The 72,089-nt window shown below is 33.4% G+C and overlaps 3 protein-coding genes across 18 annotated transcripts in view; all 3 read right to left on the reverse strand.

Annotated features, from left to right (window-relative positions):
* Positions 1-34,828: 34,828 nt before the first annotated feature.
* LOC125420693 (uncharacterized) lies at positions 34,829-35,396 on the reverse strand. Its single transcript, XM_060811696.1, has one exon. It carries the CDS (start codon positions 35,387-35,389, stop codon positions 34,934-34,936), a length of 456 nt encoding a protein of 151 aa, XP_060667679.1. The 5' UTR covers positions 35,390-35,396; the 3' UTR covers positions 34,829-34,933.
* An 85-nt stretch (positions 35,397-35,481) lies between these two features.
* LOC107425100 (uncharacterized) lies at positions 35,482-40,764 on the reverse strand. 12 transcript variants are annotated; one of them, XM_060811685.1, is made up of 10 exons: positions 40,378-40,764; positions 40,017-40,144; positions 39,504-39,551; positions 39,267-39,380; positions 38,105-38,173; positions 37,929-37,985; positions 37,652-37,807; positions 36,767-36,827; positions 36,552-36,678; positions 35,482-35,839 (listed from the first exon to the last, which is right to left on the reverse strand). In XM_060811685.1, exons 1-9 carry the CDS (start codon positions 40,538-40,540, stop codon positions 36,569-36,571), a joined length of 906 nt encoding a protein of 301 aa, XP_060667668.1. In that variant the 5' UTR covers positions 40,541-40,764; the 3' UTR covers positions 35,482-35,839; positions 36,552-36,568. The 12 variants fall into 12 exon arrangements, 11 of the variants coding, with proteins under 11 accessions (XP_060667668.1, XP_060667675.1, XP_048321623.2 ...); XM_060811692.1 differs by having other exon boundaries at positions 36,552-36,660; positions 36,747-36,827; positions 40,378-40,760; XR_003053304.3 differs by lacking the exon at positions 35,482-35,839 and adding an exon at positions 36,035-36,445 and having other exon boundaries at positions 36,543-36,660; positions 36,747-36,827; positions 40,378-40,759.
* Positions 40,765-63,524: 22,760 nt separating this feature from the next.
* LOC107425056 (uncharacterized) overlaps positions 63,525-72,089 on the reverse strand; it is a 13,397-nt gene continuing 4,832 nt past the window's right edge. The window contains exons 9-22 of one of the 5 annotated variants that reach the window (XM_016034992.4): positions 71,292-71,402; positions 70,719-70,925; positions 69,613-69,720; positions 69,406-69,501; positions 69,264-69,320; positions 68,868-69,014; positions 68,720-68,779; positions 68,404-68,508; positions 67,826-67,987; positions 67,401-67,474; positions 66,603-66,726; positions 65,220-65,311; positions 64,165-64,285; positions 63,525-64,083 (exon numbers count right to left, since the gene is read on the reverse strand). In XM_016034992.4, the coding sequence (XP_015890478.3) occupies positions 63,934-64,083; positions 64,165-64,285; positions 65,220-65,311; positions 66,603-66,726; positions 67,401-67,474; positions 67,826-67,987; positions 68,404-68,508; positions 68,720-68,779; positions 68,868-69,014; positions 69,264-69,320; positions 69,406-69,501; positions 69,613-69,720; positions 70,719-70,925; positions 71,292-71,402 (1,614 nt within the window). In that variant the 3' untranslated portion in view covers positions 63,525-63,933. Of the gene's footprint in view, positions 64,084-64,164; positions 64,286-65,219; positions 65,312-66,602; positions 66,727-67,400; positions 67,475-67,638; positions 67,728-67,825; positions 67,988-68,403; positions 68,509-68,719; positions 68,780-68,867; positions 69,015-69,263; positions 69,321-69,405; positions 69,502-69,612; positions 69,721-70,718; positions 70,926-71,291; positions 71,403-72,089 lie in introns of those variants that run through there. The other 4 variants (XM_025079655.3, XR_003058063.3, XM_025079661.3 and 1 more) reach the window with 4 other exon arrangements.

Consider the following 72,089-nt stretch of genomic DNA (forward strand, 5'->3'; position numbering starts at 1 on the left):
CTAGCGGATTGTCAGGTGTGCGGGTACAGGAGGATTCTCATCATTCCCCTCCTCTTGAAAATGATTTGCCCTCAAATCAAAATCATCACCTGAAGCAAAAGGAGATAAATTAGCAACATTGAATGTACCACTAACATTATACTCACCTGGTAATTCAAGCTTGTAGCCATTTTCATCGACCCATTCTGTCAGGACCCGTCCAGAATTCCTTCCCGGAACCCTAGACAAGCCCTGATCCCAGGGAAATACCACCGAACCTTCCAACGGAAAATCCAGCAGCACCTCCCCTAAGGGTAGGACTAACCAAAAATTACCTGCATTGAAAACACACTTCTAAAAACATCCCCTTATTCCTCCCACGTTACTATAAATTGGTTCCACAAATTTCAGCACTTCAAAAGAAACAACAGCAGCAACCCAGTGCATAAATAAAAACTACACGTCCAATACAGTATACAGAGCATTATACAGATAAATGTGGAATTTATACAATGACAGATAAGAAGTAATACAGGATAGAGAGGAAAAAGGGAAAAAAATACTTCTTGAACCTTCGGCAACGAACTGAGACGTTGGGCTTGCTCCGGACAATCAACGTCTCCAACCTGAACCTAGGGGAATGGAATTTAAGAGTGTGAGATGCTAATCATCTCAGTGAGTGACCCTATCTACTGTATACCTTTAATATTAATAGTATACCAAATAAGGGATTTAATTAATACCAACAAATAAATAAATAAATAAATAAACATTGAAGTAATACTTTCTCTCAAAACCCTCACTATTCGCTCCGTTGGAAATGTTCCCCTTTTAAAACATTTTCACAAAACCCGATGTACGTACTCCCCGAAAACCAAGGGATTAAACCATTGATAAGCAATAAATAAATAAATACATACCCCAATATATATAATTAAAATGTAATAAATTATAATAAATAATTTTGTACTCTTTGGGGTTTGAAATTTCTATCCGAAAAAAATTACACTTGACGCACCACACCATATACCAGTGATGCCCTCCGATATCCAGCGTCCCGAGCACCGACTGGCGGGGAGATTAAAGAGAGAAACTTGCAAACGGCACTTCGGCGTCCCGACAGTACCGCTGCTGAAACCATCATCCCGGCCAAGGGAGGGGCGGCTGTGGCCAATATCAAACTTGCCTGCCCAGTCCAATGGCAACCACGAGAGAAATAATACCTGCGCGCTAAACCACATAATACTTGCGCGCTACCACGTGTCCATACACCAGAACACCGATACTGTATGAGTGCGTCTAAAAATAAACATTATTAACCAACCGTACCGTTTTCCAAAATTACCGTGGGAAATATACCAAAATTTCACACTTACCATCCCACATATTTTTATTTAACAAATCGGTATGAAACATCGATAACAATAAACCACAATTTTCTCGAAGTACGAGGTTCAACAATAAAAATACCGCGGGCATAATTTATAAAATTAAACCACCAACTTAAACAAATATTTTCATAAAATACTTAACCCAATTATGCCCGAAAATAATACTTAAAACCACGTACGATTATTACCAAAATATACTTTGCTCATGCATAATAAATAAATTAAACCACAATAAAACCATAACCAAATTGTACCATATGAGCATAATTTAAATACCAATTAAACACACTTAATTGCCCAAAAATGATATAAAATCCAGACACAATCAATTACTGAAAATACTTGCTCATGTGTAATAAATACCATTTAATCACAATAAAATAATAATCGGGAATTTCTTAATGACCCCAAAATTTCATTTAGCACCAATGGATAAATATATATATAAAATAATATTTTTCCCGATTATATTTAAAATACGCCACATGAGCACAAATTACAGATATCAAATAAACACCAAATAAATATAATAAATTGTCCAAATATTTTTAAAGGTGGGTCACTCACCTGGAGCACGCAATTAAACCATGATCCACCATGGGATCAATTCCACGACTCACCTGTGCTCCTAGAACAAAATTCACACACAGTCAAATAAATTAATATTTTAATCGGGTAAATAATACCAGGTACCCGGGGGGTCAAACACAAACGTTATCCAAAATTCACAAATTATATACCGAATCGAAGCTTGAGCGACGAGGATTACCAATCCGGTCTCCATCGATCCCAATTCCGCCAGAGGTGGCCGGAATTTGGCCAGAAAGCTTCGGCCGGTTTTCAATTCCTCGTATCTTGCAAATCGACGGGAGTTGAGTTAATTGGAGCTCAGAATCGGACTCAGAGGGTCCAAATTAGTGGGAAAGGACCGGTTGCACGACCGGTGGCTGCCGGAAAATGGCCAAACCAGCGACACACCGGCCGCCAGCGTTGGAGGCCGATCCAGGCGCGTCCGCTGGCCATTCGGCCGGAAATTTGGCTGCCGGTGTCGCCCAGCTGCGGGCTTTCACGTCGGCCGGCGCGTGAGCGGTTTCAGTGGTCGAAAAAAGTGCAGCAAGGAGAGAGAGAGACGGTCGGTGGGAGGGACGAAAGAAAGAAAGAAAGAAAAAAAAGAAAGAAGAAGAAGAAGAAGAAGGAGAGGATCGGGCCCCCCTGGCCCTTTTTTCCCACGTGGAGAAAGAAAAAAAAAAGAAAAAAAGAAAAGAAAAAGAAAAAGAAAATAAAATAAATAAAATAAAAATAATTAAATAATTAAATAATGATATTATTATTTAAAATAATAATAAAAAAATGATTTTACACATGGTTGACATGTGGCTTCTCAACATGGTGACACATGGTCACCTTCATTAAGTCACACATGGCCACCGATACTGTATGAGTGCGTCTAAAAATAAACATTATTAACCAACCGTACCGTTTTCCAAAATTACCGTGGGAAATATACCAAAATTTCACACTTACCATCCCACATATTTTTATTTAACAAATCGGTACGAACCATCGATAACAATAAACCACAATTTTCTCGAAGTACGAGGTTCAACAATAAAAATACCGCGGACATAATTTATAAAATTAAACCACCAACCTAAACAAATATTTTCATAAAATACTTAACCCAATTATGCCCGAAAATAATACTTAAAACCACGTACGATTATTACCGAAATATACTTTGCTCATGCATAATAAATAAATTAAACCACAATAAAACCATAACCAAATTGTACCACATGAGCATAATTTAAATACCAATTAAAAATAATTAATTGCCCAAAAATGATATAAAATCCAGACACAATCAATTACTGAAAATACTTGCTCATGTGTAATAAATACCATTTAATCACAATAAAATAATAATCGGGAATTTCTTAATGATCCCAAAATTTCATTTAGCACCAATGGATAAATATATATATAAAATAATATTTTTCCTGATTATATTTAAAATACGCCACATGAGCACAAATTACAGATATCAAATAAACACCAAATAAATATAATAAATTGTTCAAAATATTTTTAAAGGTGGGTCACTCACCTGGAGTACGCAATTAAACCATGATCCACCATGGGATCAATTCCACGACTCACCGGTGCTCCTCGAACAAAATTCACACACAGTAATTAATATTTTAATTGGGTAAATAATACCCGGTACCCGGGGGGTCAAACACAAACGTTATCCAAAATTCACAAATTATATACCGAATCGAAGCTTGAGCGACGAGGATTACCAATCCGGTCTCCATCGACCCCAATTCCGCCGGAGGTGGTCGGAATTTGGCCGGAAAGCTTCGGCCGGTTTTCAATTCCTCGTATCTTGCAAATCGACGGGAGTTGAGTTAATTGGAGCTCAGAATCGGACTCAGAGGGTCCAAATTAGTGGGAAAGGACCGGTTGCACGACCAGTGGCTGCCGAAAAATGGCCAAACCAGCGACACACCGGCCGCCGGCGTTGGAGGCCGATCCAGGCGCGTCTGTTGGCCATTTGGCCGGAAATTTGGCTGCCGGTGTCACCCAGCTGCGGTCTTTCACGTCGGCCGGCGCGTGAGTGGTTCCGGTGGCCAGAAAAAGTGCAGCAGGGAGAGAGAGAGACGGTCGGTGGGAGGGAAGAAAGAAAGAAAGAAAGAAAAAAAAGAAAGAAGAAGAAGAAGAAGGAGAGGATCGGGCCCCCCTGGCCCTTTTTTCCCACGTGGGGAAAGAAAAAAAAAGAAAAAAAGAAAAGAAAAAGAAAAAGAAAAAGGAAAGAAAATAAAATAAATAAAATAAAAATAATTAAATAATTAAATAATGATATTATTATTTAAAATAATAATAAAAAAAAATAATTTTACACATGGTTGACATGTGGCTTCTCAACATGGTGACACATGGTCACTTTCATTAAGTCACACGTGGCACATCGTTACGCGTTCAAAAATAATATTAAAATAATACGGTGTTTGAAAAACTCTACAGGTCCATAACTTCCAAACCACATGTCCAAATCGGACGTGCCGCTAGTTTACGGACTCGTATCGACGAACACTTTACAACCATACATGAGTCAAAGCTCAACCTTACATGAATAAAAAGTCAACTCCGGCACCCCTTGGACAGTTTGGACCTCAACTTGTTTTGCTCATAACTTTCAAACCGTAGCTCCGTTTTCAACGTGCTACTAGTCTACGAACTCGTACCAACGTGTATTTCGTAACGGCACCTCAGTCAACCTAGAATTTCAACCGGATCAAAAAGTCAACTTTTGACCCCTTCGGTCAACGGCCAACAGCCATCCTCGGTTAACGTGCAAAAATTTCCGACATGGTTCGGGACGGGGTGTTACACATTCCAAGACTTGAAAAGATCCATCCCCACGTGGCATAAGCTTCGACTTTCTTTGTTTGGGAAACCTCTCCTTTAAATGTAACCAAACGCAATCTCCTGCGTCAAACACTATCATAAAAAATCCTAAAAATACCAATTTATCTTTATAGAAATCACGCCTTTTAAAGTTAGCAAAAAATCTCTCCCAAATTTTCTAATTTCCACTAAGTAAAGTTCTCAACAATGCAGATAGAGTTCTATACAACAAAAGCATCTTTAAATAAGCATCTTTATAAACCATGACCAGCAATGATTTCTTACTCAAAATGGCTTTATTAACATACCCAAAACTAAGATATAAATTTTTATTTTTCCTTTCTTTTCTTTCTTTTTCTTTCTCACTCACGGATTCCATTACTTTCACCTCACTCTTGGCTTTTCCTCCCCTTTTCTCACTCTTGACTTTAGCTTTGTTTTTCTACTCAATTTGGGTTTTAGAATACTTACCTGGTTAGTCTCGTTTGGCCTTGCCCCCTTGGATTGGAGTTGAAGCCTTGGGTGCCACACTAATCCATTCTTTGAGCTTTTCAACCTCCCTCCTTTATTGTATTTAAAGTTGGTTTCTAAATACCTCCTTGGAAGTTAATGGTTCTAGCTTAACCTTTTTACTTATAAATCTAAAAACAATAGCATTCTCTCGACCATAATGTATAGTATCAAATTGCCATGGTCTACCTAATAGAATATGTCCGGCATACATTGGCACAACATCACACGAAATAACATCCACATATTTATCAATGCTGAATTTTAATTTCGCTTGTTGTTTACTTTCATTTCACCACTATCATTAAGCCATTGTAATCTATATGGTTCGGGATGTTTAATTGTTGCTAATCCTAATTTTTCAACCACGACATTACTAATTATATTTGCACAACTTCTACTATTAATTATCGTACTAAAAATCTTACCTTAGATTTCACAACAAGTGTGGAAGATGTTCTCTCTTTGAATTTGATCCTCATCTTTGTACACGGTCAACACTCTCCTACTCACCAAACTCGATTTGGCATGTGAAGCATTTAAAGTCTCGACTTCATCTTCAAGTTCTTCCTCTTCTTGCTCAGTTTCACCTCCATTTGTTTTACTTTCAGATTCTAACTCACCATTACCTTCAACACCATTGGTTTGGGCATTGATCAGCAATATGTCCTCGACCCTGGTACTTAAACCAAACAATATCTCTAGTTCTTGAAGGTTTAAGATTAAATTTACCTTCAAATTTGTGTGCTTGAGTTGGTTCGGCCCTATCATCTCTCTCTTGGCTCATTGGTGCTCTCCTCACCTTGCTTCGGTATTGGCTTTGAATCATTGATGGGATTGCTTCTCCAAGCACTTGGATTTGACCTCCCACTATTTGATACTCCCCTAAACCATGAGCTTGTACCCCTCCTATTGATTTGATTTTCAATCTTGATGGCCACATGAAGCATCTCCTCCAATTCTGCATATTGTTGTAGCTCCACTTGGTTGGCTATCTCGCAATTCAAACTACCCAAAAACCTAGCTATGGTTGCCTCATGATCCTCATTCATACTCAATCTCATCATGAGTATCTCCATCTCCTTGTAATAATCTTCCATGGTCCTATTTCCTTGCAATAAAGATTGTAACCTTTGATGTAGTAACCTATGGTAATGAGTCGGTACAAATTGTTTCCTCATGGCTCCCTTCATTTGTTGCCATTGGAGTCAATAATGTCCAAATTCCAAAGCTGCCAATTTAGCTTTCTAAGCCTCCAAATAGTTGTGACAATCGAAGATCATCTCCATACACTCCTCCCATTCTAAGTAGGCTTCCGAATCACTTTTTCCCATGAAAGGTGGTAGGTTGACCTTAATATTTCCAAGATCATCATCCTCTTCCCTTGCTGGTCTCCCATGGATTGGTCTTCCTTGGATTGCAAAAATATCATCAATTTCTTCTTCAAGGTTATCTCCAAAATTACCTTTCTCGAATTCCTCTCTAGGTCGCCCTCGGCCTCCTTGACCTTGATCTCGACCTCCATGTACATCAAACCTTGTATCCAATCCACCTTGTGAATTCTCAACTCTGTCCCATTTTTGATATAGGTGATCAAAGTGAGCATTTATCCCTTGGAGTTGTTCTATGATTGCCATCATGTCGGTATGTTCCCTTCCACTTCCCGTTGCTCTTGAATCGCCCTTGAATGCCATAGATTCCTTTTCATTAATTCTTAAAGATCCATCTCCTCTCCTTATCCCTGAATCTACCATATTAGTAATAATAATACAAAAATCCTCACCAAATTCACTCTCTCACGTGTTTCACTAAAACAAGATCTTATCACTGGCATTTGCACACTAGTTTTGGCTCACACTCTCTTGCATTTTTCCACTCAAAGAATTAACTCAAAATTCTAATTAAAACACACTTAACAGCTACTAGATCACAAGTATACCTTAATTTAAACTTATATAAAAAAAAAAAAACAGCAAGCAAAAATAATCAATTACCAAGTGAATTGATAAAACCCAGTCTTGGCCTTTCTAAGCAAAAACAAGGTAAATGAATAAACAAATTTTTGGAATGAATAAAGAACTGAACAGAATATGAATAAACTAACAATTCAAGGATAAAATTTAGAAAAGAGATTCAAACAATGAACAAGAATCAAATCGAACAAAAATATAGAATAGTTGTTGTTGTTGTTCTTGTAATTTAAGTTTTTGTGTCAAATCCTTTATCAATTTTAATCCAAATAATTTTAGCTCTCAAAATTCAAATATCCATCAGCAAAATTGAATTTCAATTAACTCCAAATTTCACAGTTCAAAATTTCTAGCTCAAACAAATTCAAACTCCAAATTTTAATAAACTGGCCTTTTTTTTTATTCACTCAGAGAACTCAAACACAACTCCAGTAGCAAGAATAAACAACAAAAATTACAATACCAACACCAAAATTCCACCAAACCAGAGATCTCACTCTAGTATTAACAAATTGCACAATTTTTTTAGGTTTTAATGCAACATGCTTTCAAATCTCTCTACTTTTTTTTTTTGAATATATGAATCAAACTAACTAAGATTAAAACAGCAAAGAAAAATCAATAATAAACCAAATTAACAAGAATAATGATGAAAAACAACCAACAAACTAGAAAGCAAAAATAAGGTAAAGCATGGAAAATCTAATTTGACTAGGAATGAGATTTTTTTTTTTTTTAATGCAGAATGTGTATGAGATGGATGTAACCTTAACCTAATGCTAAAATTGTAGAATAACACAAAAATAAAGAAAACAAATAAAATAGATCAAACCTGAACGCAATTTGGCTCTGATACCAAATTATACGAACCTAGGTCAACTCACGCCTAAACCCGTATTATATTAGTCCGAATCAAAAAATTAAGTTCAAGTTCTCATGATCACCTCAACCCCTAATCAACCTGTGACTATAAACCTTGGTATATGATGAAGATGCCACAACAGGTGATGGATGTCCTATTGATAAGTCAAAACTAAAACATTTACTCTCGAATGGTGTTTTAGGTGTTCAATGAGAACAAAGAGAATTCTTTCCCACAATTAATTTTCAGAATAATATTGTAGGTACATTCTCATTGAAAAAATAATCCTTAAATAGGTTAAAGTGATAAAACAACAAACCTTAAAGTCCTAGGACAAAACCAACCAAGCATTGTTATTTTCCTAATGTGGTCGAATTTTTTATTCCTTTCCGAATCTAATTTTGATTAATTAATTCCTTTATTTTGAATGAGGAATTAATTAATTTACAACTGAAATAATAAAATAGTAACTTTCCTAAGTTGATTTGTCCAGCAAATAAATAAATAGAAGCCAAATAAAAAACTAATTTCCTAAAATAAAAAATCAAAATCAAATTAGAAAACTAGTTGACTAACTTGACCACTAAGCTATCTTTGACCAAATTCTAGCTTGCAAAGGCTCTAAATAAGCTCTCATATGCCATGTAGGATACCAAATAGGATTAATATTGATTCCCATATATTTCCCCTTGATTGGAATAAATCAAACTTGCTTAATCAACAAAATAAGTCAAAATCAGCACCTAAAGTGAGCATTTTCGGCCAAATTGAAGACTTATATGCATAAGAAGCTTTTGATCAGCTTTAGTTCAGCCTTGAAATGATTCCATGGTCTCTTGATGATATCAATTAAGCTCATAAAGTGTTGAATCCATTCGTTGCTACCCGGAGTCCATAGATGCACCAAAACAGCTATTTAAGCCGTACAGGCCTCCACCATTTGGATGCTTAAAACAGGCTTCGAATATTCGGGTATGGACAAGTCTTTTTGAGAATTGATAACTCCTTGTATGAAGACAGCTAGGTTTTCCTTAAATCTCTTGGCTTGAGCCTTAGTGATTGGTCCGGTCTTCAACTGTATCGGATCAACAGCCCAGCGGGTTGTCCGGTGTGCGTGTATGGGTGGATTCTAATCACAAAATGTATAACAAGTTTAAGCATAAATTTCAAAGAAAGCTAAAGAGAATTTGTTAAAAAATTCTAGAAAAGCTCTCAGTTGGAAGAGAACAAAAGCTTACATTGGTTTACGATGGAAATATACCTAGATGATACAGATTCAACAAGAGATTCCAACTCAAACAACAACCAAAGGAAAAACTTTAAATCCAAGCAAAAATCCAAAAGAAAAGCAAAAGAAAACATATTTACACGCCCTATCTCTTTCGATTTGTATGAAGAGAAAAAGAAGACAAATGTTCAAGTAAAGAAAAAACAAGAAGAAATGATGCTTACTAGAGGTAGGCACGGTTTAAGCAAGTAGAGGAAGAAGAAAATGAAATGGAAATTTAAAAGGGTAGTGTTTTGGTTGAAGAAGAAGAAGCAGGAGAGTGTTTGGGGAGGATTTTGATGATGATGGAAGAATGAAGAGAAAATGCAAAAAAAGAAAAAAAGAAGGAAATTGTGCTGGTGTCTTATATGGGCAAGACTAAGAAGGGTAAGTAGGTAATTTTGCTTGCAAACAAATATGCTCGGCTAGACTCTTTTCTCGTATGCCTAGAAAATTCTATTTTGGTACAACTGAACTTGGTTCATAGCCTTTCTTTCTCAGCCAAACACTCCACATCTGCACTTTTGTTTACTTCACAAGGCCACAGTAAGGTTGGGCATGGATGAACTAATTTGTGCTGTTCTATTAGATCGAGTGTTGGATGGTTAGACTTCTTATTTTTTAAAGGCACGTGTAGCATCTTTTACGAGCAAAGGTGTACTGTTAGGACTCAGCTAGGATCCTTTTTCAGAACCCCAAATAAGCCCTGATCCCAAAGGAAACTCCACTGGACTATCCTACGGAAAATCCGACAGCATCTCCCCTAAAGGTTGAGCATGCTCCGAAAATTTTTTGCACGAAAATATACTTGTATATAGTACTACCTTATCCCTCTCACCTTACTCTAATCGATTCCACAAGTTCTTAGGACTTTCAAAAGAAAGGTATAGATATTTAGATAGGAGGAATAACTTAATAATAACACAAATACCTTTTGTGTCCACCCACACCACCCACTTAGTACCATGCATTTCATATTGTTTTACAAACATACCAATGCATAATGTAGATAAAAGGATAATAAAACAATAATGACAATAGTAATATTAATAACAATAATAGTACAACTTGCTCGAATGCTATAACTCTTGCCCTAAGGTTTTCATACTTGCCCAAAGGCTAACATACTTGTCTGAGGGCTATCGTATAATAATAATAATAACATAATAATAATTGATAATAATAATAAATAATAAATAATAACAATATTAATAACAACAATAATATAAATAGTAATTATAATAAAGGAAAATAGAGGTAATATTAGAAAATCAAGTCCTAAATAGATAAGGTAATATAAAATAAAAAAAATTTAAAATTTATAAATATACTACGAAATATGCACACTTGAATCGGCGGTGTATGATATCATATAACATGCTATGTGATCCATAATACCAACTGTCGTTGATACCCAGCTACCAATACAGTCCCGAGTGGTTGCCTATAATTACCGTCCAACCCTCAGACTCGTACGCAATATAGTTACGAGGCTAGGCTTTTCATGAACCGAATATAACTATTGCCCCCATACAATGTGGTACATACAAACATAACATAGTATATCTATATATATGTATACTTGTATATATATGAAAAGGATACTTTATATACCATACTATATAATAGTGGTGTCAGACAGTTTCCGACATCCCAGGTACTATCTGACGAGGAGGTTAAATAGAGAACACTATATAACAACCATCCTAGCCATGGCGCGGGGGTGGGGTGTTTGGTTGATGCTCACTATATAATATTTGCCAACCCTCAGGTCCATAGCATCTCATAGGACGATCATACAAACTTACACGCTAATAACGAATACATTACAGAACACCAATATTGTGTGGTACATCTAAAACCATAACAACTTGATGCATCGTACTATATACCAGTGGTACCAAGTGGTAACCAGTGTCCTAAGTATCACTCTAACAGAGAGGTTAAAGAGAGAAACTTACAAGTGGTCGCTTTGGCGTCCTAACGACGCCGATGCTTATAACAATCATTCTGGCCATGGAGGGGGTGGCTTATGCTCACTGTATAATACTTGTTAACCCTCAGGTTATGGCATCCCACAGGATGACCATACAAACTTGCATGCTAACAGCATATAATAAATACAGTGCAGAATACTAGTATTGTATTGTGAACCTAAACACTATAATTTATTTTATAATATTATAAATACCGAAATCTGATAAAATATAACCGGATTTCATAAAATTAATTCCTCCCACAATAATTCAATTTCACAATTATCCAAATACACAGTATATTTTATACACTAAAAAATTATTCTTCTTCTTAAATCATTAAAATTAATTTATAAAATATCATATTAAATCACATGAAATTCCACATAAAATAAATGCACATAAACATACTTTATTTGTATAATAAATTTCATAATAGGATATAACAACAAATCTCATCATAATTTAGTATAAAAATTTAACACAATAATTTCTTTAAAACCATATATATAATTTTCAAGCATCAAATATATTTAAAGCACATAAAATTTACACAGTAGAATTAAATTATTATTGTCTTAAAATTTTAAAGCATACATAATATTTTTTAGAATTTTAAATAACACAATTTTTATATATACACAACATCTATATGTACACAAGTGTGTATATATATATATACTCATCTATATGCATTCATATATATGGTCACATATGCATATATGTATTCACGTACATGTACAGTCATATACATATAAAATCAATCTTGTTAACAAGTATATGCATGCTCATATACATATTTATACAAATATATATATATATATATAATAAATATATATATTCATATACTCACACACACACACATATATATACGATCACATACGTGTATATGCTCACATATGTGCACACATATGCATATTCATATATATATATATATATATATATTTATATATATTTTCACATATATTCACACACATTTATACATATATATAACCTCTTAACAAATATATATATATATATTCATATGTTTACAATATATCTATATATATATATATCAATCTACACACATGCCAGCTCAAGTTTTCATACAATAAATTCAATCAACACAATAAATAATCTTACATAATAAATAAATGCAACACACACATATATATATATATATATATATATATATTCACGCACATACATAGGTACTCACGTGTGTATATACATATATAAATACAATTCTTTGATATACATGTATATATATACATTCATATACTTAGTATATATATATAGGTTAATATAAACATCTACACACATACCAAGGGAGTACCCACACATACTTATACATATATATATATATATATATACAGGAATATGCATTGCAAATATACATGTGTATTTTTGTACAAAATTTTGTACATAGATATACAATTTAACACAATTACCACATTAAATACCACAAAAACTTAAAAATGACAACTTTTCATATACAAAACCATAATTCACAAACAAAATATCGATGGAAAGCTAAAGTGATGAGGAACACGTTACCAACCTCCATTAGCTCAATTCGATCGGCGGTGGTCAGAAAATGGCCGCAAAGTTTTGGCCAAATTTTCCCTCCATGTATCTCACAAAAGGCTTAGAATTTGGACAAATGAGGGTCATTTTTTAGATCAAGAGGTCAAAAACTAGGGGGAATGACTGATTTCACGGCTGAGAACTTCCAGAAAATTGGCCAACCAAAGAAACACAGACCACCAGCTTTGGGCTACTGATCCTGGCCCGTATATTGGCCAAACTGTTGAAAATTGGATGGCCGGGGTCACCCGACCATGGGTCACCATGCAAGCCGGTGCGTGTGGCTGTCTAGTGCTCGGAGAAGGTGGCTTTGATAGGGACCCTAGAGAAAGAGAGACAGAAAGAGAGAGAGAGACAGAGACAGAGACAGAGAGAGAGAGAAAGAGAGAGGGAAGAGAGAGAAGTAATTTTTTTTCCTTTCAAAACATGTGAGACCTAGAGAGAGGGGGAGATGGAGAAAAAGAAAAGGAAAAAGAAAAAAGAAAAGGAGAAAGAAAAAGGAAAAGAAATATAGAAATATAAAAAAAATAATATTTTATTAAGAATGACACATGGCACTCTCTCATTGTGACACATGGCATCTTCATAAACGTGACATGTGGTACTTCCCAACTGGTGAGTTGAATCCGGCCTTATATCCCTCCTTGGCCGATTGGAGCTCTCTTCTCCTTGCTTTGGTTTTGGCCGTGTGTCATATGTGGGATTGCTTCTCCAAACACTTGAATTAGGCCTCCCACTGTTAGAAACTCCTCCAAACTATGAGCTAGTATCCCTCTTCTTAAATTGGTTTTCAATTTTAATAGCTACATGAAGCATCTCTTCCAATTCCACATATTGTTGTAACTCCACTTGGTTGGATATTTCTAGATTCAAACCTCCCAAAAACCGTGCCATGGTTGCCTTATAATCCTCATTCATGCTCAATCTTATTATAAGCATCTCCATCTCTTTGTAGTAGTCCTCCATGGTCCTACTTTCTTGTGATAATGATTGAAGCTTTTGATGCAGCAATCCATAGTAGTGAGTTGGCATAAACCTCTTTCTCATGGCACCTTTCATTTGTCGCCAAGTGGTTATTAATTCAACAACAACTCTCCTTCGGATACCTTGCTTATTATTCCACCATTGGAGTGCATAATGACCAAATTCCAAAGCAGCCAATTTATCCTTCTTTGCCTCAGAGTAGTTATGGCAGTCGAATATCATCTCCATACACTCCTCCCACTCTAGGTAAGCCTCCGGACCACTTTTCCCAAAAAATGGTGGGATATTGACCTTAATATTTCCAAGGTTATCATTTTGTTTTGGGATTGCCTCCCATGGGTTATCTTCAAAATTATTTCCTTTGAATTCCTCCCTAAAACATGCATGGCCTTCTCGACCTCTACCTTGACCTCCTTGGCATTCATGTCTTGGATTCGGTCCAACTTGGAAATTCTCAATTCTATCCGTTCTTCGATCTAGGTGATTAAAGTGAGCATTCATCCTTTGAAGTTGTTCAAAAACTGCCATCATGTTGGTAGGTTTACCTCCACTTCCTGTAGCTCTAGAATCCCCTTTGAATCCCACGGATTTCTTTTCAATATTTCTTAATGAATCAATTCTCTTCTTAATCTTAAATCTGTCATGTTAGAGAACATGTGTTTCACTTAAAAAAGTCTCTACGCTCATGTTTGCACACTAGTTTCGGCTTTAACCCTCTTTTAAGCTCACAGTCTTTGATATTTTTCCATTCAAAGAATTATCTCGAAGTTCTAATTAAAACACATTTAAACAAAAACTAGATCACAAGTATTCCTTAATTTAAACTTATCCACAAAACTGCAGCAAAAACAAGTTATTACTGAATGAATTGTTAATGCTTATTTATCGGCTTTCTAACCAAAAACAAGGAAAAATTAACTAGGAAAATTTCAAAATCAACAAGAATTGGGTCAGAATGTTAAGAGAACAAGAATTCAAGAATAAAATTTAGGAAAAAGATTCAAACAAAGAACAAGAAACAATTTGAACAAATATGAAATAGTTGTTGGTTGTAGTTCTTGTAATTTAAGTCTTTGTATCAAATCCTTTAACCAATTTTAATGTTAACAATTTTAGCACTTAAAATTTGAATCTCCAGCAGCAATATAGAATGAATAACAGCAACTCCAAATAATCATAATTGAAATTCCACACCAAACAATCTTAATTTCTTCAATCCTTCAAAAATCGGTCCTTTTTACTTTTTTTTTTTAATTAGTCTTTTGTTCTTTTTTTTTTTTATCTTTAATATTATCCACACAATCTCCAGTAGCAAGAATCAACATCAAAAATTTCAATTTCAATGTCAAAATTTCACCAAACCGATCCACACTTCAAACAAAAATAAACTGCAAAAATTTGTAGGTTTTATGCAATATGTTATCAAATCTTCTTCTTTTTTTAAATATATGAATGCAACTACTTAAGATTAAAAATAAAAAATCAAAATCAAAAATAAATCAAATTATAAGAATAATTATGCAAAATAACTAGCAAGCTAGAAAGCAAAAATTTGGTTAAAACAAGGAAAAAATTCATATATGAAGAAAAATATGGTTTTATTTTTTTATTTTTTTTATTTTTGATAAATATGCAAAACGTAAATAGTTAGGAAATAACCTTAACCTACTGTGAAAATTACAAAATAACTCAAAAAAAAAAAAAAAGAAAATAAGATAGATCAAGCCTAAACAAAATTCGGTTCTGATACCAAATGATACGAACCTAGGTCGACTATCTCCTAAACCCATATTATATTAGTCCGGATCACAATTAAGTTCAGGTTCTATTAGCCACCTTAACCCGTAATCAACTTGTGATTAGAAACCTTGATATATGATGAAGATGCTACAATAGATGATGGATGCACTATTGATAAGTAAAACTAAAACACTTGATTTCTATTAAGTGTTTTAGGTGTTCAAAGAGATCAAAGAGAATTCTTTCTCACAAATAAATTTCTGAATAATATCTAAGCTGCCATTCCATTGAAAAATAAGCTCTTAAATAAGCTAAAGTCATAAAACAAAAACCCTAATTTAGCTCGGTAAAATTTGGCCAACATTGGTGAACAAAAAGGAAATTGCCAAATTGAACGCCCTTTCCTAATCTAATTTGTATAAATTAATTCCCTAATTTTGAAATAGGAATTAACTAATTTACAATCAAAATAATAAAATTATAACTTTCCTAAAGTAATTTTTCTAGCAAATAAATAAATAAAACCAAAATAAAGACTATTTCCTAAAACAAAAGTCAAATGTTCAATTAGGAAAACTAGTTGACTAGTTTGCCAACTAACCTGCCTTTATCCAATCACCAGCTAGTTTAGACTTCAAATAAACTCCAATATGATGTGTAGGAGGTCAAATAGGATTAATATCGATTCCCATATGTTTCCCTTGATTGGAATAAGTAAAGCTTGCTTGATCAATAAAATAAGTCAAAGTCAGCGCCACAATGATGATTTTCAGCCAACATGAAGATTCATGCACAAATTTTGAATGTAAATGCTTTTCTTCTGTCTTGGCATGATTTTATGGTCCTTTGGAGTGCTAAATCACATTCATAAACCAACAAATTCACTCCTTGCTGTTTAGAGTCCATAGAAGCACTAAAACAGCTTATCGGATCCATTTCATCCTTCGTAACTTGGAGGCGTAAGATGGGCTTTGGATTTTTGGGTATTGTCATGCCCTCTTGAGATTTAATCATATCTTGTATGAAGCTAATCTGGTTGTTCTTAAATTTCTTGGCTTGTGCCTTTATGATTGGCCCTGCCTTCATTTGTATAGGATCAGCACCCCAGTGGGTAGTCAGTTGTACGGATACGGGCGGAACAAAAGTCAAATTTCAGATTAGGAAACTAGTTGACTAGTTTTACAACTAAGTTATCTTTGTCCAATCACAGTTAGTTTAGGCTCCAAATCAGCTCCAATATGCTATCCAATATGCTATGTAGGATTCTAAATAGGATTAATATTGATGCCCATATGTTGCCCTTGATCGGAATAAGGAAAACTTGTTTGATTCACAAGAAAGGTCAAAGCTAGTGTCGAAACATGCATTTTCAGCCAACATGAAGTCTTGTGCACCAACATGGTTAATGAAAAGCTTTGCTTCTGCCTTCACATGATTTCATGGTTCCTTGGAGTGATCAATCACATTCATAAGTCAACAAATTCATTCCTTGCTGCTTGGGGTCCAAAAATGTACCAAAACAGCTTTCCGGGTCTATTTCGACCTTCATAACTTGGATGCATAGAACGGGCTTTGGATCTTCGGATATTGTCATGCCCTCTTGAGAATTAATAACACCTTGGATGAAACTAACTAGGTTTTCCTTCAGTCTCTTAGCTTGTACCTTTGTGATTAGCCCTTTCTTCAATTGTACAGGATCAGCATCCCAGCGGGTAGTCGGTTGATGAGAATCCGTCTATGCTCGCACAACCGACTACTCGCGGGGGTGTTGATCCGATACAGAAGAAGACCAAGCTAATCACTGGGGCTCAAGCTAAGAGATTTAAGGACAACATGGCTGCCTTTATACAGGGAGTAATTAATTCTCAAAAGGGCTTGTTCATATCCGAAGATATAAGATCCATTTTAAACATCCAAGTGGTGGAGGCCGATACAAACCCGAGTAGTTGTTTTCGTGCAAATATCGACTCCGGATAGCAAAAAATGGTTCCAACACTTCATGGATTCAATACATATCTTTAATAGGTCATGGAATCAAGTTAAGGCAGCTTTAAAGGCAAACAAAAAGGGGCTATGTGCACAAGGGAGAAAGATGGTCGGTTTTGTTGTATTGCTTGCTGGCTTTACTATATTTTGCTGAGTTGACATTTTCTCTTTGTTCCAATCAAGGGTAACATGTGGGACTCCATAATAATCATATTTGGCATTTTAAAAGGCATATGGAAGCTGATTTGGAGCTCAAATTGGTCAAAGATTTTTCAAAGATAGCTTAGTAAAAAAGATAGTTATTTAGCTTCCTAATTTGATTTTGACTTTTTGTTTTAGAAAATTAGTCTTTTAGTTGCTTTTTATTTATTTATTTATTGGACAATTAACTTAGGAAAGTTATTATTTTATTATTTTTGTTGTAAATTAATTAATTCCTAATTCAAAATAAAGGAATTCATTAGTCAAAATTAGATTAGGAAAGGAGAGAGAAAATTTGGCCACCTTTAGGAAACAACATTCTTGGCCGATTTTTGTCTTAGTTTTTAGGGTTTATTGTTTTGTGACTCTAGTCTATTTAAAGGCTTATTTTTTTGGACGAACACACCTTTAATAATATATAGAAAATTATTTGTGAGATTGAATTTCTCTTTATTCTCTTTGAATACCTAAAACACCATTGAGAGTGAGTGTTTTAATTTTGACTTATCAATAGGATATAATCACCTATTGTGGCGTCTTCATTATACCAGGGTTTCTAATCACAGGTTGATTAGGGGTTGAGGTTATTCCATTAAAATCTAAACTTAATTGAGATCCGGACTAATATAATACAGGTTTAGACATGTGTCGACGTAGGTTTGTATCATCGGTTGTACAGGTACAAGCAAATTCTCATCATTCCCCTCCTCTTGAAAAGAATTTGTCCTAAAATCAAAATCATCACCTGTAGCAAATGGAGATAAATTAGCAACATTAAATGTAGCACTCACATTATACTCACCTGGTAAGTCAAGTTTGTAAGCATTTTCATTGATCCGCTCCAAGACTTGAAAAGGTCCATTTCCTCGAGGTATAAGTTTTGACTTTCATTGTTCCAAAAACCTCTCCTTTCTTAAGTTCAACCAAACCTAATCTCTTGGGTCAAACACTATCAGAACAAATCCTAGAAGTACAGGCTCATTTTGGCAAAAATCACACTTTTTAATACTAGCAAATAATCTTTCCTTCCTAAGTAGTTCTAAAACTAACCGAAGATGTGCTACATGATCATCTAAATTTTTACTATATACAGAATACTGTCAAAATAAACAACCACAAATTATCCAACGAATGGACGCATGACATGATTCATTAGTCTTATAAACGTGCTAGGTGCATTAGTTAAACCCAAAGGCATTACTAACCACTCATATAATCTATATTTAGTTTTAAATGCAGTTTTCCATTCATCCCCCTCTTTCATCCTAATTTGATGATACCCACTCGTAAGATCAATCTTTGAAAACATACATGCACCATATAATTCATCTAGCATATCATCTATTCTAGGAACTGGATGCCTATATTTAATGGTTATATTATTTATGGCTCTATAATCTTCACATATATGCCATGAACTATCTTTCTTAAGTACTAACAAAATAGGAACAGCACACGGACTCATGCTTTCACGAATATAACTCTTTTCAAGCAATTCACTTACCTGGATTTGTAGCTCTTTTATCTCCTCAGGATTGCTTTTTATATGCAGGTCTATTAGGAATTGCAGTTCTCGGAACAAAATCAATTTGATGTTCAATTCGCCGGATAGGTGGTAAACCATTAGGAATTTCCTCTGGAAAGACATCTTCAAAATCCTATAAAATAGAAGAAATAGAACTTGGCAATACAAGCTCTTCAAGGTTAGCTTGATGATTTGAATAAGCATCTTTATAAATCATAACCAGCAATGGTTTATTACTCAAAATTTCCTTTTAACCTCACCTAGGCTAAGATAAAAAAATTTCTTTTTCTTTTCTTTCCTCTCTTTTTCTTTCCCACTCTCGTCCACCTCACATTCTCGGCCTTTTCACTTTGTTTCGCCCTCTCGTCTTTGTCTCTTTTTCTCCCATCAATTTTGGATTTAGAACACTTACTTTGGATGGATGAGTCATCCTTACCTTCCTTCACATATGGTGAAGCCTTGGGTGTCATGCTTGCTTTGTCCTTGAGCCATTCGGCCTCCCTCCTTTGTTGCATTTGTAGTTGGTCTCTAAATACCTCTTTTGGAGTTAATGGTTCAAGCTTAATTTTCTTACCTTTAAATCGGAAAACAATGGCATTCTCTCTTCCAGAGTGTATGGTGTCTTTATTAAATTACCATGGCCTACCCAATAAAATATGGCCAGCATATATGGGAACAACATGATATAAAACAACATCCACATATTTATCAATGCTAAATTTTATCTTGGCTTGTTTGTTTACTTCTATCTCACCACTATCGTTAAGTCATTGTGATCTATAAGGTTCGAGATGTTTAATGGTCGTTAATCCTAATTTCTCAACCACCACATTACTAATTACATTAGCATAACTTCCACTATCAATTATCATGCTACAAATATTACCTTGAATTTCACATCGGGTATGGAAGATATTTTCTCTTTGGACTTGATCCTCGTCTTTATACATGGTTAGAACCCTCCTTTCTGCCAAGCTTAGTTTGGCTTGTGAGGCTTTAAGAGTCTTAGCTTTTTTTTGTTCTTCATCTCAAATTTCTTCATTAACAAATTTGTCCATTTCCTTGGATTCATTACTTTTGGACTCTAACCCTCTATTACATTTCAACACCATTATTCCTTGATTTAGATTTAGCACCATTATTCTTTGATTTAGATATTGATTGGCAATATGTTCTCAACCCTGGCACTTAAAACAAACAATGTCACGAGTTCTAAAAGGTTTAGAATCAAGCTTACTACTCGATTTAGATGCTGGTGGGTGGGTGTTTGACCAGATTGTACTTCCTTGGCCGGTTAGAGCTCTCTTCACCATGTTTCGATTTTGGCTTTGTGTCATATGTGGGATTGCTTCTCTAAACACCTGAATTAGGCCTCCCACTGCTGGAAACTCCTCCAAACCATGAGCTTGTACCCCTCTTTTTGAATTGGTTCTCAATTTTAATGGCCACATGAAACATCTCTTCCAATTGCACATATTGTTGGAATTCCACTTGGTTGACTATCTGTTGGTCCAAACCTCCCAAAAATCTTGCCATGGTTGCCACATGATCATCATTCATACTTAACCTCATCATAAGTATCTCCATCTCCTTGTAATAGTCCTACAAGGTTCTACTTCCTTGAGATAAAAATTGTAACCTTTGATGTGGCAACCTGTGGTAATAGCTCAGCACAAATCTCTTCCTCATGGCTCCTTTCATTTGTCGCCAAGTAGTAATAGGTTCATCACCAACTTTTCTTTGGGTACCTTGCTCACTAGCCCACCATTGGAGTGCATTATGTCCAAATTCCAAAACAGCCAATTTAATCTTCTTTGCCTTGGAGTAGTTATGGCAATCAAATATCATCTCCATATACTCTTCCCAATCTGGATAAGCCTCCAGATCACTCTTTCCCATAAAATGTAATATATTGACCTTAATATTTTCAAGTTCATCATCTTCCCCCCCAACTTGACTCCCATGGGTTTGCCTTCCTTGGAGTGCAAAAACATCTTTAAACTCCTCCTCTAAGTTATCTTCATAATTACCTTCTTTGAATTCCTCTCTATAACATTCATGACCTCCTTGATGTTCATGTCTTGGATTCGGCCCAGCATGGGAATTCTCAATTCTTTCCATTCTTTGATCTAGGTGATTACAATAAGCATTCATCCTTTGAAGTTGTTCCAAAACCGCCATCATGTCAGTAGGTTCACCTTTAGTATCCGTTGCTCTAGATTCTTCCTCTGTACTATTTCTTAATGAATCACCCCCTCTTCTCATTCTTGAATCTATCATGTTAGTAAAAATAATACAAAAATCCTTACCAAAATCACTCCCTCACGTGTTTCACTCAAATAGGTTCTCAACACTCATGTTTTCACACTAGTTTCGAATTTTAACCCCCTATTTTAAGCTCACACTCTCTTACCTTTTTCCACTTAAAGAATTATTAGAGCTAGGTTCGTATCATTTGGTATTTGAGCTAAATTTTGTTCAGGTTTGATCTCTCTTATTTGTTTGATTTTGTTTTGTAATCTGTAATTTTATCATTAGGTTTAGGTTAAGGTTTCTTCTATCTTCTTCATGTTTTGCATTTTGATGTGCTTCAATGATTTGAATTCAAAAGGAGGGGAATGATGAGAATCCGCCCATACCCGTATAACCGACTACCCGCTGTGGTGCTAATCCTGTACAATTGAAGACGAGGCCAATCACACGGGCACAAGCTAAGAGACATGGTTAGTTTCATTCAAGGTGTTATTAATTCTCAAGAGGGCATGACAATACCTGAAGATCCAAAGTCCGTTCTATGCATCCAAGTTACGAAGGACGAAATGGACCCCGAAAAGCTGTTTTGGTACCTTTTTTGGACCCCGAGCAGCAAAGAATAATTTTATTGACTTATAAACATGATTGAGCACTCCAAGGGACCATGAAATCATGCCAAGGTAGAAGCAAAGCTATTCATTAACCATGTTGGCACACAAGACTTCATGCTGGTCGAAAATGCATGTTTTGGCGCTAGCTTTGACCTTTCTTATGAATCAATCAATTTCTTTTTGTTCAATCAAGGACAACGTATGGGAACCAATATTAATCCTATTTGGAATCCTACATGGCATATAGGAACTGATTTGGAGCCTAAACTAGCTGGTGATTGGATAAGAACAGCTTAATTGTCAACTAGTCAATTAATCTCCTAATTTGAACATTTAACTTTTGTTTTAGTAAATAGTTTTTTATTTGATTTTTATTTGATTATTGCTGAACAAATTAATTTAGAAAAGTTGATACTTTATTATTTGATTGTAAATTTCTTAATTCCTATTTCAAAATTAAGGAATTAATTAAACAAAATTAGATTAGGAAAGGAAGTAAAAATTCAGCCACACCTTAGTTTCCTAAACACTTAGCCGGTTTTACCTAGTCTTTTAGGGTTTTATTTTGTTCATTCAAAGCCTATTTAAGGATTATTTTTAAATGAGAAGGCAGGTTAATTATTATTCAAAAATTAATTGTGAGAAAAACTTCTCTTTCTTCTCTTTGAGCACCTAAAACATCGAATAAAAATCGAATGTTTTAGTGATACGAACCTAGGATGACCTGCTTTTAAACCCCTACTATATTAGTCCAGATCTAATTATATTCAAGTTCTAATGGTCACCTTGATCCCTAACCAACCTGTGATTAGAAACCCTGGTATATAGTGAAGACGCCACAATAGGTGATGGATGTCCTATTAATAAGTCAAACTAAAACACTCATTCACTAATGGTGTTTTAGGTGTTCAAAAGAATAAAGAGAATTCAATCTCACAAATAATTTTCTGTATAAAATTCAAGCTTCATTTCTCATTGAAAATAAGCCTTTAAATAGGTTTTGAATTACCAAAATAAAACCCTAAAAGGATTAGGAAAATTCGGCTAACATAGAATTCAATTAGAAAATTGCCTAATTTTACATCATTTCCTCATCTAATTTGGATTAATTAATTTGCTTATTTTGAAGTAGGAATTAATTAATTTACAATGAAAATAATAAAATAATAATTTTTCTAAACTTATTTGTCCAGTAAATAAATAAATAAATAAAAGAATGTCAATCGTAAATTAGGTAACGAGTTGACTTTGGCATCTAGGCTGAATTATGTCTTCAACCGATCTAACTCATGACCGAACTTGTCTTCCATCCAAGTTAGCTTGTGTCCGAACATGCCTTTCTTTGCGTCCGAATGATAGAGTGTCAACTGGCTGAGATAGTATCTGTTGTCCAAGAGTCAAATGTCTGAGATAGTTGGACAAGAGTAAGATGTCCGAAATAGTTGAACAAAAGTCAGATGTCCGAGATAGTTGATAGTCAAGGTGGAATGTTGCCCGAGGTATGAATGTGCTGTTGATGCCTGAAGGAACTGGTGGTCTCCGAGACATGGATGACACCAGTGTTGTCCAAAACATGGATGGACTGATGTTGTCCGAGCTAAAATGCTTTCCGAGGTGTGGATGTCCTCCGATGTATGGATTTCCTCTGAGGTATGATGTCCTCCGAGGTATGGATGTGTGTGCATGGGCGGAATCACATCATTCCCCTTTTCTTGAAAAGGAGTTGTCCTCAAATCATGAGCATCACCTGTAGCAAAAAGAGATAAGTCAGCAACATTAAATGTAGTACAAACATTATACTCATCCGGCAAATCAAACCAAATCAAATTTTCATCTCGACGCAGCATAAGCTTGGACTTCCCTTGCTCGAGAAACCTTTCCTTTCTTAGGTGCAAATCTCCTAGATTAAATACTATCACAACAACAACTAAAAATACATGCTCATTATAGCAAAAATTATTTTCTTTTTTTAAAGTTAACAAATAATCTTTTTCAAATTTTCAAATTTCCACTAAATTAAACTTTCAACAATGCAGATAAAGTTCTATGCAATAAAGACATATTTAAATAAGTATCTTTAAAATTCATGGCCAACAATGATATCTTATTCATAATTACTTTATTAATATCACCAAAGCTAAGATAGAAATTTTTATTTTTCTTTTCTTTTCTTCCTTTTCCTTTCTCACTCATGGCTGACTCACCTTCCTCACACTCAGCTTTTGCACCAAATTTCTCACTCTTGGTTTTATTAAAATTTTTCCACATAACCTAGGTATTAGAAGACTTACCTTGGACAGCAAGCTCACATTTTCCGTCTTGATTCGATGGTGGAACCATTGGTGCCATACTAGCCTTCGCTTTGAGCCTCTCGGCTTCCCACCTTTGTTGTATTTGAATTTGATCTTTGTACACCTCTTTAGGAGTCAATGCCTCTAGCTTGACCTTTTTACCTTTAAATCTAAAAACAATATTATTCTCTCTACCATAATGAATAGCATCTCTATCAAATTTCCAAGGCCTACCAAGTAAAATATGTCCGGCATGCATAGGCACAACATCACACAAAACCACATCCACATATTTATCAATGCTGAATTTTACTTTGGCTTGTTTATTTACTTTCATCTCACCACTATCATTTATCCATTGTAATCTATATGGTTCTGGATGTTTAATAGTTGTTAACCCTAATTTATCAAGCACAATGTTACTAATTACATTAGTACAACTTTCACTATCAATAATCATGCTACAAATTTTACCTTGAATCTCACATCGGCTGTGAAAGATGTTCTCTCTTTGAATTTCATCCTCATCTTTGTATGCAACCAGCACTCTCCTAGAAACCAAGCTTAATTCAGCATGTGAGGCATTCAAAGTTTCGGCCTCACCTTCAAGCTTTTCCTTCTCCTCTTGCTCGGTTTCACACTCACTTTCTTCACTTTCCAACTCTAGCTCACCATTGCCTTTTAACACCATGATCCTTCTATTCGATCATTGGCTAGTGATATGTCCTCATCTCTGGCACTTAAAACAAATAATTTCTCTTGATCTGGAAGGTTTAGGATCATAATTTACCTCATTTTTATGTGCTTGGACAGATTCGGCTTTAGGCTTTTTTTTTTGCCGATTGGTGCTTTCTTCTCCCACCTTCAGCTTTGCCTTGCTTTCATAGGGTGGGTTGTTTCTCCAGCCACTTGGAATTGATCTCCCACTATTGGAAACTCCTCCAAACCTTGAGCTTACAACCCTCATCTTGAATTGATGCTCCAATTTAATAGCCACATGCAACATCTCCTCTAATTCCACATATAGTTGCAATTCTAGTTGGTTGGCTATCTCACGATTTAAACCACCAAGGAATCTTGCCATGGTTGCTTCTCTATCCTCATTCATGTTTAATCTCATCATAAGCATCTCTATCTCCTTGTAATAATCCTCCACGGACCTACTTCCTTGAGATAGGGATTGAAGCCTTTGGTGCAGCAACCTATGAGGCATGAACCGCTTCCTCATGGCTCCTTTCATTTGGCATCGTGTAGTGATCAAGTCATCTCCAACTCTCCTTTTGGTATTTTACTCATTGGTCCACCATTGGAGTACATAATGGCCAAACTCCATTGCTGCCAATTTCACCTTCTTAGCCTCTGAATAATTATGACAATCAAAGATCATCTCCATTCTCTCTTCCCATTCCAAATATGCTTCCGGATCATTTTTACCCATGAATGTTGGGATGTTTACCTTGATGTTGCCAAGATCATCGTCTACATCCTCTCTCCTATGCCTTCCATGACCTAGCCTCTCTTGGACAGCAAGTGTTTCATCCATTCCTTCTTTAAAGTCATCTTCGAAATTTTCCTCCTCTAACTCCTATCTTGGTCGCCCTCGGCCTCCTCAACCTTGACCACGTCCTCCATGAGCATCCAATCTTATATTCGGCCCTCTTTGTGATGTTTCCATCATGTCCATCATTTGATCTATATTGTCAAATCGAGCATTTATTCGCTGCAATTGCTCCAATATAGCCCTCATGTCCATTTGATCACCAATCCCTGTAGCTCGGGAATCACCTTTAAATCCTTCGAACTCCTCTTCATTAATTCTCAAAGGTGGATCTCCTTTTCTTACCTTTGAATCTGCCATGTTAGTATGAATAATACAAAAATAAAATAAATTCTCATCAGATTCACTCCCTCATGTGTTTCACTCAATACAAGAACTCGACACTCGTGTTTGCACACTAATTTCGGCTTTTAACCCTCTTTTGTGCTCACACTCTCTTGCCTTTTTTCTCTCAATAAATTACCTCAAAGTTCTAATTAAAACACCCACAAAACAGTAATTAGATCACAAGTATGTTTTAATTAAACTTATCAACAAAACAGTAGCTAAAAGTAGGCAATACCGAAGAATTCAACAAAACCTAGTTTTCGGCTTTTCTAGGCAAAATAAAGCAAATTAAGGAGAAATCTTTGGAATTTTTAAGAAATGGACTAGATGGTAAGAGATTAAGGATTCAAGAATAAAATTTAGGAAAAAGAATTTCAAACTCAAACAAGAATCAAATCGAACAAAAATATAGTGTTGGCTGTTGTTCTTGTAATTCAAGTTTTGTATCAATTCCTTTATCTAATTTTAATCCAATAATTTAAGCACCAAAAATTCCAAATATCCAGTAGCAAAAATAATTCTCCAGCAACTGAAATATTGAATAAATAATCAACAAATCAGCAGCCCCAACAAATTTCCAGCAAACAAATCAAACTCCAACAAACCGAAATTTTTATATATATTTTTTTATTTGACCTGTTCTTCTTCTTTTGTTTTTTTTTTTTTTAAATTTTCACTCACAGATCATAAAACAACTGCAGTAGTAAAGATCAACACCAAAAATCCACCAAACTCGTGGCCTCCAACAAAAACAAAAGTGCAGTTTGTTTTTTTTAATATCTGTTCAAATTTTCTTTTATTTTATTTAATTTTTTTTTTAATATATGAATGCAAATATTGAAGACTAAAATAGCAAAGAAAAATCAACAAAAACCAAATTAACAAGAACAATGATAAAAAACAACCAACAAACTAGGAAACAAAAATACGGTAGGATAAGAAAAACCTAATTTGACTAGGAATGAATATATATATTATTTTTTAAGATGCAGAACGTGTATGGGATGGATGCAACCTTAACCTAATGCTAAATTTTCAGAATAACACAAAAACAAATAAAGCAAATAAAGATAGATCAAACCTGAACAAAATTTGGCTCTGATACCAAATGATACGAACCTCGGATGACCTGCTCTTAAACCCGTATTATATTAGCCCGGATTTAATTATGTTCAAATTCTAATGGTCACCTTGACCCCTAACCAACCTGTGATTAAAAACCTTGGTATATAGTGAAGACGCCACAATAGGTGATGGATGTCCTATTGATAAGTCAAACTAAAACACTCATTCACTAATGGTGTTTTAGGTGTTCAAAAGAATAAAGAGAATTCAATCTCACAAATAATTTTCTGTATAAAATTCAAGCTTCATTTCTCATTGAAAATAAGCCTTTAAATAGGCTTTGAATGACCAAAATAAAACCCTAAAAGGATTAGAAAATTTCGGCTAACATAGAATCCAATTAGGAAATTGCCTAATTTCACATCCTTTCCTAATCTAATTTGGATTAATTAATTTCCTTATTTTGAAGTAGAAATTAATTAATTTACAATGAAAATAATAAAATAATTACTTTCCTAAACTTATTTGTCCAGCAAATAAATAAATAAAAAAGAAAAAAAAAGAAAGTCAATCGTAAATTAGGTAACGAGTTGACTTTGACATCTAGGCTGAATTATGTCTTCAACCGAGCTAACTCATGACCGAACTTGTCTTCCATCCAAGTTAGCTTGTGTCCAAATATGCCTTCCATCCGAGTTAGCTTGTGTCCGAACGATATAGTGTCAACTGGCTAAGATAGCTGATGTTGTCCAAGAGTCAGATGTCCGAGATAGTTGATAGCCAAAGTGGAATGTTGCCCGAGGTATGAATGTGCTGTTGATGCCTGAAGGAACTGATGGTCTCCAAGACATGGATGACACTAGTGTTGTCCGAGACATGGATGAACTGATGTTTTCCGAGGTAAAATGCTCTCCAAGGTGTGGATGTCCTACGATGTATGGATTTCCTCCGAGGTATGATGTCCGCCGAGGTATGGATGTGTGTGCACGGGCGGAATCACATCATTTAGTTTGACTTATCAATAGGATATCCATCAACTATTATGGCATCTTCATCATATACCAAGGTTTCTAATCACAAGTTGATTTTGACTATTAGAATCTGAACTTAATTATGATCTAGATTACTATAATACAGGTTTAGGAACAAGTCGACCTAAGTTCGTATTATTTAAGTTGATCAAGATGAGCATTCATCCATTGTAATTGTTCCAAAACCGCTAACATATTGGTAGGTTCTCCTCCATTTCCCATTGCTCTAGATTCCCCTTTAAATCCCAACGATTCATCTTCAAGATTTCTTAATGAATCATCTCCTCTTCTCAATCTTGAATTTTTCATATTAGTAAAAATAATGCAGAAATCCTTACCAAATTCACTCCCTCACGTGTTTCACTCAAATAAGGTCTCAGTACTCGTGTTTGAATACTAGTTTCGGCTTTTAACCTTCTTTTAAGCTCACACTCTCTTGGTTTTTTCCACTTAAAAAATTATCTCAAAGTTCTATTAAAACACACTCAAAATAGCAATTAGATCATAATTATGCCCGAAATAAACTTATCAATAAAACAGCAACAAAATCAATCAAATACCGAGTGAATTGATAAAACCTAATCTCGACCTAACTAACCAAAACAAAGGTAAAATTAACAAAGAAAATTTTTGGATTTAACAAGGGATAAATCAAAATATTAAGGACCAATACTTCAAGGATGAAATATGGAAAAGAGATTCAAACAACAAATAAGAAACAATTCGAACAAAGTATGGAATAGTTGTTGGCTGTAGTTTTTGTAATTTAATTCTTTGTCTCAAATCCTTTAACCAATTTTAATCCAAACAATTTTAGCACTCAAAATTCAAATCTCTAGTAGCAATACAGGGTGAATAACAGCAACTCCAAATAATCACTATTGAAATTCTACACCAAAATAAACTCAATTTTTCAGCCTTCCACAAACCGACCTTTTACAATTTTTTTATTTATTTTCAGCTTTTCTTCTTTTTTTTCTTTTTTTCTTTTTTTTATCACTAACAAAATAATATAAAATAATCTCCAATAGCACAATTCACCACAAAAATGCAAATTTCAAGCCAAAAAAATTCAACAAACCCTATCCAAACTTTTCAAACAAAAATAAATTGTAAAATTTTAGATTTATGCAAGTTGTTCTCAAAACTCCTCTCTTTTTTTTCTTTTCCTTTTTTTGAATATATGAATGCAACTAATTAAGATTAAAATAGTAAAGAAAAAAAATCAACAATAAACCAAATTACTAAGAACGATTATGCAAACAACCAACAAACTAGAAAACAAAAACTTGGATAACAAAAGGGATAAATTTGGCTATGTGGAATTTTTTTTTTTTTTAATGTAGAATATGAATGAGATAGAAACAACCTTAACCTAGTGTTAAAATTGTGGAATAACACAAAAAAATAAATAAATCAAATAAGACAGATCAAACCTGAACAAAATTCGGCTCTGATACCAAATGATACGAACTTAGATCGATTTGCTCTTAAACCCGTATTATATTAGTCCGGATCGCAATTAAGTTTAGGTTCTAATGATCATCTTAACCTCTAATCAACTTGTGATTAGAAACCTTGGTATATGATGAAGACGCCACAATAGGTTATGGATGTCCTATTGATAAGTCAAACTAAAATACTCGATCTCTATTTGATGCTTTAGGTGCTCAAATGGAACAAAGAGAATTCTTTCTCATAATTAATTTTTGAATATTAATCTAAGCTTCCTTCTTGTTGAAAAATAAGCTTTTAAATAGGCTTTCAATGAATAAAATAAAACCCTAAAAGACTAGGTAAAATCGGCCAAGTGTTTAGGAAACTAAGGTGTGGTCGAATTTTTATCTCCTTTCATAATCTAATTTAGTTTAATTAATTCCTTAATTTTGAAATAGGAATTAATTAATTTACAATTTACAATCAAATAATAAAGTATCAAATTTATTAAATTAATTTTTCTAGCAAATAATCAAATAAAACCAAATAAAAGACTATTTCCTAAAACAATAGTCAAATGTTCAAATTAGGAAACTAGTTGACTAATTGAAAACTAAGCTATTTTTATCCAATCACCAACTAGTTTAGGCTCCAAATCAGTTCCCATATACCATGTAGGATACCAAATAATATTACTATTGGTTCCCATACATTGCCCTTGATTGAAACAAAAAGAAATTTCTTTATTCACAAGAAAGGTCAAAGCTAGCACTAAAACATGCATTTTCGGCCAACATGAAGTCTTGTGCACTAACATGGTTAATGAATATTTTTGCTTCTACCTTGGCATGATTTTATGGTCCCTTGGAGTGCTCAATCACATTCATAAGTCAAAAAATTCATTATTTGCCGCCTGGCGTCCAAAAATGTATCAAAACAGCTTTCTGGGTCCATTTCGGCCTTCATAACTTGAATGCATAGAACGGGCTTTGCATCTTCGGGTATTGTCATGCCCTCTTGAGAATTAATAACACCTTGAATGAAACTAACCAGGTTGTCCTTAAATCTCTTAGCTTATGGCCATATGATTGACCCCATCTTCAATTGTACAGTATCAGCATCCCAGCGGGTAGTCGGGTGTATGGGTCTGGCGGATTCTCATCAGGTGACATTTGGAACAAATAAAAAAACTCTTTTAAATATTCCACTACCTGGTAAAAAAAAATCCTAGAAAAAAATAGATATAATTTTATAGACCCATAATATTTCAACCGTAGGTCCAAATTAAGCGTGACACTAGTCTATAAACTTATATCGACGGACACTTTCACATGACACATGGGTCAAAAACAAAATCTATATAAATAAAAAGTCAACTCCAAAATCATCAATTAGTCCAACTCGTATCTTGTTTTGACTATAATTTTCTATTCTTAGCTCTGATTTTGGCATACTACTAATTTACGAACTCATATCGACGAGTACTTTGCCATAGTACCTCGATCAATACAAAATTCCTTCCATACTAAAAAGTCAATTATGAGGCCCACTTAGTTAACCCCAATCAACCTTGATCAAAAATCTCAAAATCGGGGCATTTTCTCGGGTTTGGGTGTTACATGTGTGCACAAGTTAATCACAATTTCTACTTTAGTTATGACTAGGTTTGTGGAAATGGATCATTTCCTCATCTGTTTCATTCAATTTGACTTCATTTTTTATATGTGGAGGTCCCACAGCTCAAACAAGATGGCTTAAACCATAGGTGCTTCCACATGATGCAAGTTTCTTTTCCATAGGTTTGGTGTAACTCTACATAACGTTTTTAGTGGTTTTAAAATTTCTTTTTGGAGTTTGGCCTTTGTTTGCGATTCTATGTTAGGGAAGACTTTCCCTCTTTCTCAATTGTTGAATGTTTTTGGTGTAGATTTGAGGTTGTTGTGTTGAACCTTTGGATTCCATGGTCTCATGCAATCAATCTCTCCTTTGTGTGGTTAGTCTTTGATGATGTGCTTCCTAAAGTACTGTGGTATCTTATTTCAAAGATGTTTTTCATTGGACTAGGGTTTTAGACATGCAAATGATGACTTTATTTAGTAGTTTAGGAATTTGCAGTTACAACATCTAATATTTTGATGTCACTAATGAGGATCGAAACTGCAAGTTCTTCAAAGAAGTTAATTTTGGTGCTTTGGACTTTTTGGAGTACTTTCAAATTTTGATTTTTTTAAGGTTTTAATCTATGCTTCTTGTTTTTCCTTTTAATAAGGATGGTTTTCTAAATCCTTTGAGATTGTTGATCTCTTTGTTTTTGTTTACCTAGTTAGCTTGTACTTTTTTCTTAGTGTCAATAAAATTGTCTTGGTTTAGGTTGGTTGTTGGCGCATGCCTTCTTGTAGTCTTTGGTTTCCATCTCTTTTTTGGTCACCTATGTAAAAAAGAATGTGTAAAGAAAAAATCTTTTATTATTTCTTTCATGCCAATGTTTAGACTTAAAACAAATTTTTAGAGGTATTATATGAATTATTCACATTTATTTAGAATTTAGACCATGGTTTATTATTGTGTGCCTAATTTTTGAAAAAAAAAAGCTTAAATTTTAGTTCATTTAATGTTATAATTTTATTATTTAATTAACAAATAGTTTATTTATATTTAAGCTTAAGGAAATTAAGTTATATAGTTATTATGCAATTGTTGTTATTTATTTATTTATTTTTGGATGAATTACCCTACCAAACTATTTGACACATATAAGTAACGTTTAAATTATTAAAATAGCAAGTAAATCCCTCTGCTATGGTTATATATAACACATTTTCCCCTCAATACCAATTAAATGCTAAAAGGTATTTTAATTTGACAAAAACATCTTTTTGGCAATACCCAATATATTCCAAATAATTTAATCCATTATGTTTCTATTATCTAATTATTAAAAATAATATTAAAAAAAAAAATATATATATATATATATATGATCTTCTGATTTTATTTTTTTTAAGAAATTACTAATATTAATTAAGTGATTTTATTCATTTTGGGCATTTAAGTAATTTTAAATTTAAAAAATTTCTAAAATTTTTATAAGGGTGATTTTTTCTTTTTATTATTATTATTTTTTGGTTGGGTTACCAATTATTTGCATCCTAAAGGGAGTTAGAGGCATTATCTTGAATCCATGACTTCATTATATGGGTGTTAAGGGTTTATCATTAAACCAATCTCATTATTATGGTAATTTTGCATTAATGTACGAGAAAACATCTATAAATGAATATCTGAGACTATGAAAAATTATTCATTTAAAGGAGTTATTAATTTATCGATAAATGAATATTTATTAGTTTAAAAAGAAGTTTATACTGTTTTGTAAAATAGTTTTACTTACTATAATATATATTAACAAATAAAAAGATCAATGAGGCTTGACCAAATCTATAATCATGGGATTAAACATCACTCAATCGATAAATAAAAAAAATAGTCAATATGTACAATTTTACCTTACAGAGAAGTCTAGAATAAAAGAATCTCATTGATAAGTATAAAAAAGATCGGTGTTCAATCGGCTTATTAGTTGATTCTCTATTGATCAATTCTAATAAGCTAAATTAAAAAAAAAAATGATTGAGTAAAATTTTCTTATTATATATCGTAACTGTTTATAAATATTATTTATTTTCTAAAAGTTTAATCAATTATTAAAAAATATATATATTCAATAGGCCCTTAAGGATTTTTTTTAAAAACAAATTATCTTATGCATTTAATGAATTTATTCATTTAGTACACTATCCGAGTTAGGACTGAATTGTTTTATTTATTTGAAAGATTTATTCATTTATTAAAGTTTTACTGTATTATTTTTATTTAAACTGCTAAGTATTAGTAGTCTTAGTAGCTTCACAAGGATTTATGTTGTACTACAGGATTATTTGAAATCGTAAAACAATTTCATATGAAATTTGTGTAATTTATTATTTTTTTCAATGTAATTGTTGTTGCAGGTTCAAAAGTAAATGATAATAGTGCATTAAAATAAATAACAATAGTACATTTAGTTTTTATAATTCTTGTAAATTTTATTGTAACTTGAATTTGTTCCTACTATCCCAAAATTATAGCTCCGAGCATCCGACCCAGACCCAACTTTCCATTGATCCCTTTCACAAACATATAGTTATAGGAAGTAGGAACACATACTTCCCGAGAGATAAACCATATTAAATTTTTAGGGGATAAAGTCAAATAGTTTTGAGAGATTTTCCATGTAAATCTTCATTTTTCCGCCACATTCATCTAAAATAATGATAGAATACAAACCAAACAATGTCATGCGTTTTAAGATTTCTAGCTTTTGTGATGAGTTCCTCACTTTCATCTTGAGGAGTTCCTCACTTTCATCTTTTTCACCTCTTCAGATGTCTGTTCCAGCTTCCAAATGTGCCATAAAATCAATCGAGTCTAGTGTCTCCTTCAGCGCGTTTATAAAAATTCACCAAACCCATAAAAAAAAAATTTTAAAAAAAAAGAAAAAGAAAAAAGCGTTTGTTACTCCCCATTAAATAATAAATCTCTTTAATACTAGATCAAACTTATCAATGATATTAATACTGACTTAACTACATGCACAAGCTTTATCATTTAATGTTTAAACAGTTCAGTGGAAAAACGATGCTTTAAACTTCCTCATATGAGCAAGATGAGAGTTTTTATTTTATTTCTCAATTATACTTCTGTCACTATTTGGTTGAAGTAGATGCCTAATTGCTGTTATTAAAATCTCACACACCCCCGCCCCAAAATAAATAAATAAATAAATGCTTGACTGCTATTAAAATCCAATCCATATTCTATTGGAAAAAAGAAAGAGATGGTAAGACAGCTCCAGAAATTTCTACCTGTGAGTAGAGTAAATTAAATCTAATATATATTACACCGAGTTACAAAAATTTGGGAAAAAAGTCAAAAATTCTTAGGAACCTCTCCTTATGGAATTGGGTTCCAAAGCAAAAGAGAAAACAATAAGAGATTGGGGACTAACAAAGGAATGAAAGGGTTAACATCACTACCAAGGCGCTTCCTTCTCAGCCTCTTCCTGAAATACTCTCTCCTCTCTTCTTCACCCCACTGAGCTTCCTCCACTCCTTTTGCAAGAATCAACGGTGGAGGCTGCTGGAATGGGCATTTGGATCTCCAAGATGTCTCAGGGAGCCCAAATCTGGAAACCCTTCTGAGGAAGAGAGAAATTCCCCATCTCAAATGGAGACAAGGGAAGGTTGTGGAGGATTTCGCGCAGAGGATTGGTGGGTAATCCCAATTTAGGTAGCATGGCAATTGGGTGGCGATGAAGAATTGATCATGAAGAGATGGTGAGATTGTCGGGCTGGTTAGGACGTGGGTTAGAGCCTGGAGCATCTGTTCCCACGTTGCGTCTTCGTCCATTTCTTTTTCCTACTCTTGATCTCAAAGACAATTAGGATGAGGTTGGGACTCGTGAGCAAATGGTCAAAAATAACAATATCACACATGGGAAGGGTTGAAACAGTTTTAAACCGCTGTCGCTTCTGCGCAATAATATTTTTTACAACAAAACATTGTGCGTTTCTCAAAAATTTTAAAAATAAATAAATATAAAAATCAATGGCATTTTTTGAGCCTCAAACACCACAGATATCGCCGGATAGACAATTGCAAATGCCTGTACGATTCTTTCCCATTTTGACGTGGATATATTGTTGTCGGCCTTTATCGCTGTGTAATTTTTGGCACCGCGTGAGGGATGAGTCGCTCCCAACGCCCATGGCCAAGGTTCTTTATTTGAATTTTTGGATACTGCTAGAGCATTGTTATTTTTCAAAGTAGGATCGCTGATGATAATTTCAAATCCCTTCCCTAATTTATCAAAAAGAACAAAAAAAACAAAAAAAACAAAAAAAACAAAAAAAAAAAGAAAGAAAAAAGAAATAAGAAATTTCTATCACTCTTTAATATTTACTTGTCAACACAAAAGGGTAATGAAATTTCTATAACATAATATCAGCATATAATGAATCGAAAATTGAAATTAAAACGGTATAACATCACGTCATCTCATAATAAAATAACAAGAAAATAAATAAATAAATAAATAACATAAACATCATTTAGTGACCATTCACCATGTTAAATGCCATATCCGAAATGTATCATCCATCTATATGGACTATTCATAATACCGAACCACCATTTATGATCAAACTGGAAATCAGTTAAATACAATTTGCTGCAACCATTTAAAACTCATTCATACAAAAACATACAAGATAAAAATTGTGTGGCCGTTTAAAGCAACAACCAACGGCCGTTGGGTGAAACGTCTATAATCACTTTACGAGCTTTGTCATAAAGAAAAAGAAAAAAAGAGTAGGTTAACTGCATAAAGGATCCAACTCAAAATGAAAAAGCAAAGCTGCAGGGATCATTTAACATATGCATCGAATCCTATGCCTTTCTTTCAACCTGTTGTACAGAAAATTCGATATCTTGTTCCATTAGTAAAGCTGCTACTCTCTACTATGTAAAATCTGACAACTCTGTCAAAACACATCAGAATTACATCTGTAACCTTCAACTAAATTCTGTTCATTCAAAACTTGGAAAAGTCCCAACTAGCGTAATTGTGATGAGAGGAACATCCAACCACTGATTATTGGAAAGGTAATTAAAGCAGAAGCCTGGAAATTTGCATATATCTATATCAGAAGTGTTTCAACAGCTGAAACTTCTAAAAAAAATAATGGGCAACAGAATGACAGCATACCAAAAAAAATACCAACTCACTGTTGGCAAGAGATGCAGTAAATTCATTCTTCTCCATTTCTTTCTTGATGAAACGTTGCAACTGCTAACAAACATGGAGGTTCACCAACCGATTAGGAAAACATCAAAAGTGCCGAGGCAACGCCTAGATTATAGGAAAACACTTATACAAAGGCATGGCTAGAAATACACCCGTGATCTTGTAACTTTATAATGCAAAAGGAAAATTGTAAATTCTTTGCCGTTTTATGGCTGTTTGATAAAATTTTGAAAGTATGGTACTATCAAATCAACAAATTGTGAAGTTAGAGACTGTTCAAACAGTCAAACTAAAGGCACATAAAACATGGCTTTACAATTTATATGTTGGAGATGATTGAAGGGGAAAAATAAATATATATTTTACAAACAAAAAAATGTGAATAGGTTTAATAATATATCCCAATGCAGGGTAGGTATAGTCGTCGAATTTATCTCTCTCAACACGGATGTCATGAATTCAAAAGGTTTAAGAATTGGCAGGAGAAACTCACAAGCCTTCCCAATGTAGAGTGTGAAGGGCATTGAACCAAAAACATTAATATGCTAAAACAAAAATTAACATATGAAAAAACATGCCGTGGAGGTACAAGTGTGTAAAATTTCTACCATTATTCATAATTTATAAGATATTGATTTGTCTTAAGCAATTCACCAGTACATGGCAATCATTGTCAAGTAGAATATTACGATCGATCTCAAACATGAGTGTGGAGGGAATAAGTTAAAAATAATCAAAATTCCCTTAAAACAATAGAGTTAAACTCCTCAAAGATAAGCAAACTTAAAATCTTTGGCAGTACTGGAGAAAATGTTATCTACAAAAGAGAAACTAGACAATAAGAAATGAGAAATTCTAGTACAGACCTTGTGATGATACTTTTTAGTCACGTCAAAGACTTTTTTCAACTGATGCAAACCTTGAGAAAAATAGGAATTGAAGGTAGATCCTTTCCAGAAAATATATGGATCCAGTATGCCATGCACCTTTTGAAGATGATCACCAGATAATTGGTTGATGAACTACAATACATAATCAGAAAGGTCTTAGCAGTTGAGAATGCATAATGCTGTACATACACAGAGTTTGTGGATCCTACACTGAATGGAAAATGTTGCTCTATAATATTGACATCATAAGTACCTTCAAGAATGAACACCTCGAATAGCTTATTTGCCTTTGAGCTCTCAAAGCCCTTGTCTTTTTACAGAAAAAGAAGACAAAAATTGAGTGAACTAGCAGAATATGTCATAATAAATATTGGTTTTTTCAGGAAACTCATTGCATAATACAGTCAAATCACTTTTAGAGAGATATACTTGTGTGATATGAAGAGCCTGCTCAAGCCGCTGAATTTCCATCCATTGTTCTGTAACAATGTCAGACATCTGAAAGCCAAACAAAGATTTAAATGACATAAGCAACTCATAAACTGTTCTTTACCAAAACTAGGAACTCATGCTAACAAAAAGTATGCTCACATAATACATCAAGACTTTAGAAAGCAATAAAAAAATATTGAAAAAATAAGCCATCAAATGGTAAAATCGCATCAATAAGCTGTTATGAGTGCATGTTATAAAATTTGCAGCACCATGTGAATGAGAAAGATTAGATTCTCAGACTGCAAAAATTTTGCTTCTTCAGCTAGCCTATATTTTCATGACTCAATTCACACATATGTTACTCATTTTTTTACTAATACTACGTAATTAAACACAATATATATGTAACTATTTTAAAGTAAGAAGAAACATGTATAAAAAATAAGGCTGAATCTGTACCAGATATGTGAAATGATACCACTGTGCATTACAGAAAGAGATTAATTGCATTTTCTAATTCTTTATATATGTACAAAATATTTTTATTTGTAGATAAAAAGGTGAGCTGTTACTAAGTTTACTACTTTGCATGTTGCTCTGCCATACTTTCTAAAATTTGTATGTCTCTTGTTGCCTTAGTTTCACATTTCTTGTACGCTAGAACATGTATAGGAGATGGAACACAGGAAATCTGTTAATTATTTTCCTAGTCATATTCCTCACTCTAAAGTGCTATGTACCTTCCAAGACACTCTCTTTTTGATCCCAGGGGACACTCTCCCTTATTTTTGCTTACAGCCATTAATGATATGTGGTTACAGTTTTCCAATCAAACAAATAGACACCACACACAGAGGAATGTTATATTTTACAATCAGTTACAAGCCTCGTAATTCCTTGAAAGATGCTAGTGTAAAAACTAGTTCCTCTATATTGGATACAAGTTCAGAACATGTGGACAATGTTTAACGCATTATGTCTCCGCATTGATTATTTAAGGTCAAAATGGCAGAAGATGATTGATTCGCATAGCACCAAAAACCTACTAACATTCAAGGAAAAGCATTAGGATGCACCTAAAATGCCTCAAGACCCTCAATTAGGTCATTTACCAAAATAAGTCATATCAATGATAAAATTCTGGATGAAGTTTGACCTTTTCAACTCGAGAGCTAACGGTCTCCAACCTGTCTTCTGCATCCTGTGCTTTAGATGCTAGAACATGAATATCAAAATTGTTCTTTCTTGAAGCAGCCCAAAGGTGTTGCACCTAAGCATCACAAAGCCTACTTCTCGAATCAGTTCAAACATCAAGCTTCAAGCATCCAACAAACCTAGCTGCTCGTTGCTGTGATTTAAAGTGGAAACACAAAGCCACAAAAAAGAAACAAACCTCTTCTTCCAGAGCATAAAGCCTTCGATCAGCATGTAATGAGTCACTCTGCAATACATAATGAATGAATGTACCATGCCAAATAAAATTAATGGTGAAACATCTATCTATAACACACATATACATGTGCAAGCAGCTTCAGTCTATGTGCAAGGGATAATGTTCAAAGTTCTGTGCCAGAAAAACCGAGTAAATTTACTATGTAAAGACAACCTTCAGATGCGCCCTCTAAAATTACTTGAAGAAATGTGTTCCTTAAACTTGGTTTTTGCTCTGAGAAGTGACACTGGTAACATATATTGCAATTGCAAAAGACAAAAATATGTCCGAGGAAGCACTGAAATACAAGACAAACTAAAAACAATCTTTCTTTGTTTTTTTGCAAAAAGAAATATTTAAATACATAAAGAAAAATAAAATTTAAAACCCAATAACAACACTCCCATTTCCCATGTCAAACATGTGGATGAAAAATTAAATTAAAGAAATGGAAATTGTTCCTAGAAAACACACCCTGAGTTTCAAGACTTCAGACTGCAAAACATCGATCTTACGCGACATCTGCTGAATTAGTTTCTCCTGCTCTTCAATGTAATGCGCCTTCTCATTCAGCTTTTGGATGGTCTCCTCTAGTACGGCCTCTGCAATTTATTTTCCCGTACCATTACTCATTCAATTGATCGGAATTACTAAAGAGAAATCAAATTTTTATTGGGATTATTTTCCCTTTTCCAGTGGCAAAAGAAAAGAGGTTCATGAACAATAATAAATTTCTTCACAAATGAGAAGTAACATAACAATTTAGCGAAGTTATTGCACACAATCTCTCACCAATATCAAATCCAAAACAGCGAAATGGGAAATTATACAAAACCTAAGTGGGCGATCTTGAGCTTGATTTTCTGCAATTCGGAGACAGAGATATTCTCGTTGTTGCTATGCCCAGTTGAAGAAGCCGTAGTTTCGGAGAGAACGACAAGACACGAGGATGATAAGGCCAGCAGTACAGATAATAGCAAACTTTGAGCGATTGCCATGCTTGTCTTGTCCCTGCAGTCTTCTTGTTCCGGTTGTGATGATTCAAAGCCGTTTCCGGAACGCACCCAACCCCAACCGATACGACGGAATTTCTATTTCGGTTCGGTTCGGTTCGGTTCGGTTCGTAAGTAAGACTCAACGCTGCCGTTTTACTCCTTTCTCTTAATTGTGTGTGAAAGTCATCAGTTGCCGCTGGTCCCTCTTCTTACTTCTTTACGTTGAGAACGATACTTTTTGTGATAATATATTACTTAGAACCCCAAAATTTACCATATTTGAAATTATATCCAGTGACTTTAAACAATTAAAAAATATGCTATGCTGTTTGCTACTGTTAATGACACTCTCTCTCCCAGCTGAAAACATAACACATCTGAAATGCCCTCAACTTAAATTTTCTTCCCAATATATTTAAACCATTTTGTTCCTGATATTGCTTATTCAGTATATTACTTTTATAAAATTGCAATTTTAACACATTTTTTTTCCATTTCCTATTATATATAAATCACAAAAAAAATTGTGCAACATTAATTTTTTCTGAATTTATACTTTTCTCTTCTTTTTTTTTTTTTCCTTACCTTTTTTCAACTTATTTTTATTTTATTTCAAATTAGTTTTTCACTTATTATTATTACAGTTTTTTACATATAAATTTTTTTTCCTTTTCCCTTTATTGTTTCAAACTCCCATCACAATTTCTTGACCAATAAAACTCCATCACAATTTATTGATTTATTTTTATAAAGAGATAGGAGTTGATAAGATAAGCGAAAGTGTAATTTTTTTTGAAAAAAAAAATAGATAATTATCAAAGATACGATAAAATCTTAAATTTTTTTAAATATAAATAATTATTATAAAATTAAAAAAAAAATCTAGCTATTTGTTATCAATCGTTACGATCATCATTCTGCATGGCACCGGACGTTTATGTATATGACAATCTAGATGGCATTAGATTTCTTTGGTAAAAAGAAAAAATATACGGTCTAACGAGTGAAATTGCTTCCCACTCGATTTCTTCCACTACTCCCTCATTTTTTTTTTTTTTCCTTTTTCGCTTTTTTTCTTTCTTTCTTTATTTTACTGTAAAACAGTATTAAAAATATAAAGGTTTTGATTATTGCAATTGTGATTGAAACAAAGGTAGAAATACGATGGAATCACATGAAAAATAATTTTATTTATAACAAAGTATTGCTTAAACCCCACTTAAACCAATATAACGACAACCCAGAATATGGCTTTTCTCTCCTTCTTTCTTTTTTTTTTTTTTTGGGAAATATCTATGGTTGTTTTTTTTTTTTCAGTTTATTAATTTTTATTGCCATATATTGTTTTCTTAAATCAATTAGTTTTTTTAATTTGTGCTTACCTATATCAGAGATTGATTGAGATGTTAATAGAAGAAAAGAATATATTTGATATAAATGATGAAAAGTACAGGGATGAACGAGAGGTACAGAAGCGTTTAGATTGCAATGAGATTATTAAAGCACCTAAAGTTGGGATGTTTTTTGACTCAATGGAGAAGATTTTTTTGTACTATAAACGATAAGGGAAATTGGAAGGTGTAGGATTATAAGAAAAACTATACACTCAAATGATAATTTAAAGTAGGGTAGCATATGAAAAATTTGGTGATGTAGTTAAATTTGACACAACATTTTTAACAAATAAGTATGATATGTCCTTTGCACATTTTGTAGGTATAAACCACCATGAACAATCAATTTTATTTGGATGTGGGTTATTTTCAAATGACGACACCACTACACTTTTGGTTGTTTAGGACATAGTAAGCATGTATGCCTAAATATGCACCAAATGCCATAGTAAGTTACCAAGATAAAGTAATGCAGAAAGCAGTTGAGGTTATGTTTTTTAACATTAGACATCGTTGGTGTCTATGACATATAATGGAAAAGATACCAGAAAAACGGAGCTATTAGAATGTATAAGCAAATTAAAAATGTCTTAAATAACGTTATTCATGATTCATCAGGGAAAAAGAAGAATTTGAAATGAAATTGGGACAATTCATTAATAAGTTTAAAATTCAGAACAATATTTGGTTGGGTAATTTGTATAAAGAAAGGCATCTTGGGTCATGCTTTTTTAAAGGATATATTTTGGCTAGAATATCAACCATACTACGTAGTTAAAGCATGAATGCATTCTTTGATGGTTATGTAAACTCAAAAAGAATATTGAAGCAATTCATTAAGCAATATGATAATGCTTTGAGAAGCAAGGTTGAAAAGGAATGTCATGCTAATTTCCAATCTCCTAGTACTTGGGTTCCATGCGTAATAGTTTTTCAAATATAAAAACAATTTTAAAATGCATATTGTAACACTCCGTCCTAAAATATACAAGAAATTTTTCTCATATTGATCAAGTTTGACCAAGTTGACCAAGTTGACCAATGTTCACCAAGTGGGGCTTGTTTTGAGTTTTGTTCCTAATCGAATTTTGTATTGACCGAGGCATCATTGTGATGTACGTATCGATTCGAGTTCATGGACTAGTAGCACATAAAAAATGAATGGTTTTAAAGTTATAAGCAAAACAAGTTGCAGTCCAAACTGTCTGAGTGCTACCATGTTTGATTTTTTATTTTTGTAAAATTTTGTTTTGACTTATGTATGGTTGTAAAGTACTCATCAATACGAATTCATAAACAAGTGGTACGCTTAATTTGGACATTTGGTTTAAGAGTTACGGAACTACAAAGTTTTTCTAAGAAAGTATTATTGTGTACACAACTGTGTGTGTGAGTAAAACGTGTGCCCACTTATACTATGCCATAAGTCACTCATTTAGCCAACCCAAGAGTGCACAGTAGCACCCATGGGTGGCATTTTATTAGTTGAAAACAATGGGTGGAAGAGGGAGAAAAGAGAGAAAGGAAGAGGAGAGAGAAACCGGCCAACTGCCATTAACTCCTTTCCAGCCGCTACTGACCCACACAAGTCAGACCATCGTGTGATCCACCTTGAAACCAGTTAATCGGCCAAAAATCATGGCCAGATCACCGGCGACGCATTGGGATTGGAGCATTTTCCATTGATGCACCGCCACAAGTGACCACGGCGGCTCGCCTGAAACTTGGTTTCGATGAATTCTCGACAACCCCATCTGCCCTTGTCCACTAATTTGACCCTCATAAACCCAAATACATTTTCCTCCAATTCTCAACGGATTGAGAGATTTGAGGATGTTTGACCTCAAACCTTCTTGGTTCGATTTCGTCCACCATAGGTTCGATCTCCTAGAGGTAGGACTCAATCCGTAATCCTCGTGTTATAAACTTCATTTTGGTATATCATTTGTATATTTTGAACAATGTTTGTGTTAGATCCCTCAAATGTCCTGTATATTATACCCGATTAAAATATCATTTAAATCGGTATTTTGTATTGTTGATAATTTAGGTGCACGTGTGAGTCGTGGGATCAATCCCATGGAGGATCTTGATTGATTGATGCATTTGAGATGAGTGATCCTTATTCAAAACTATTTTGGGTTGTTAAAATATATATATTTTGTGTTAATTGAATTTTTTAAAAATATGTTATATGTGTTTGATATTTAAGAAAATTTCTAATTAAATTTATGATGCTAATTGGGATGATTTAAATATATATGTGCATCAAATTTGTATTTGGGTTTTAAAGAAATTATGTTTTAAAGTTATTACTGAATTATTAATTTTTATTGATGGATTTGTTATGAATCTCGAACATGCATTTACATGAATTTTAATTATTGTTGATTTTATGTGGTTTAAATGTAGATTTGCAAAAATTTGTAAAATTAATTTTTAAGAATTTGAGAAAAATATTTGTTTTAGATCATTATGCTCAAAAATATATTTTGCAGTTAGATAATTATGGATTTGGTGCCATTTTGGTAATAATTGATGCATTTAAAATTTATGGATTTATGATGATGATTTAAAAAAAAGATGGAATTTTAAGGGGTTTAATAAGGATGTAATAAACAAGTGATATGTATGCGATTTACAATTTTATGATTTTAGATGTATTATACAGTACTAGAGTTCTATACTGTATATGTTGTGATTGTTAAAGTGCAAGTATATAGGATTTTCCTAAGGAATTTGCTATCATATCTAAACAAGTTGCAAATATTTTGACTTCAAACTATATCTTGTAAATCATGTGGAAGAAATCACTTAAGTGAAAATTATCAAGTGAGGAATCCTTTTACTTTGGATGACTCATTCGAGGACTTTCAAAAGCAGTGTAACTCTTATTCAAACACATATAATTCTGGATGGAGTAATCAACAAATTTACTCATAGTATAACAATTCAAATCTTTCAAATTACAAGTGAGTACATCTTTGATTGAGTCTATTGAAAGGCTTAAGGAAACATTTTTTAAATGTTATGAAGTGATTTACAATTTGCAAGATCAATATTCTTCAAGTACAAACTTTCAAGTTCAATTTGAGCAACCAATGACAACCTTTCCATAAGGAACTCAAAAAAACTTGGAAAGCAACATGGAGATTAATTTTAATATCAAATTGATGAAATTGGATTCTTTCAAGAGTCACTTAATGATGACAAAGAGTTTTGAGGAAAATCAAGAGGAGTTTATAAGCAGTGAAATGTTAAAAGAATATTCAATTTTGGGGAATTTTAATGAGGAACACACATATGATGAAAACTGCTTGTCAAAAGAAGTTTCTCAACGTACTATCACCAGTTCATGGGAATTTTCTAATTTTCCTTCAAATTTATTGCAAAAATGACTCAAGGATCATCAAGATGACAAGTCAAGGAATCAATTAAGCCAAAATTGGACTAAATCTAATGAGGATAAGGTTATGGCCGCACTTTATGAAGATTGCTTATCAATGGAGGCTAAATCTCAACTTTTCAAACTAAATATCGAATTTTCAAGACCCAAGGTGTATATTCATGCTCCAAATATGCAATTAAGGCCAAATGCATCCTAAAAGAAGACAAATAAAGCATTTTTAGACCTAAAAAAAAATCCAACATGTCACAAAGAAAGTTCAACTCACACTTTTAATTCAAATTGAGACTTATATAGTATAAGGAGTTAAAAGCTTTTAAAGGTCACAAGATTATCACTATTCACAATTACCATATGCTAAGCTTGGACAATATTATGAGGATGACATCATTTACATATTTAAGCCAGGTTGAATTTAAAAATAAGAAGTCAAGCTAATGACTTTAAACAAGTGTTCTTAAGAGGCAACCTAAGTTTCTTTCTTTACCTCTTCTTTATCTATTTATTCTAGTTGTTTTTAGTTATTTTCTTGTTATTAGGATGTTTTGATGTGTTTTATTAGAGTTCTTGTAAAGTTTTAATATGTTTAGGTACAAAAAGAGCAAAAGATGGATTTCAAGAATTTTGAGGGTTAAGCTAAATTTTTGGAGTACAACCACCTTAAATATGTAGTGGAGTGCATCAACTTGCATGAGTACATGCCCTTTTCTTTAGCTACATAATGTGTAGGGAAAATGCGCCATGTAGGTTTTTTCCAGGTTTTCATAATGTGAGGTGCATTCCATGTCTTAGAAGGGAAGTGTTCTTTACATTTTACTTCTTTTGCTTTATTTTATATTTTCACAATGAGGACATTGTTTATTTTAAGCTTGGGGTGAAAAGCATACTTTGCATCTATTAAATCTAGTATTTTACGTGTTTCTATTAGTTTTAATGCATATTAGTTTGGTTTTTATTTTCCTTCATAAAATGAACATAATTAAGATATGGGCTAATATAATATGGATTTAGGCGCTAGTCGACCTAGGTTCGTATGATTTTGCCCTCTGTTTCTCTCTCTCTGCCTTCTCTCTTTCTTTACCCTTAATCTGGAGTTTAGGACACTTACCTGGTTGGTTTTGTTCGGCCTTACCTCCTTGGATTGGTGTTGTTGCTGTGGGTGCCACATTAGTTCTTTCCTTGAGCTTTTCGGCCTCCCTCCTTTGTTGTATTTGAAGTTAATCTTTAAATACCTCTTTTGATGGTTCGAGCTTGGCCTTTTTACCTTTAAATCTAAAAACAGTAGCATTTTCTTGACCATAATATATAGTATCTTTATCAAATTGCTATGACCTACCTAATAGAATATGATCCACATGCGTAGGAACAACATCGCATAATACAACATCCACATATTTATCAATGCTGAATTTTACTTTGGCTTGTTTATTTAGTTTCATCTCTCCACTATCATTAACCCATTGTAATCTATATCATTCTGGATGTTTAATTGTTGTTAGGCATAGTTTATCAACCACAATATTACTAATTACATTAGCACAACTTCTACTATCAATTATCATGCTACAAATCTTATCTTGGATTTCACAATGAGTGTGGAAGATGTTCTCCCTTTGAAGTTGCTCCTCTTCTTTGTATACGGTCAAGACTCTCCTACTCACCAAGCTTAATTTGGCCCTAGATGCCTTGAGGTTTCAAATTCCTCAAGTTCTTCACCATCAATTTCGGTTTCAGCATCACTTTCTTCATTTTTGGACTTTAACTCACCATTACCTTTCAGCACCATGATTCTTCTATTCAGGCATTGATTGGCAATGTGTCCTCATCCCTGTCACTTAAAACGAACAATTTCATGAGTTCTAGAAGGTTTAGGGTAATATTTACCTTCATTTTTGTGTGCTTAGACAAATTCGGTTATGGACTCCCTTTTGGGCCGAGTGGTGCTTTCTTCTCCAAGTTTCAACTTTTGTCTTACTTCAACGGTGGGATTGCCTCTCCAAGCACTTGGATTTAACCTCCCACTGCTTGAAACTCCTCCAAATTGTGTATTTGTGCCCTTTTTTTTATTCTCAAATTTGATAGCCACATGCAACATCTCTTCCAATTCCACATATTGTTGCAACTTCAATTGATTAGCTATCTCATGATTTAACCCACCTAGAAACTGTGCCATAGTTGCTTCTCCATCCTCATTCATGCTCAACCTCATCATGAGTGTCTCCATCTCCATGTAATAATCTCCACGGACATAATACCTTGGGATAATTATTGGAGTCTTTGATGCAGCAACCTATGGTAATGAGTCAGTACAAATCGCTTCCTCATGGCCCCTTTCACTTGTCACCAAGTAGTAATCAATTCATCACCTATTCTCCTTCAGGTTTTTTTTCATTTGTCCACCATTGGAGTGCATAATATCCAAATTCCATTGCTGCCACTTTTACCTTCTTAGTCTCCGAATAGTTATGACAATCGCAGATCATCTCCATACGCTCCTCCCACTCTAAGTAGGCTTCTGAATCACTTTTTCTCATGAAAAGTGGTATGTTGACCTTAATGTAACACCCCATACCAAAAAAATGCACATAATTAAATAAGTTTGACTAAGTTTGACCAAGAATCACCAAGTGAACAATATGTGGGTCCGATTTGACTTTTTCAACAGTTAATATTTTTGGTTTGACTGAGGTACGATTGTATAGATCTCGTTGTTACGAGTTCATAGACTGGCGGCACGCCAAATTCTGAGTTACGGATAAAAAGTTATGGTTCTGAGAAGTTTTAAGCATAAGTTTTATATCAGTGTCCAAACTAGTCCCCAATTTTTATCTGTTAGTGATTTAGGCTCTATATACGCCTCGGTAATTGTGCCAAACAGGAAGAAAAAGCCAAAAATACTCTTTTCCTCTCCAAAAACCCGAGAAAAAACACCCTATACCCATGGGCTCCAACCGACCCTTTTACCTCCAACGGGGTTTACGTCGTTTGACCCATCGGCAGCCACCACCTTGCTACACGCGCTGGCCAGAGAGGAGCGGAGGGAGGAGGCAAGCTCGACCCTAAAATTTTCCGGCCACCGGACGCCGTACGTGCCCAGATCGAGCCAGCGAAGCTCGACGGCCAGAGTTTTTCTCTGTCCTCGATTTGTGTGTTTTCCAGCCAATCCAGCTCATCCCATACCTCTATCCCACCGTTTTCGACCTCTCTAAGTCCATTTCCGGGGTTAGATTTCCCAAAATTCCCACCGTTTGAGAGATCCCTCAAGTTTAAACTCAGCTGAAACTTTACCTTGATTTTCCGGCCACCGGAGGAGTCACCGGACCAAGGTAAGGCTACTGGTGAACTCCTTGTCTCTTGGGCTTTCCATAGACATATAATTTGTGAATTTTGGAGATCGTTTGGAAATTTTCCTATTTTCGGGTTATTTTATTAATCTTTCGGATAAAATTAGACTGTGTTTGGACAACAATTGGTCAAATCAGTTGAAATTGGAGTTGGATTAGTGCAATTAGATATTATTGGAACTGTTTGGTGGGTCAATTGCGAAAAATTAGGCTTAAGGCAAAAAGCCCCAATTTGGAGTACCGGGTTTGAAGGGGACACGGTATAATTGGACCGCCCGATGTCCAATTTCGAAAATTTTAGAGTTCGATAAATTATTGTAAGGCATTTGGGTTATAATAATGCCTCTAGTTTAGTTATTGGAGCCTGAGAAATATTTTTATATTATGACAGGCACTGGTACTGAGACCGGAGGTGAGCCTGCAGGAGAGCAGAGTTGAGCAGCATCTGTACTGTGAGTGGTTATATTATTTTTAAATGATTTGAGTATATAGTATAGTACATATGTGGTTTAAATATTTTACATTTATATATCATTTGATTGGAATGTTGTTTTATGCGTATATAAATATTTGCTTCACATATATGCGTTATCATTTTATATGGTTTTTGAGAATATTTTAAGTGATTTTCAGTTTTAATGGGTCCACAAATGGACTTGTGATATTTAAATATCTTGGTAATTAAATTGAGAATTTAAATCATTTTGGAAACTATTTGGTTTGAGAAACTAGATTGAAAATCATATAATTTTAAGCACGATTAAATATTTTATAATTTTATGTGCTTAAAATTGGTTTATGGTGAATATATTTCACTGTGGTATTTCTGGTTTTCGTATGAAATGATGATTTGAAAATTTTGAAATATTTTAAACAAGCGGTTGAGCTTAATAGTTAAATTATGATTTATGATATAGTATTGTTTGGAACAGTATATATACAATCTTACAAGATTGTTTCATGAATACTGTAATGGTTATTTTAAATTGATGTACCATGTAATGCCAATACCTTAGATCAGTATTATATTATATTATATTACCGCGCGCTGGGTTTATTACAGTGCCGTGAGGTTGGTTTCATCCAATGGTTATCTATTATTACCACGGACTGTGAGGTCGGGTTTATCCGACGGTTTGTTATTATTACCACGGTGCCGTGAGGTTTGTATCATCCAACGGTTTATTATTGCCACGGACTATGAGGTTGGGTACATCCCGATGGTTATTTATTATTTCCACGACACTGTTCATATATTGAGGGTCGTGAGGTGGGTGTAACCCGCAGTTTGTATATTGGTATATCGTATGGTACATTGTATATGTTTATATATATTGTTGATTTACAAATATTGTGGTGATTTCTGCATTTTTATATTTATTTGGTGGAACTGTATTCATTATATTTTATGCCCAAATGTTTATATCATGATTTGAGACATTTCATAATATTACAATGATCGTTCCTTCATACTTTTGAGCATCGGTTTTCATGATATTAATTGGGGTACAAGTTTGGGTTTTTGTGAAATGATTTTTAAACGGGGAACCTTTCAACGAGTGGAATGAGAAGTCTTGAGAGAAAGATTTTTCGGAAATAAATCATTATTTTTTTATTATACTATGCCACTCACTGATATTCTTTATCTCACGATTTATTGTTTTAAATTCGTTCCCCTAGGCCCAGGCAGTTAGTAGCAGTCTACCTCGCGCACAGCGTACCGCTTGTTTCCTCCCACTACAGTAGCCGTATTTATCCTTTCTTTACCTATTGTTATCTTCTGGACTTATTTATTTCTTATTTGTACTCATAGACCTTGTTGACACTCTTAGAATGCTCTGATATTAAATTTGGGACTCTATAGAGACCATGGTATTTATGTTTTGGTTATGGCCTGTAGTACCTTAGGCCGGTTGTGGACTTTCATGCTGTTGTGGATTTATTTATATTTATATGTTGGGGTATTGTTGATATTACTTGTGTGGGTTGTCCACGTGTTAAGTGGAGTTCCATGGGATATTCTTAGGAATTGTCCAGTGGTACTTCACCAGGCGGGCCCATTAGGGAAATCCTGGAAGGGTCCTCGGGGCGGGTCCTGTCATTAATATTTCCAAGATCATCATCCTTGGTAAGAAAAAATATCATCTATTCCCTCTTCAAAATCATCTCCAAAGTTACCTTTTCCGAATTCTTCTCTAGGTCGACCACTGCCTCCATGGAAGTCTTGCCTCAAATTTGGTCCACCTTGTTAAGTTTCTAGCCTGTCCATTTTTTGGTCTATATGATCAAAACGAGCATTCATCCATTGTAATTATTCCAAGATTGCCATCATGTCCGTGTGGTCACCTCCACTTCCCGAAGCTCGGGAATCACCTTTGAATTCTACAGATTCTTCTTCATTAATTCTTAATGGTACATCTCCTCTTTGCACCCTTGAATCTGCCATGTTAGTATAACTAAAACAAAAAATAAAATAAAACCTCACCAGATTCACTCCTTCACGTGTTTCACTCAAACAAGGTCTCAACACTCGTGTTTGCACACTAGCTTCAGCTTTTGACCCTTTTTTAAGCTCACACTCTCTTGCTTTTTTTCACTTAAAGAATTATCTCAACGTTCTAATTAAGACACCCAGTAAACAGCAATTAGATCACAAGTATATTTTAATTAAACTTATCAACAAAACATTAGCAAAAAGCAAGCAATACTGACTGAATTAATAAAACCTAGTTCTCGGCTTTGCTAAGCAAAAACAAGGTGAATCAATAAGCAAGTTGTTGGAATGAAATAAAAGTTGTCCAGAATATGAATGAACCAATAATTCAAGGATAAAATATAGAGAAAGAAATTCAAACACGAACAAGAATCAAATCGAACAAAAATATAGTACAGTTGTTGGTTGTTGTTATTTGTAATTCAAGTTTTGTATCAAATCCTTTAACTATTTTTAATCCAAATAATTTTTGCACTCAAAAGTACAAATATCCAACAGCAAACTTGAATTTCCAGCAACTCCAAATATTGAATAAATAAGCAACAACGCAATAGTTCCAACAAATTTCCAGCAAACAATTTCAAATTCCAACTTTAACCAAATCGGCCTTTTTTTTTTTATTCGGCTTTTCTCCTTCTTTTTTTTTTTAAACTCACAAAATATAATATCAACTGCAGTAGCAAGAATTAACAACTAAATTGCAATTTCAACACCAAATAACTACCAAACCCGAGACCACACAATGCAAAGTTTGCAAAATTGGTGAATTTTGTATTTGTTTCTGCAAACACACTTCTTTTTTTTTTTGGAGTACATGAATGCAAATATTTAAGATCGAAAACAGCAAATAAAAATCAACAATAAACTAAATTATCAAGAAAAATAATGAAAAACAACCAACAAACTAGAAAGCAAAAATACGGTAAAACAAGAAAATGGCTAGGAATAAATTTTTTATTTTTAATATGTAGAATGTGTACAATGATAGAAGCAACCTTAACCTAATGCTAAAATTGCAGATTAACACAAAAACAAATAAAGAAAATAAAGATAAATCAAATATGAACAAAATTCGGTTCTGATATCAAATGATACGAACTTAGGTCGACTCACGCCTAAATCCGTATTATATTAGCCCAGTTCTCAATTAAGTTCAAGTTCTTATGGAAAATCTTAACCCCTAACTAATCTGTGATTAGAAATCTTGGTATAATGGAGATGCCACAATAGGTTATAGAAGTCCTATTGATAAGTTAAAACTAAAACACTCACTCCCTAATAGTGTTTTAGGTGTTCAAAACAAACAAAAAGAATTCTATCTTACAATTAATTTTTTGAGTATTATTGAAGGTGTGTTCTTCCTAAAAACCAAGCCCTTAAATAGGCTAGATTCATAAAACAATAAAACCCTAAAAATGTCGGACAAAACCAGCCAAAAGGATTAGGAAACCAAATTTGGCTGAGTTTTCTCTCTCCTTTCCTAATCTAATTTTGATTAATTAATTATTTTATTTTGAATTGGAAATTAATTAATTTACAATGAAAATAATAAAATAATAACTTTCGTAAGTTGATTTTTCCAGCAAATAAATAAATAGAAACCAAATAAAAGACTAATTTCCTAAAACAAAAAGTCAAAATCAAATTAAGAAACAAATTGACTGTCTTTCTAACTAAGATGTTTTCGACCAATTTAAGCTCCAAATCAGCTTCCATGTACCTTTTAGGATGCCAAATAGGATGATTATTGAGTGCCACACACGGTGCCCATGATTGGAACAAAGAGAAAATGTCAACTTAGCAAAATACAGTAAAGTCAGCAAACAATATAGCAATTTTCGACCAAAACTCGTCCTATGCGCACAAGCCCATTTTGTTTGCCTTTGATTCTGTCTTGGCTTGATTCCATTACCTCTTAGTGATATTCATTGAATCCACGAAGAGTTGGAACCATTTCTTACTGCCCGGGGTCCATATTTGCACGAAAACAGTTACCTAGGTCTGTATCGGGATCCACCACTCGGATGCTTAAAATGGGCTTTGTATCTTCTGGTATTGACAATCCCTTTTGATAATGGATTACTCCCCGTATAAAAGTAGCCAGGTTGTCCTTGCATGTCTTGGCTTGAGCCCTAGTGATTGACCCGGCCTTCATCCATATTGGGTCAGTACCCTAGCGAGTAGTTGGTTGTGCGAGTTCGGGCGGATTCTCATCAGTCCATTACCCTTTTACTTATTTATTTGTGTTTATTTTTATGAATGTACAAAATTAGATTTATTGGGATGGAAAAAAGCGTACAAGTAGCTAAGTTTGATGGGTGGTTTGATAACTTAGAAATCAAGTAAGCACTAAGAACTGGACTATATTTGGATATAATTGGACAAATTGGATAAAATTGAAATTGAATTTATTTAATTAGGTGCTAATAGGACTCAATAAAAAGTTTCATTTCATTAAATTAGCCTCTAGATGAAGCACCTCAATTTTGGGTGTAGGGTATTTAGGACTCACAATAGAATTGAACTACTTGGTGTTTGGAACATTGGTATGCACCAATGTCTTAGATTTAATCTTAGAAGCTTGAGAAATATTTTATTATATTATAGGCATCCCTACTAAGCTTAAAGGTAACTTTGAGGAGGAATTGAAGTGGACATCAGTGATATCAATGAGCTGTTATCACAGATGTCAATGAGTTGTTTATATTTTTAAACGATTTTTGGGTATATTAGTACAATTATATATATATATATAGACAGTCCGTCTATGGTGCGGACGGTCCTGATGCAGACCACAGTATTGGTGACAGTTTTTCATAGTATTGGTGAGTATTTTCTAAGAAACCGTCGTTAATACTATGAAAAACTGTCATTAATAATGCGGTCCTCATACAGACCGTCCTCACCATAGAATTTCCATATATATAGATATCTATGGTTTGAATATTTTATATATATGGGGTTTGGTTTAAATACTTATCTACATGTATTAATCTTTTCATATATGTGTTCATTTGACTTTTGACAGTATTTTAAATAATTTTAAATTCAAAGAATTTATGGTGAACTTGAAAATTTTGATATTTAAATATCTCTATATTTGAATTGATGTTTTAGTCCTTTTCGAAAATAATTAGTTTTGAGAAAATGGATTTGAAATTGTATATTTTTAAACATATTTAAGTATTTATATTTCAAAATACTTAAATATGGTTTATGGTAATATATATTTCTCTGTTGGTATATGTTTTAGTAAGAAATGATGATTTTGAATATTTGGTACATATAAATAAATGGTTGGATTTAAATATTAATTCTGGTTGATGATATTATATTTATTTGGGAAATATATTTGTTCAGGTTTGATCTATATTTATTTGTTTTATTCATTTTTGTGTTATTCTGCAATTTTAGCATTAGGTTAAGGTTGCTTCTATCATCATACATGTTCTGCATTTTTTTTTTAAAAAATAAAATTCATTCCTAGTTAAGTTAGGATTTCCTAGTTTTACCTATTTTTGCTTCCTAGTTTGTTGGTTTTTTTCATCATTGTTCTTGTTAATTTTGGTTTTTGTTGATTTTTCTTTGCTGTTTTAGTATTAAATATTTGCATTCATATATTAAAAAAAAAAAAAAAAAACTGCACATTTTTATTCTTGTTGTTGGAGGCCACAAGTTTGGTGAATTTTTTCTATTGGAATTGCAAATTTTGGTGTTGATTCTTGTTACTGCAGTTGTTTTATGTTCTGTGAATGAACAAAAAAAAAAAAAAAAGAAGAAGAAGAATTTGATTTGTTTGCTGGATATTATTGGAGCTGCTGAATTGTTGCATATTTATTCATTATTTGGAGTTTCTGGAGAGTTATTTTTGTTGTTGGATATTTGAATTTTGGATGTTTAAATTATTTGGATTAAAATTAGTTGAAGAATTTGATACAAAACTTGAATTACAAGAACAACAACCAACACTATTCTATATTTTTGTTCGATTTGATTCTTGTTCGTGTTTGAAATTCTTTTTCCTAAATTTTATTCTTGAATCCTTAATCTCTTACCATCTATTCCAGTTCTTATTAATTCCAAAATTTTCTTGTTGATTTGGCTTAGTTTACTTAGAAAAGCTGAAAACTAGGTTTTGTTAATTCATTCGATATTGCTTTCTTTTTGCTACTGTTTTGTTGATAAGTTTAATTAAAACATACTTGTAATCTAATTGCTGTTTTGTGGGTGTTTTATTTATAACTTTAAGATAATTCATTGAGTGGAAAAAGGCAAGAGTGTGTGAGCTTAAAAGAGGGTAAAAGCCAAAATACGAGTGTTGAGACCTTAATTGAGTGAAACACGTGAGGGAGTGATTTTTGGTGAGAATATATTTTATTTTGCATTATTCATACTAACATAGCAGATTTAAGGGTTAGAAGAGGAGATCCACTTTTAAGAATTAATGAAGAAGAGTCCGTAGAATTCCATGGTGGTTCCCGAGCTACGGGGAGTGGTGAACAAATGGACATGAGGGCTATATTGGAGCAATTTTAATGGATGAATGCCCCATTTGATAACATAGATCAAAGGATGGACAGGATAGAAACATCACAAGGAGGGCCAAATATAAGGTTAGATGCTCATGGAGGTTGAGGTCAAGGTCGAGGTCGAGGAGGCCGAGGGCGACCAAGAGAGGAATTCGGGGGAAGTAACTTTGGAGATGACTTGGATGAGAGGTTGAAGAAATTTTTGAACCTCAGGAAAGGCCAATCCGTGGGAGACCAGCAAGGAATGAAGATGATGATCTATAAAATATCAAGGTAAACATTCCACCTTTTATGGGAAAAAGTGATCCGCGAATGGAGTTGATTTTTGATTGCCACAGCTATTCAGAGGCTAAGAAGGTGTAATTGGCAGCAATGGAATTTGGCCATTATGCACTCCAATGGTGGACCAATGAGCAAAGCACCCGAAGGAGAGTTGGTGATGACTTGATTACTACATAGCAACAAATGAAAGGAGCCATGAGGAAGCGATTCGTACCATCACACTATCATAGGTTGCTGCATCAAAGGCTTCAATCTTTATCTTAAGGAAGTAGGTCCGTGGAGGATTATTACAAGGAGATAGAGATGCTTATGATGAGGTTAAGCATGAATGAAGATAGGGAAGTAACCATGCCAAGGTGTTTAGGTGGTTTGAATCGTGAGATAGCCAATCAACTAGAATTGCAACAATATATGGAATTGGAGGAGATGTTGCATGTGGCTATTAAGCTTAAGCATCAATTTAAGAGGAGGGGTACAAGGTCATGGTTTGAAGGTGTTTCCAACAGTGGAAGATCAAATCCAAGTGGCTGGAGAAATAATCCTACCTTTGAAAACAACCCAAAGCCAAAAGTTGGAGAAGAAAGTTCAAATCAGCCAAGGAGAGAGACTAGAATCGAATCTGTCCAAGCAAACAAAAATGAAGATAAATCTGATCCTAAACCTTCTAAAACTCATGAAATTGTGTGTTTTAAGTGCCAGGGACAAGGACACATTGCCAATCAATGCCCGAATAGGAGGATCATGGTGCTGAAAGGTAATGGTTAACTAGAATCCGAAAGTCAGGAAAGTGGGGGAGAGGCCGAATTGGATGATGAAGAACTTGGAGGGGATGAGCATGAGGAACCCGAAACACTCCAACCTTCAAGGGCTGACTTGAGCTTAGTTGCAAGGAGGGTCCTTGCTGTATACAAAGATGAGAATCAAATTTAAAGAGAACATCTTCCACACCCGATGAGAAATTCAAGGTAACATATGTAGTATGATTATAGATAGTGGAAGTTGTGCAAATGTAGTTAGTAGAATGGTAGTTGATAAATTAGGCTTAACAACAATTAAACATGTAGAACCATATAGCTTACAATGGCTTAATGATAGTGATAAGAGGAAAGTGAATAAACAAGCCAAAGTAAAATTTGGCATAGATAAATATGTGGATGTTGTGTTGTGTGATGTTGTGCCTATGCATGTTGGTCATATATTGTTGGGGAGGCCATGGCAATTGAACAAAGATGCTATACATTATGATAGAGAGAACTCTATTGTTTTTAAGCTTAAAGGCAAGAATGTTAAGCTGGAGCCATTGAACCTGAAGGAGATTTTTAAGGACCAATTACAAATGCAACAAAGTAGGGAAGCCGAGAAGCTCAAAGAAAAGGCTAGTATGTCACCAACGGTTTCACCATCCATTCAAGAGGGGAAAGGTGAGCTAGCTGTCCAAGGTAAGTCCTCTAAAACCCAGGTTGAATGGAAAAAATTAAACAAAGCCGAGAGTGAGAAACTTGGAATAAAAGTCGAGAATGATGCAAAATCCAATGAATCCGTGAGTGAGAAAGGAAAAGAAAAATAAAAAATTTTATTTGAGTTTTGGGGATGTTAATAAAGCTATCTTGACTAAGAAACCATTGCTGGTCATGAATCATAAAGATGCTTATTTAAAAATGTTTTTGTTGTATAGAACTTTATCTGCCTTTTTGAGAGCTTTACTTTGTGAAAATTTGAAAATTTGGAAGAGATTATTTGCTAACTTTAAAAGGTGTAATTTTTTCCATAATAAGCATGTATTTTTATATTTTTTGTGGTATAAATAACACAAAAATTCTCACTAAATTCACTCCCTCACGTGTTTCACTCAAACAAGGTCTCAAGACTTGTGTTTGTACACTAGTTTCGGCTTTTTGACCCTCTTTTAAGCTCACACGCTTTTTCTTTTTTCCAATCACAAAAATTTCTCAAAGTTCTTATCAAAACACACATAAAACAACAACTAGATCATAAGTATGCCTTAATTAAAAACTTATCAACAAAACGAAAAACTAAAACAAACAAATACCGAGTATATTGACAAAACCTAGTCTCGGCCTAACTAACAAAAAATAAAGTAAATCAACAATCAATATTTGAAATTAATAAGGAGCAGACCATAATATTAAGAGATAAAAAATTTAAGGATAAAAATTTAGGAAGGAGATTCAACAACGAACAAGAACAATTTTGAACAACATATGGAATAGTTGTTGGTCGTAGTTCTCGTAATTTAAGTTTTTTTGTTTGAATTCTTTACCAATTTTAATCTAAAAAATTTTAGCACTCAAAATTCAAATTTCCAGCAGCCAATATTGAATGAAATAGCAGCAACTCCAACAATTCTCAAGCAAACAATATTCAAACCTTTCAAACTTCAAAACTGGCCTTTTACAATTTTTTTTTATTCGGCTTTTGGTTTTTCTTTTCTTTTTCTTTTTTTTTTTGTTCTTTTTTTTTATATCACAAATAAAATGATGTAAACACAATTTCCAGCAGCACAACACAGTACAAAAACTGCAATTCCAAACCAAACACAAGCTCAAACCCCGTGGCCACACAAATTGCAAATTTTGTGAGTTTGCAATATGTTGCCGCAAATCCTTCTTTTTTCCTTTTTTTTTTTTGTTTTTTGAATATATGAATGCAAATAATTAAGATTAAAACAATAAATAAAAATAAAAAATAAACAAAATTAACAAGAGCAATAATGAAAACCAACCAACAAACTGGAAAACAAAAATACGGTAAAACAAGGAAACCTAATTTAACTAGGAAACAAATTGTTTTTTTTTTTTTTTTTTCATGCAGAACGTGTATGAACTAAGAACAATATTAACTTAATATCAGAATTACAGGATAGCACAAAAATAAATAAAATAAATAAGATAGATCAAACCTGAACAAAATCTTGGCTCTGATACCAAATGATATGAATATAGGTCGACTTGCTCCTAAACCCGTATTATATTAGCCCAAATCAAAAAATTAAGTTCAAGTTCTTATGGTAGCCTCAACCCCTAATCAACCTATGACTAGAAACCTTGGTATATCGTAGACACCACAATAGGTGATGGATATCCTATTGATAAGTCAAACTAAAACACTCACTCTCTAATGTTGTTTTAGGCATTCAAAGAGAACAAAGAGAATTCTTTCTCACAAGTTATTTTCTGTAAAAATTCTAAATTGTATTCTCATTGAAAAATAAACCCTTAAATAGGATAAAGTCACAAAACTAAAATCCTAAAACACAAAGGTAAAATTCGCCCATAGTGAAGGAAACATGATGTGGCCGAATTTCATGACTTTCCTAAACTAATTTGGATTAATTAATTCCTTTGTTTTGAATTAGGAATTAACTAATTTACAACAAAAATATAAAATATCAACTTTCCTAAGTTAATTCGTCCCGCAAACAATTAATTAAAAACCAAAATAAAAGATAGTTTCCTAAAACAAAAAGTTAAATTCAAATTAGAAAACTAATTGACTAGTTTGACAATTAAGCTATCTTTGACCAATTTTCAGCATGTAAAGGATCTAAATCAGATCCAATGTGCCATGTAGGATGAAAAATAAGATTAATTATGATTCCCATATGTTTTCTTTTATTGGAACAAAGAGAAAGAGCTTAATCATCAAGATACTTCAATCCCAGCGGCAAAAGATGCATTTTCGGTCAAAAATGTCTTCCATGCGCAAATGGCCTCCTTGGTTGCTTTTGCTTCTACTTTGACTTGATTCCATGACCTCTTAGTGATATTAATTGAGTTCAAGAAATGTTGAACCCATTTCTTGCTACCCGGAGTCCACAAATGCACTAAACTAGCTATCCAAGTCCATATCTACCTTCACCACTTGGATGCTTAAAACAGCCTTTGAATCTTCGGATATTGACAAACCCTTTTGAGAATTGATAACTCCTTGTATGAAGCCAGCCATGTTGTTCTTAAATCTCTTGGCTTGTGCCCTAGTGATTGGCCCGGTTGTCAACTGTATAGGATCAACACCCTAGCAAGTTGTCGCTTGTATGGGTACAGGTGAATTCTCATCACTTTTCACTACAAAATTGATTGTGAGATAGAAGAGATTTGCGATGATTGTCAAAACAATTTTTGTAGGAATATATGCATTTATATAGAGAATTTAAACATATGTTCTTGAAGCCAAACAATTCTTCTAATAGGTGGCATAGGCAATCTAACAAGTGGCTCATGAAGCAGTACGTGATGTAGGAATGACAATTTGTCCTGAACAGGCTGATACCCAAAGTGCACCGCCCCACTCAAAAAATCGAGATTATGGATGGGCTTGGGGCAAAGGTTTAAAACCCGAATCAAGGATGGACTGAGTTCGGGGAATAAAAATTCCGGCCCAAACCCAATACGGTATATATATATATATTTTTATATAATTTCATTTATGTAAAACATCATTTTCTTCTTTTCTTAGAAGCCCTAATACTAAGCCCTCAACTTTGGCCACCGACATCACCTTGATGTATTTTGTTGTATTTTTGTAACATTTCAACCATTTTATTCATAAAAGAAAATTTTTTTTTATATAAAATTCTCAAAAAAAATTATATCAATTATTTTTTTTTTTTTTAAAAAAAGTGGAAAACCATCCCACCCCGTTCCTGATTGGGAAATTCCCCTCCCCGTCCTGCCTATAAATAAATGGGGAAACCGCGAAGACAGATAGAAAATTTCCCATGAAGATAGGGACAGGGATGAAATTTTAAAAATCGGTCCCGCCCTGCCCCATTGACATTCCTAAAGTGATGAACATGCTATAAAACTATTTAGGAAGTGCATCACTCATTCCCACATAGCAAACTGCCTAAACATAAAGCATCAAACTTAGCCAATATATTATTACTCCTAGACATGATAATTTATAATTTAAATTTATAATATTGGATTATATTTGTATTAGTATCACTCTATAAGACCAAAAAATAATTGATAATGATTTAGAACCATTAGATTCGTTGATATATAGGATATTTATGTAATTTTATATAATAAAATAATTTTATTCTAAAACTAATTTTATATAAAATTTTAAATAATGATAAATTGTTTTAGATTTATTATTTTCTAATAATTATATTGGATTTTAAATGATAGCTTGGTTAGTAATTTTTGAATATTTTAAATTGACAATGTATATTCCATAATAATTATGATGGATAATTTATATGAATTTAATTTGTAATATTTTGAATTGACATATTAATGCATGTGGAATTTTAATATGTGGATGCTTTTCTTTGTTTTTTTATTTTTTTATTTTTTTAGATGTTTATTTATCAACAAACACTTCCAGTTGATTTTTTTTTTAATAAAAAGAAAAAAAAAAGGCTTCATTATATCATTTTAATATCTAAACAAATTTTGATACATGTGCTCAATGAGTTAATGAGTTGAATAATAGGTTACATGGGTTTGAAGCTATATATATTAATACAAAAGCTTAATAGATTGTGTTTAAGTCAAAGAAGTTTCAACGAACATGATATAACACGATACGAACACAGCTTAACATGATACGTTGCCAGACCTATTTTAAAATAATAATAAAAATTCGACAAATAGCAAAGTTACAAATAGCAACCCAACATTCTTTTTTTTTTTTTTTTGGGCTAAAATATTGTAACCCAACATTCACACTTTTAGTATAAGTATGGATAATTTAAAAAGAAAATAAAACCCCTTTTTTTAAGTCAAAAATCATCCATCCAAAATAACGCTGGATCTACAAATTTTTGGATCCAGCTTTAACTCCAAAACCCATTCAAATTTGAAAGTCATGTCTACCTATAGCTATAACTACTAAAACAATTATAACTTTCTCTAAAAAATTTCAAAATTAAATTCTTCAAATTCTATGAAAAGTTTATTCCAAAACTTTTTTTTTATAGGTAACTCATTTGGTTATTAGTCCATTTACATAGACTAACCCCAAAACTATCCTCAATGATTGTTAAAGTCATCATCACCTATCCTATGGAGCTATTTGTACAATCCTTTCAACCTCAATAAGTCTAGATTATAGTCATATGAAAATAAATAATATAAAAAAATTAGAAGTTAAGAAGCAATTATGCCCCTATTGCATTTCAATTTCAAATAGGTAAAGAAAAAATTGTTTTTTCTTCTAATTACAAACAATATCACACAAAAACATTTGCAAAGTTATTCATACTAAATAGATTCTATAAACATTTAAAACTTCCTATTTTAAAATTTATAAAAATTGCAGGTTTTACGTCGCCTCTCCAATTTTTACTCCAAAAGTTAAGACTTTTACGACAATTTTGCATCTTCTTATAGAACCTCCAAGCATGATTAACTCAAGACTCCATTGCCTAGCTTTTTCCACCATTCTGTCATAGTTTTCAACAAACATCCATTTTTTGCTCAAATTTTAGGCCTAGTAAAATCCTATACAACACGATAATACGACACGAACCCACACGATAATTTACAGATTTGGAGTAACGATATTATGTCGGGTCTATGTCGGTGTCACCCAATAAGACCCAATAAATTAACATGTATTAACGGGTAAAACACGATAAACCCATTAGATCCATTAAAAAGGGATATTTTGGTAATTACATAAATTTTATAATATTAAAAATACTTAATTTATTGTTAAACATGTATTAATTTATTTTTTTAATTTAATTTTTAAAAAATCTAAAAGTAAATAAGAACCTTTGTAATTTTTTTTAAAAAATATTATTTTATTATTTTAAATCAAAGTGAAATTAAATTTTTAAATTTATATTTATTATTAATGGATTAACGAGTTGGATGACACGTTACACGAGAATTTATCGAATGGTTTCAGATTTATCTATTTTCACATTAAAGTTTAACAGATAATATTTAAGTTAATTTAATTTCAAACGAACACGATACAACACGACATAAACACAATTTAATACAATATATTGCCAGGCCTATCAAATTTGTAAAGTTTCCTTTCCTCGCAATCGGAGAACTGAAAATTACAACTATAAAGGGCAATCATCAACCCAACAGCCAGTAGAGTGAAACAATATGATGGTGACAAGCACTTAAGAAAATCCAAACTAACAAAAGTACGTTCGAGATGACTACAGCCCGACTTTCTCTGTTGTTTGACCATATAAAGAAAGACCCTTTAATCCACTGAGGAACTGTGTACAAATCTTCATTCTAATACTATCACATGGTCGAGTACCAAACTTCTCCTCATCGAAGAAAATTTCATCGAAATCACCAAAACCCACGTGAGAATGTTACATCTTGCTATTCTTATCATTTTATTCAATGAGTTGGCGTTCATGAAGTACGGGGACCATTGCCTATTTTAATAATAGGGCAACTTCAGCGTGTGATCATTATTATCCATCCAAGTATTTATTGTAGGAACGTATCTTTACCAACTAAATTAAGAAACACATAACGAAACCTTTAATTCTATTAATGGTGTGAGCAAAACTTTAGCAATATTCAAAATGAAATAAACAAATTAGTTGAAAATTATTCTTCAAGTACACAGTTTAAACCCTGATCAATTCGACATTGTTCACGTAAACAACATAGACATTCGAACTTCTCAACTATCACCCTTAAAATTAAATTTCCTTCTAGACTTTCAGCATCACATTTGGAATTACAAACAAATCTATATACCAATTGCCTAGTTGCTTCTATACTAACATTATTAGAACATGAGAAGGCCTTCATATACCCCTCTCACTAACAGACCTACTGGAATATCCCAAATGATCAAAAAGGGCACCGTGGAATTACAAACAAATCTATATACCGATTGCCTGGTTGCTTCTATACTAACATTATTAGAACACGAGAAGGCCTTCATATACCCCTCTCACTAACAGAACTACTGGAATATCCCAAATGATCAAAAAGGGCACCGGCATGGTTCGATTCCCCAAGTCTTTGCATAGTCTTCTATTGTTCTATCACTGCTAAATCTTCCTGAGCCAGCAGTGCTAAGAATGCTCATTCGAGTCCACTTCTCCTGATCAACAAACGTTTTATCAGCAGCAGCCTGCAATCATACTCAATCAAGTTAAATCATATACTACATTATTTTGTATAGCATAATTGCTTGCCGTTGGAGTCAGATTACCTGTGCCTCGAGATAGCCTCCAAAATCAGAACCTAGGAGATAGAAGTCCTTACCAACCTCCACAGTATCACATAGTGATTTAAAATAGTCTTTGAAGCCAAAATAACCATCTCGAACCATCCTATACATAGTATACAAGAATTTTACAATTTCAGGAAACCACCAGCTTGTTTTTACAAGGTGTAAAAATGAATCATATAGTTAACTGAAGAAACTCTAGACAAGACACAAACGTAGCATACTGCTGGTTATCACATACATAAGCCTAACAAATGCTTCTCTAGCCAATTCATCCTATCTGGTTTTAACCTGGAACTAACTAAATTGTGGTACAGCTTAGAATTAGTTTCATTCATAGACATTACCCTTTCTTCAATAAAATTTTGGGAGAGAGAGAGAGAGAGAGGTAGGGATGGAAAAAGAAGGGCATGTTTATATAGACCACTAAAACTGCAAGAACAACATTGGCAACGTAAATTCTAAGAAACAACATTAAATGAATCTTTACAAAAGATATTTCATATTACATTCCATCATATCATACAGCACTAACATGTTACTTTTAACATTCCAAGTTCTGTAACAAATTCATCATGACAAGAAGACAAAAATAAGTTGTCACCCGTTGTCACCAGACAATTGAGCATAAAAGGACTATTTTTAATAAATTTTGAAATGATTAAAGCATCTTATGGTTGAGAAGAACATATACAACAGCATTGACAAGATCCCTCACAAATTCCCTTTAGTCAGTTTTGAACTTTCCATTCAAATTCAAACATGTCCCATGGCAAGAATATTATTCAATCAGGATCATTAGAACGTTGACACATTAGTATCACTGTAACCATTCTTGTTTCTCTAGTTAAAAGGTTGTAAAAAATTGTTCATGAAGACACAATATTTCAATATAATGTAACTTTCATGCTGCAAGTCAAACCAGATTCCGATGCTAATTTCCTAGTATAGTAGACTTGACCATTTATGAAACATTGTATGGAATGATCATGACCAGATACCAGTGAAGTGAAAAAGGAAAATAGCAAATTGCACACCTTACAACACGAGCAAATTGTAGATTTACTTTAAGGTCTACTCCTTTTTCACGCAATACAGGGACATCATGCACCCTTGCACCAAACAAAAACTGTAGAAAGAAAAACTTCATCAGAAACTTGTCATTGTGTTACTGCTGGTAGTTATACCTTTGATGGTTATTTCTTATGAAACACCATCACAAGCACATAATGATTTATATACCAACATATGTAGAAAATGTTACAAAAAAACCTAGATGCTCCACAAAATAAAATACCGCACAGTAGGGTAAATTCAGAAGCATTGGACATCTAATTTTCAGTTTACTCTAAGCTGTTTGTATCCTTTCTCACAGACTTTTTGGCATCTTAAAGAAAATTTTGTCTACTAGAATTATTAATGTTTGCAAACTGCAATATCCATATTGGTTCAGTATGACCAAGTTATTTACATCCTAAAGAAAATTTAATCTATAAGAACATTTTTCTTACATTGTCCAATTCTATATCTAACAGCTAATACGAACAAAGTATAAAGTTTCATTGCTTAAATGTTTGCATTGTCATTTTCAGGGAAGAGGCCACCACTTTAGTTTCATTTATTCAAATGGAAAAGTTTTGCAAACTGAGAGCAAATCAAGCTTAATAATAATAATAACAACAATAATAATAATAAGAAAAAGGGATTTTCATATGGTTTCTTGAGGGCCTTTGGTCAATGGTATCATCTATATCAGTTCTATACCAAGCAATATATTCAATAACTGAACATCGCAATGCTACAAAATACCTATACCACAGAAAGACATAAAGCAAAATTTCCAAACCTAAGATTTCCTATTAAACATGACTAAAAACTGGTATATTGTATTCATCTGCACTTTACAAACCTAAGAATTGCTATTAAATGACTTAAAAAAAATGGTATATTTGTATTCATTTGCACCTTCCCCTACATTACTTCTCTTTGTTATTCTAGATATCCACAACTTCCTAGTTAGAGAAATTGGTGGAAGAATGAGGTGGCCTTATTTAGATTTGATGCAGTTTTACCAATAACGTTCTCTTAAAGATTGACATTTTCGTAATTCCTAACTACCAAGAGGTTTTTTAAAATTTATCTGATGTATATATCATTTCCCTTCTTGAAAAGGGAGAGTAATTAAAGACATTGGGTATAACTAAGCTAATGCAAAGTTAAAGAAGTTGAATTTGATCAGCAATTCCCATCATCTCATTCAGCTGAGATAAATCTATTTTCAGTTTATACAAGTTTTTCTCAGCCATTCTATTTTATTCTTCCAGAAGGTTAATTTTTGCACATGCCATATCCTCATTATCTTTAGAGAGAGTCTAAGACCTATAGTAGTCAAGTTTATAAGAAGTTTATATGACAGTTACCATGTTGTCTACACCAATTTCTTCAATAATTTCAACTGTTGAACCATCTTCTGTAGCTAAGAGTAGACATCCATTCATAAGAAATTTCATGCTCCCGGTTCCTGAAGCCTCGTTTCCTGCAGTGCTGCATGTAACTACCTGTTATGCAATGTTCATAGATTCTCATGCCATCATGCAAGTGTGAACTCTCTTAATGTCTTCCAGTGCCTATTTTTGGGTCCCCATCCTTGGCTACATATATTTAAAATGCATTTAATCTTAACTTAAAAGTTTTGTTTTTGGTGGCTAGACTATGCCAGAGCATATTAGCCCTCTGTTCAAGTTTTCAAACCGAAGACTTGAAACACCTCAGAATTCACAAGGCCAGTGCAATTAATTTTAAAGGTTATCAAAAATTTAACTTAATTATAGAGCATTAGCACCACAACAAAGAAGAACCCAGCATAGTGTACAAAAATTCACTTGAAATTCACAAGAAAGAAGCATTGAAATAACTTGAACAAATGCATCTATTGTAACCATCAATAGGATAACTTCATATTTCATAGCACCATATATAAGAGCTTTACAATCATGGTATCAAAGTATCATATATTTATTATTTTTTTTCACCAGATTTACCAATATATATATATACATATATTTTCACCAGAATAATGTAATTTATGCAACAAATCTGAAAGTGTGAGTCAAAACTTAATGTGGGCAAAGATACTAAAATGCATTTAGAAATCAACTCAAGATAGCTGAAAATGAAAACATGAGTTCCATCAATCTGCATGCTACAGAATAACAAACCTTATGTGCTGTGAAAGATCAGCCCCTGGTATCACCAATTCAGCAACAGATACATTATAATCAGGAATGAAAACCTGGAACAAGAAGGAAAATTAGTCATGGTAACATCAAAAACCAAATCATTGTGAAAGTGCTGGTGTGAAAACATCACTTTCATTATTTCAATCAATAGTGCTGTAAAGCAAAGAGAAGAGTATAGGCACTAGCTAGCTTTGCTGGTAAAAGTCTAAAAATTGACCAAAAACTTGGGATGATGGGATAATATCCACAGGGTCACGAGTTTTGGCATGAGAAGCAATGGTATAGCAGTCCTCACTCCACAGGCCTCTGGACCAGAGGGGGTAAAAAATAAAAAAATAAAAAAATAAAGAACAAAGAAAGCAGAGAAGAGAAGAGGAAGAGGAGGTAGAAAGGATTTCTCCTACCAATTTTAGAAGATCTCCAACATCACTGTCATTGTTAATTTTTTCAGCTACAGCATGCCAAAGTTTGATTATCTTCTTTGCAATCTCATATCCAGGAGCAGCTTTCCCTCCAATTATGCAGACACGAGGTACAACCTTTCTTCTGTCACTCTTCTCCATATTCTGTAACAAAGTGAAGGTAAATACAAGCTAAAAACAGATGGGTCCTTGAGAAAAAAATTATTCTATAGTACAACGCCTATTCTAATCACATTCACCATCCAAACACACAGGATTCTTAAGATGACATTAGATAAGTCAGAATGACTAATGGGCTCATGGTGATTAGATTTTAGGTTTCCTAAATGATTAGTGACATGAAAAGGAAGGTCCAAAATGGTAGCCACAGGTGGTGTGGTTGTAAACTTCTTGATTTAAATTTCAGTGACAAGATGATGAAAGAGACGAGCAAAATAAGGGAAAGAAATTGCAATCACACTGAGGTTCTAGAAAAAAAAGAGGCAACTGATGACTTTTGTTAGTTTGTTTAATATTACAGCTACTGATAATAGTTTTCACCCAAAGCAAATAACATTCACCTTGATACAATCATACCGATGGATAATCCCTAGTATATTAAGCAACTGTCTTTTGTACTCATGTATTCGCTTTATCTGCACATCAAACATTGCATCTAAACTGACCTGCATTGAGAGTGAGACAGTACCATTAAGATCACTAAGATGCTTCTACGAGCAAATACTAAAAAAAATGTGAATATTGAAAGTTTATATCTATTTGAAGAGGAAAAAAATAATAAAATAAAATAAATAAAAACAAAAAACCAAAAAATAGAAATATAAATATATAAAAAAAAACACAAAAAAAGAAAGGTGCTATAAATTTTAAACGAACCTTCAAGCCACTCATTGCTTCAATGTATTCTGCAAGCCTCATCTTATTTACCTTCCTAACCTGCAGCATGATATATGTATACAATAAGCAAATATCTACAACATGTTATCCATTTTACTTCTGGAGCAACATCACAGCTAGGAAGTACCATCTTCCATTCAAGTTGTAGATCAGGATTTGCTGCATATTCACGGAGTCCAGTAAGAAGCTCAACATCCCTGACCCAGGCTTCTGTTCCAAGCCATTTTGAAATAAGAGAAGAAAGACTGGGATTGCTAACCACAATCCAGCGACGCTGAGAAATAACACAAACAGTAGATTATCCAAAGGAAATGTATATCAGTTGCAACAAACAGTAGATTATCCAAAGGAAATGTATATCAGTTGCAAAAATTTTAACAACTTTAAGCTTCAGCTACCGATGTGCAAAAGGTCAGTTCTGAATTTCTTTTTCTCTTCTTGAAGAAAACACAAAGATCATTCAATTACAAAGGAATATATACCAAGTAACTACTAATAGGTAGGAGATACAAAGTCTTCCTACCTGGGTAACACCATTTGTCTTGTACTGAAATTTCTGAGGCCACAGCTCATAGAAGTCCTATTGATGCAGAGGTTTCAGATGATTTTATTGAGTAGGGTGAAGTTAAGAATCTTAACAAGGTAAAATGACTAATAAATATTACCTTGAATACATTTGCTTTTATTAATTCCAAATGTGCTCTTGAAACACCATTCACAGTATGGGAACAAACAATTGACAGGTTTGCCGATCTAATACTCTGTCAAATCAAATGGTGATAAGAACAACTCACTTTTCTTCATACGAAAAGCAAACAATGCTCAAATAAGCTTCATAAGCAATAAGAATCTTTTATAAGCATTATAAATACCTTTACTGCACCTTCCTCAACAATTGACATCCGGGAAAGTCGGTTATAATCCAAACCTATTTTCTTCTTCAACTCCTCCACGAAATTGAAATTTATTTCGTACATAATCTGGAGAAAGCAATTTAAGAAACTCTCTTAAGGAAATTACTGTTAAAACTACAATTCAAATAACCATTTAAAGTAACATAAAAATTTGATGGAAAGACAATTAGGGATGCCAAAATTCCCTGCAAAGTCCAACCTTTAGTGTTGGTTTTGGAGTTTTATCATGGAGAAGTTTGTTCTCGTGGAGGAGCAGGTGTTATACTTCCACCCCTAACACACCCCAATACATAAATACATCAAATGTGTTTGTGTATTTACATTTATATGTATATATTTACTTTTGAATATATGATACTACAAATAAAATATTACATTTTTACATTATGTTTGAATACAATGTTCTATCTTTATATTTTGAAATTAACATGATAATATTTTATACGTATTTAAATTATAAGCAAGGAAACATGGCAAAAATGGGGAACCTATTTCCCCACCACGAAATACATATGCCCACCCCAACTAATATGAAACAGGAATTGCATGGGGATATGGGACAAAATTTTGGGTAGACACGGGGTGGAGAGAGCATCCCTTACCCCTGCAGTTTGGTCATTCCTAAAGAAAATCTTGGTAATGTACCAAAGCAAACAGACAAGTGTGAGTTTAACAAGAATCTCAAAAAACTACAACTCAATTTTGTTTAAAAACAATTAATAAAGTAACAACTCTTCAACAGGTTAAGTTGGTCTAGGGATAAGCCTCTCACACCCACTCCTTTAGGTTGTGGGTTGGAGTCATGCCCCCTCCCCATTAGTTTAGAAAATATTGTAAGCCTGACCAAAAGAAAAATAAAATAAAATAAAATAATAATAATAATAATAAATAAATAAATAAATAAAACTTTTCCAAGAAAAGATATCAGTATACATTCTGCAGGAAAAAAGATATTACTGCTAAAGTGCTATTGTTAAACACACTTTTAAAATTCATCCTTAATAAAAATGAAACAAAAGTAGGCCAAGCTATTTATATGGAATTGAATTATATCTGAAACACACCTGTAAATGCCGGGGGAGAAGGCTGCCCAGTAAATCAACAGGGATTTTTTCCAATCCTTCAGCTATTACTGTGTGTGTTGTAAAAGAGAATATCTGGCAAACAATGTGCCACGCTTTATTCCAATCCAAATGCTCTTCATCAACAAGAATTCTCATGACCTCAACTATTGCAAGTGATGGATGGGTATCATTAAGCTGCAGAGCAACCTGAATAGGAGAAATAAACATACTCTAAGAGAATAGAACAAAGAAGGCAAATTGAAATTAGTATAACTGCATCACCGAAAGAGATTTCCATAGAAAACAAAAAACATATAGATCCTAAAATATATGGACTAAAAACCATGGTGTCACAAAGATTACAAAAAGGGTTGACATCATGAAATTTCCACACATGATTACATCATAGGTTATAAATTGAAGCCATAAATATTTAATAACCAGCAACATAATAAAATATCATTTCAGAAAGCAAATGAAACAACTTAATTATCATGCAATAGAATGATTGCATTTGCAGTTAATGAGCTGTCCAATACAAATAAGTAAAAATAAGAAACATTGAATTAGTACCTTTTCCGGAAACTCATCGAAGTTACTATGAGCATCTTTAAATCTACGGATTATATCTTGTACAGATGCCGACACAAAGAAATATTGTTGTTTCAACCGCAGTTCCTTTCCCTGCAAAAAAGAAATGTAAGACAACAGAGAGAAATATCACTACATGGGTAAGCAATGGTAAAGCAAGTCATTCTAATGGTTGACAAATTGTGTATTATAACATGCAGCATTTTATGAAAAGTGTATCATGTTTTTTAAGGTGTTGCATTTCATCAGAAATACTTTTCTAACTATAATAAATTAAAAATAACATATCTATGGGAGCATATTTTCATTATGCATAACATCTTCCAAAAGTGGAACAAGTGTTAGAAGTGCATTCGATTGATTCAATATCGATGAATCTAGAAAAGAGAGTTGAGAGTTGGAACGAATATATAATAGGTGTTAAAGATATGCATATTTTCATAATCCTTGTACAATATCCATCTTAAAAATTAGTAAAAACATCAGGAGAGTAAACTATTCACATTGTTATTAAATCAATATAAAGGTTCTATAAACTTCCTAAACAATTAAATGTTCGTATTTTAATAAATGTTTCATTTTTTATGCCTTCATAATCTTCATCATTAGATGACAAAAAATTTTTGGTGCCTATTTTTTTATAAATTTTTGCATGTTGTATTTATTGGTGTATTTTACATGTCAATACGAAATATATCATGCATCGTGTGATACATTGTAATCTGTGATACACTAATGTCTTGTATCATTTTTCGTCCCAAACAAAATGTAATGTCTAAT

This window comes from Ziziphus jujuba, chromosome 1 (genome assembly GCF_031755915.1).
Source record: "Ziziphus jujuba cultivar Dongzao chromosome 1, ASM3175591v1".
Lineage (NCBI taxonomy): Eukaryota > Viridiplantae > Streptophyta > Magnoliopsida > Rosales > Rhamnaceae > Ziziphus > Ziziphus jujuba.

Excerpts from the sequence above, each read along its gene's own strand:
- LOC107425100 (XM_060811685.1), bottom strand. The coding sequence starts at position 40,540 with ATGGCAATCGCTCAAAGTTTGCTATTATCTGTACTGCTGGCCTTATCA. Across the intron at positions 40,145-40,377 it reads GCTCAAGATCGCCCACTTAG|AGGCCGTACTAGAGGAGACC; the intron begins GTTTTGTATAAT and ends AATAAATTGCAG. Across the intron at positions 39,381-39,503 it reads TTTATGCTCTGGAAGAAGAG|GTGCAACACCTTTGGGCTGC; the intron begins GTTTGTTTCTTT and ends TGTGATGCTTAG.
- LOC125420693 (XM_060811696.1), bottom strand. The coding sequence starts at position 35,389 with ATGGACGAAGACGCAACGTGGGAACAGATGCTCCAGGCTCTAACCCAC.